Source organism: Denticeps clupeoides, chromosome 16, assembly GCF_900700375.1.
Source record: "Denticeps clupeoides chromosome 16, fDenClu1.1, whole genome shotgun sequence".
NCBI classification, from domain to species: Eukaryota; Metazoa; Chordata; class Actinopteri; order Clupeiformes; family Denticipitidae; genus Denticeps; species Denticeps clupeoides.
In genome coordinates, this window is record NC_041722.1 from 2,299,874 (window position 1) to 2,371,802 (window position 71,929).

General features: G+C 42.4%; 3 protein-coding genes and 3 long non-coding RNA genes across 6 annotated transcripts in view; 1 reads left to right on the forward strand and 5 right to left on the reverse strand.

Annotated features, from left to right (window-relative positions):
• Positions 1–2,044: 2,044 nt before the first annotated feature.
• On the reverse strand, positions 2,045–2,841 carry LOC114765570 (uncharacterized). The gene is made up of 4 exons (XR_003742681.1): positions 2,790–2,841; positions 2,510–2,534; positions 2,280–2,327; positions 2,045–2,162 (listed from the first exon to the last, which is right to left on the reverse strand). It is a non-coding gene; the product is annotated as an uncharacterized LOC114765570 (long non-coding RNA).
• A 15,125-nt stretch (positions 2,842–17,966) lies between these two features.
• On the reverse strand, positions 17,967–25,802 carry LOC114766350 (uncharacterized). Its single transcript, XM_028957085.1, has 10 exons — positions 25,563–25,802; positions 19,867–19,951; positions 19,667–19,696; positions 19,288–19,590; positions 18,810–18,911; positions 18,595–18,619; positions 18,391–18,461; positions 18,282–18,306; positions 18,175–18,215; positions 17,967–18,064 (listed from the first exon to the last, which is right to left on the reverse strand). The coding sequence occupies exons 1-10, from the start codon at positions 25,800–25,802 to the stop codon at positions 17,973–17,975; spliced, it is 1,014 nt and encodes a 337-aa protein (XP_028812918.1). The 3' UTR covers positions 17,967–17,972.
• Positions 25,803–26,910: 1,108 nt separating this feature from the next.
• Positions 26,911–27,426, reverse strand: LOC114765658 (uncharacterized). The gene is made up of 4 exons (XR_003742696.1): positions 27,378–27,426; positions 27,204–27,296; positions 27,007–27,031; positions 26,911–26,937 (listed from the first exon to the last, which is right to left on the reverse strand). It is a non-coding gene; the product is annotated as an uncharacterized LOC114765658 (long non-coding RNA).
• A 1,836-nt stretch (positions 27,427–29,262) lies between these two features.
• On the reverse strand, positions 29,263–39,711 carry chrna3 (cholinergic receptor, nicotinic, alpha 3). The gene is made up of 6 exons (XM_028955926.1): positions 39,551–39,711; positions 38,646–38,785; positions 36,477–36,521; positions 34,923–35,032; positions 31,449–32,625; positions 29,263–30,054 (listed from the first exon to the last, which is right to left on the reverse strand). Exons 1-6 carry the CDS (start codon positions 39,609–39,611, stop codon positions 29,926–29,928), a joined length of 1,662 nt encoding a protein of 553 aa, XP_028811759.1. The 5' UTR covers positions 39,612–39,711; the 3' UTR covers positions 29,263–29,925.
• A 3,778-nt stretch (positions 39,712–43,489) lies between these two features.
• Positions 43,490–52,649, reverse strand: chrnb4 (cholinergic receptor, nicotinic, beta 4 (neuronal)). The gene is made up of 6 exons (XM_028955933.1): positions 52,507–52,649; positions 47,817–47,962; positions 46,916–46,960; positions 46,579–46,688; positions 45,210–46,275; positions 43,490–44,560 (listed from the first exon to the last, which is right to left on the reverse strand). The coding sequence occupies exons 1-6, from the start codon at positions 52,586–52,588 to the stop codon at positions 44,387–44,389; spliced, it is 1,623 nt and encodes a 540-aa protein (XP_028811766.1). The 5' UTR covers positions 52,589–52,649; the 3' UTR covers positions 43,490–44,386.
• An 18,181-nt stretch (positions 52,650–70,830) lies between these two features.
• LOC114766274 (uncharacterized) overlaps positions 70,831–71,929 on the forward strand; it is a 4,485-nt gene continuing 3,386 nt past the window's right edge. Inside the window, exon 1 of the long non-coding RNA XR_003742768.1 lies at positions 70,831–70,947. This is a non-coding gene — a long non-coding RNA (uncharacterized LOC114766274). The remainder of the gene's footprint in view (positions 70,948–71,929) is intronic.

Here is a 71,929-nt window from a genome sequence, read left to right on the forward strand (position 1 = left end):
CCACCACTGGCACACTCCGAGGACCCTACCATCAGGCGACTCATGAGTTCGGCAAAAGCACAAGAGGGCTTCAAAAGGGCTTGAAAAAGAGCAGGGGGCACTGCATCTGCTCTGACTGACCCTTACACACCATCAGTCAACCCAGAACACATAGACGGCTCAACCACACCTCAGAGGGTGAACTATCCAGTCCCCCGGGACTGAAGAAAAGACGAGTTTGAGTGCTGGTGTAGGCTATCAGTACAAGGCATGGGAACGGTCTGCTTTGGGAACGATACCATCAGCAACCACTGGTTGCGGAACCACCGTGGTTTCCGAGAGCGGCACTACATCTCCGCTCTCCAGTTCAGGGCGAACGTGTACCCGACCCGCGAAAGCCTCAATCGAGGTATAAGCGGGGCCTTGCTGCACTGCCGAAAGTGTAGCTATAAATACGAGTCCTGTTCCCATATACTGGGACAATGCCCTGCTGTCCAAGCTGCGAGGATAGCACGTCACAATAAGATCTGTGACATCCTAGTTGACGAGGTGAAAAAGTTGGGCTGGGAGACACACAAAGAACCAAGGCTACACACAACTAAGGGCGAGTTGCGAAAGCCAGACATCATATTTGCGCGTGAGGACGTTGTGATTGTAGTTGATGTCACTGTGCAATTGGAGTTTCATTCCCACTCCCTCGCAAATGTGGCCAGTGAAATGGTAGTTTACTACCAGAACCTAGAACAGCAGGTTCGCGACTACACGAATACCCAAACTGTGCATTTCTTCGGCTTTCCCGTCGGAGCAAGGGGAAAATGGCACAGTCAGAACAACGTGGTGTTGCAACTCCTTGGGGTGACGAAAGGGAGGATGAAGGCCCTTGGAATGTTGGTGGCAAGAAGGGCCCTTCTTTACTCACTTGATATGCTTGGCACTTACTCCGAACAAATGTAACTGGACTCAGACATTTTGCCAAATGGGGACCTCCCAGCTAGTAGGCCCTGGGATACTAGGCCTCCCCGTGTGATTCCATCATGCACGGCTGACTACTTTATCGGCTCGGACACCCTTCGCCCACCCCCTTCCCTTTCCCCCACGGGAATCTCGTTCATTTGTGATGATTATTTCACATGGATGACGGAATAGCTGATGGGCAGCTTATAATAACCCAGAAAGGACGCAACCGACCATTGTCGCGGCATCGAGCAGCATCGAACTAGCCAAATGCCTTGTCATCTGAAACATTGTCATCACATTGTCATTGACATAGAGTTAAGATGACTTCATGATTTATTGTCTTGAAGCTTTTTATTAATAAAGCAGAATTCATTCATGAGTTCTGGTGATGTCTGTGACTTCTCAAGTTAATCTTGATTGTAAATTCAGTAACATACTTACTATGTATGTAGGGAGGTAGATTATTAGTATTAGTACCCAAGTAGACCCAGATTTACAGAACGTAAAAGGCACTGACCAACCTGGACTGAAATTAATTTCATACTTGTCTGCCACATGTAAGTTATAAAGTAAGTTATAAATTGGATGTACTGAATCCTGTCACAGGTTCTCAATAAAAAATGGTTCTGCCACATGTTCTCAATAAAAAAAATCTAGACTAGAATAAATATAATGAGCCACCCATTAGATACTGGCGGACTGTCCATATTGGCTTGTTATTTGGGCAGAGATGGATTCACATATTTCTGTGATTTCTTTACTGAAAAATTAGTTCAGATGCAGGCAGAGATCACACCACAAAGTCAAATAAAGCAGGAGCGCAGTGGGAGCAGTCATGGTTAGTACTGGGGAGTCAGCATCACAATCCAATAAGGTGTTGTCCAGAGAAATGCAGGGTTGAAAGTACAGAGAAAATCATCAGTAGTGCAGAAAAATGATCGTGCAAAGACCTAGTGTCCTTGCTGGGTTTTATAATAACCTTCTTCATGGGTTTCTGCGGTATGAGACTGCTCCTTCCCCTATGCTGGGGAGAAGGTTCGACTGGGACCATGATTATATTTATTACATCATTAATCTGATTTAACTTATTTTATTCAAATGTTTATTTGGCCCATTTTCAGTGGTTCACTGAAATGATTTACAGTCCAATAAATTACTTATCACGTCTTTCTTCAAAGCTCAAGCTTCTCCTCGTCTTCATGCATCTTCATAGATGTCTGTCATTTCTAAAAAAGGTTTCAAAAGAAAGTGTTTTAATCTAAAGAAATCTATCTATATTTTATAATATAATCTATATCTTCTTCTCCTGCATATTGCATATACAAAATATGACAGACACCTACCTTATTCCTGAAGGATATCGTTCAACGTTACTGTAGATTGTCTGGACACTTTTAAAATAAAATAAAAGGTATATAAAAGCACATTAAGGATTAGAGTGCAGTACAGATTTATCCCTTAATCTGAATGTGAATAGATTTATTAAGTCATCACATTCTCTACATTATAGTCTTTCAGAATACCCTATGGCCAACAGACCATAGAGTGATATACGTAGAATGGGGAGTTATACCTTTGTTGTACTTCTCCATATTTCCCTATAAAAAACAACAAAGACACTTATGACTGACATATGCAATACACACTAGTTTAGTGTAGACTAGTAAACCTAGTAGCCTAGCAGCTGGGGTAACACATCTGTCTATAAACCAGACAAAGTAATCCCATTACCACCATTGTGTCCTTTGGTAAAACACTTATCCCTGAGTTGCTCCAGGGGGACAGTCTCTGTAACTACTGATAAATTACTCTGGATTATGCTGAAAATGTAGACCTCAAAACATTTGATGTACCTTTTTTCACCCTTCTGATGATACATGCACCCAAAAGTGCAAGAAATGCCACTGACAGAGTACCCAGTAAAGCTTCATTTAGTTTGGAGAGAGGCATCACCTCATCAACCCCATCCATAGGTCTCATAGGTTCATCTGGATTAAAGATAAAATAACATGATATTTTATTAGTCCCACAATTGGGAAATTTATTTATGAGGAAGAGAGCTATACCATGGCTGAGTGTATTTTATTCTATGATATAGATATATTCTCATAATACATCATTTACACTGATATACTATTTGCTATTGTATCAAGCTTATATTTATTTGGTATTTTTGATATAAGTCAATCTGATTGATATTTTCTGGTTTCATGGTGAACAAGGCACACATTACCCATGACCTGGATGAAGATGGTGTTGTTGGATGTGTCAGTCACATTGCTGGGTGCATGCTTTGTTTTGGAATAAACACAGCTGTAATTGCCGGAGTCTTTGTTTTTGACATTCTCAAGCATAAAAACCCATTCATCTGCATTATTGAGCCTCTTCATCATCACCCCAACTCCATTCTTGCACAGATACATGTGGATCCTGTCCTGTTGTCCGTTCAATATTTTACATTTAAATTCCACATCATCATTCTGGCTTGGATTGGATTTTCTGGTGAAAATCTTGGCTGGGTAGAATACATCATAATCTATAACATGAGAGTTAATAAAAAAAATTATATACATTATTGTACATTAGTGTGCATCACTTAATTTATCATATTTGTCTTTAATTCTGCTATGTGTTAAACAGTGTTTATTTCCTCCAAAGACAATCAGAAAACCTCTTGACTCTCATTACCTATGCAGGTTATAACCAGATGCAGTTCATAAGATTTTTCTTACAACATTTTATTTTGTCCTTGAGGATTTTTACATGTATGGCATTTATAGGATGCCCGTATCCAGAGAGACTTACAATCAGTAGTTACAGGGACAGTTAAGTGTCTCACTCAGGGACAAAATGGAAATAAGTCTGGGTCGTCTGGTTTCTACATTGGGTACTGAAAGTATTCAGACCCCCTTAAAGTTTTCCCCCTTTGTACTATTGCAGCTATTTGCTAAAATCATGAATACTTAGGACCATGTGAAATGTCAACAATTCTGTGTTTTTCAGTCAATATATGGTGTTGTGTGTACATTAATGAGGGGAAAAAGGAACAAAGAGTGAAAATTTTAAGGGGCACTGAATGCTTTCTGTACCAACTGTAGGCAAGTGTGTTACCCACTAGGCTACTACTATGATGTGTTAGAAGCAGAAAGAAACTTTGACAAGCACTAAATTATGATGGATAGACAGCTTGAAGCATAGCTTTAAAACTGCAACCCTTGTGGAGTTTTCAATCTGCTGTGGTCAGGATTTACAAGGAAGGAAAAATGGTGAAGCACCAACAAGGTGGCGTGGCTCATAGAAGGGACCACAGGCTTGCCTTTGTTGTCTAATCCAACAGAAGATCTTCTGTAGCTGAAATTGCTGAGAAATCTCATGCTGTTTCAGAACACACAGTGCTTCATAGTTTATTGTATATGAGGTTGTGTAGCCAAAGATCTGTGGAGGTGTCAACTTGCAAAAGCACCTACAATGGGCACATGAGCATCAGAACTGGTTCATATAGCAATGGAAGAAGTTGTCCTGCTGAGATGAATGTGGATGGCCAGACAAGTGGATTGGCACTAAGGGTAGAAGACAAGCTGGTGGAAGCATTTCTGCTAGGACAACTTGGCTCCACCTACATGGAAATGGTATTCCCTGATGGCATCAGGATAATGCTCCCTGCCATACTACAGACATTCAGGAATGGTTTAAAGTAACAGTGAAGTGAAGTGATTGTCACTTGTGATACACAGTAGCACAGCACACGGTTCACACAGTGAAATTTGTCCTCTGCATTTAACCATCACCCTGAGTGAGCAGTGGGCAGCCATGACAGGAGCCCGGGGAGCAGTGTGTGGGGACGGTGCTTTGCTCATTGGCACCTCAGTGGCACCTTGGCAGATCGGGATTCAAACCGGCAACCTTCTGATTACAGGGCTGCTTCCTTAAGCGCTAGGCCACCACTGCCCCTAATAAGGTTCAGATGCTAATTAGGCCTCACAATTCTCCAGATCTCAATTGATTGAAGCATCTGTGGAATGTGCTGGATTCCACAATTTGGCAGCATCTCACAATTTAAAGAAAATAATGTATTTAGAGTTCTTTTGCAATTACAAGTTTTTGTGGCAAATGGTTGGGTTGCTCTTTGCACAATCCCTCACATGGTCCTTTAAGCACTGAACTTTTCCTGTTTTTTTTTTTTTTTTTTTTTTTTAAAACATTAATGATTAAGTTGCTTTTTCCTTAGCAGTTCTTGTCTAATTATTCATTAAATTAATATTTACATTGACACTGAAAGGCAACCTCTTATTTCCTGGATTCTCAACCTTGCTGCCTCAAAGCTCTTAAACAATGAACAATGCAGTCACTACATGGGCAGCAATAATAAATGCATTTTCTTATGGCAACATAGTATTTTAAAGAACATGCAGTATATGCTGATGAATTGGTAAAATTAATTAATTATAAATCCCGGAAGTGGTGATCTGTTATAGAATCATTTATACCAGAATAAAAATTTTATTTCTACTCCAGACAGTAGATAAACAAGCACAGACAGGCACTTTGAGCATGTCACTGATTAAACTGGATTAGAACTAGATCAGTATAGATAAAACTCACCCATTGTTGAACAGAGCAGGATAGCATACAGCAAAAGTGTGAGAGTGCAGATCACTGTCTCCATTCCCACCATGGTCCTAGAGTCGCTCTCCAGCACTGCAGCCTCTCACCGCATCTCAGTGAAGAAGAGTAGAATCTTCGTCCATACTTTACTCCATCCAGGGTTGATGCAGCAGGGAGTAGGGAAGTGTTTCCAGCCTGTTTCCAAACAAGAAAAAAGTACAGACACATACAGACAGAACAACACATGGCTCCACCTACTGAAAGCCACCAGAGGTAAATACAGACCTGCTTTTGGTATGTGGTCAGTGCAGCTTATCGTTAGATACCTATGTTTTTAACTCATTTAGACAACAGTGCTAATTTCTTTTTGAGTCTGATTAAAAGCAAGACGTGAAAAGAAGAACGGCCCATCACCTCCATTTATGGCCTTCATTTGGAATCAAGTGGAGCTTCATCACTTGGTCTCATGCAGATGAACATGCATAATTTAACCTGACTTTGAAAAAGTAGCCAGTTCTCTCTTTCTGTTTCTGTCAAGTTCCCACTGAGCTGCCCGCACTGAAGAACAGAGCAACTATTGTTTGCAGCTTGAATTGAAGAGACCTCGATCCTACACTAATAAAAAAAGTGATTATTGCAATTTTTGATAATAATTATTGTTGGTGCTCTTGTTGTTGCTGGTGATATCAGCAGGAATCTCATTCCAATTAAAATTTGTGAGCATGTAGTCTTCACAACTCAAGTCTTTTTCATTATTTGACCTGTATTAAGTCGACTACATGCGTCTAACATATAGTCCCTTTGAAAGTGAAAAAGTTTTTTGTCATTATGATACACTGCACAGCACATGGTGCACACATAAAATGTGAGTAGTGGGCAAACACAAAAGGGTGCAAGATTTGAACAATGATTAATTTTTCATGAGTCATTTTATTTCTCTTATATTGTAGTTTTGTACAAATTGTACAAAGTTCTTGGTTGTACTTCCTGTGTCTGTGGGTAGGATAACAATCTATGAGCTCAGCCCACTGTACCAATACTTACTTGTTTGATGCAAGGAGTGAAGCTCAGGTGCTAACTTTAGAGACGTTGAGATGACTGAAGACAAGCTTATCTTAAAGTAACTGGCCAACATTAAATGGAATCTTTTACTATGTGATGAAAATAATTTCACAGGGATACCTTGAATGGTGTTCTTTAATCGCTGTGATATCATCAGTGCTGTGAGAAAAAGCAAAAGTGTAACAGCACACAGAATCAACAGGGTTAATAATAGTTATAGCATTTAAAAAGTTTTCACTCACTCACTATCCATTACCATGGAGCACATCTTGGGACACACGCCACACGGTTCCCACACACCATTCACTCACATACTCTATAAAATATCTACCTAGGTGAGAGGTGAGAGAAAAGGTGAGCTGCCAGAGAAAACACTGAGAAAAAAAGTTCTGGAGGTGACAGCTTCTTCTTAAAAGCTGAAGTTTCTTAGGTATTATTATTATTATTATTATTATTATTAGATGCTTTATAATGTATGTTTCAAGCATAACTGAAGTTTAAAGCTAAAAATCCTACCAAAATAAGATAAACATAACAAACTTCAGTACAGACATTGGCATAGTGGATTCGGCACACATTACCCATGGCCTTGGATGAAGATTGTGTTGTTGGATGTCAGTCACAATGCTGGGTGCCTGCTTGATAAACACAGCTGTCATTGCCATAGTCTTGGAAATGAAAGCCAATAGAAAAATGATACAGGGAGTTGTAAGGTTTTTCCAGTAAAAGGGGAAATTGTTTTTTCAAGCAATGGCGGGCTAACTGTTCATCAAGACAGTAATGGGAAAAAAGTAAACAGCAGGTACAGATTGCCCACCTGACTGCCATGCAGCAGCTGCTGGCCAAACCTCCCGCCGTAGTGGCTCCACCTCCAGCCCCAGGCAACCAGAACATTGCAGGAGGTTGGACCAATTGGCATGGTAATTTACAGATTTCCAAACACTGCGTGATTGCACAAATGACCTCGTGTTTGATGTGCCCTCAATCCCATATATCAAGAAAAGCGCACAGATGCACTACTTTTCCTCATGTATCTAGATACAAACCCCACGCACACACCATTTATTCCTGTCATGTGAATCTATCCATGTGACCAGGAACATCATGGAGATGAGGTAACGTTACTCCTGTAAATTGGCAAGATGGCCACTGCCAGCCGCTCAGTCATTGATTGGCATTCGTCAACTCGACTCGGCTTTTTCTCAACACAAAAGACTCATCCTGTTCATCTCCTCTCCTCTCAAGTCTTCCCTCATCCTGTGCCTTCCCCAATTCAAACTAAAACGGGAACGACAACATCCATGTGATGTTGTGGCTCACGCCAGCTCTCTGTCGTATATAAATCCGGAGGAAACTTACCTGCCTCCGTGCGTCCAATCGCACCAGGGTTTCTTGTTTCGTCCAACACATGCTCACCTTTAGGTCCCGCGCTGGAACCGTGACAATTCCTCACGCATCTACATACAAACCTCATACACTCCATATATTCCTCACGCATACACCTATATATTCCTCACATGTCTACATACAACCTTCACACATACACCATATATTCTTCAAAAATGTCATGTGTGATGTGCATGAAATGTGAATGCGTAGTATGAATGCGAGGAAAAAGTGAGGAATACAGATTTCTTGTCTATAAACCTCGCTGAACGGTATTTAAGGTGGAACATATTCTAATAAGGAGCAAACTTCAGCATGGCCTGCGACAATATCATTATGCTATTAATTAAATTAATGGCTTGACTCAGAGCTTCCTGCCATTTTCCCAGGATCCGCTGTTGCTGTTCTGTCTGAATGTCCAGCGTCCCATGGTCGGGACCAGCTGGACAAGGCTTTTAAATTGGATTCAATGTAACTTTTATTTATGGTAGAAAAAAATATACTGCTGTCATGTAACCAGTTGTAAGTGCAAGATATAAGTCACACCAGCTGATAGATTAAATGATGTTGTTCTATTAGACAATGCATTAATTTGCAATGACTTACTGTATGTTATCACTTCATTAATAGGTATGAATTAAAGTCCGGACATGTGATCTGCTCTAGGATTAGCTTTATTTCATTATTTATTAACTATATGTAGTACAAATATGGAAGTCAGTAAAAGGCACTGAGAAAAGGCATTGAGAATACGACTAACATTAGATATAGCAGACAAAAATGGCAGGTTTTTGTTATGTAAATAATTGAATGTGACCTATTAACCCTATGATGCCCCTTTAATTAGTAATCAGTAAATGTAAAAAACAAGCATCTATATTAGAGAAAAAAAAACACCATTCAGTCTTCTTGGGTTAATACCTGCCACAATTTCAGAGACTGACTAACTGCAAATAAAATTCAAATTTAAACTCTACCAGAAGCAAATGGGAAAATGTGGGAAAATGTTTGAACCTTCTAGCCTAATTTCATCACCAAAATGCATGATACCCATGGTGAACCATTAGACAGAAAAGCCCTGTTTGACACGCGAACCGGGACCAGAATGAGAGAGTCGTGTAGGAGGAGACGAGAGACCTCGGTGCGGCGGGACGCACGGAGGCAGGTAAGCTCCTCCGCGTTACTCTGCGAACGCGGGCGGCGCGAGCCGCAACACATTTACATTTACATTTACATTTACGGCATTTGGCAGACGCCCTTATCCAGAGCGACTTACAACGTGCTTTCAAGTTACCATCGATGAAGAGATCAATTCCGGTTCACTAGGACCCCAACTATGAATACATCTATTTAATTCACTCTGTTGTAGATTCTGTACACAAAGTTTGACAAGAAAATTACAATTTAATCTAAATATTCTTTAAAGAGGAAGGTCTTGAGCTGTCGTTTGAAGGTGCTCAGTGACTGAGCTGTTCTGACCTCGAGGGGAAGTTCATTCCACCACCGAGGGGCCAAGACGGAGAAGAGTCTAGATGAGTGTCTTCCTTTTACCTTCAGAGATGGAGGGACCAGGCGAGCAGTACTGGAGGCTCGGAGTAGACGAGGTGCAGTGCGGGGTGTAATAAGGGCTGTGAGGTAGGATGGTGCTGCTCCATGTTTGGCTTTGTAGGCCAGCATCAGTATTTTGAACCTGATGCGTGCAGCTACTGGGAGCCAGTGAAGGGAACGTAGCAGAGGGGTGGTATGGGAGAATTTGGGAAGGTTGAAGATCAGTCGTGCTGCTGCATTTTGTATGAGTTGTAGAGGTCGGATGGAACACCACGCTGATGTTGTCGTTCGCGTCTGAGGCAAAAAGGACAGGACAGGACAGAACAGGGCGACAGGACGGAGATCAGGTGTCGGGGTTACAGAGAAACTGGAACGGGCTTACTTGGTTCGAGGAGTGTGGAGCCGGGTCTGACGACGGGGCAGGACAGGACAGAACAGGGCGACAGGACGGAGATCAGATGTCGGGGTTACAGGGAAACTGGAACGGGCTTACTTGGTTCGAGGAGTGCGGAGCCGGGTCTGACACGAGTGCCAATCAATGACCGAGCAGCCGGCAGCTGCTCTCTCGTCAATTTATAGGGCACACGTTACCTCGTTTCCGTGTTGCTCCTAGTCACATGATTGAGTCATGTGACAGTACCCCCGCCTCCAGGGCCGACCCCCGATGGCCCCGAAGTGGAGGCGGTACGCTGCCGGTACTCAGTCACCAGAGAGGGGTCCAGGACGAAACGACTAGGGATCCAGGAACGTTCCTCAGGTCCATAGCCGGTCCAATGCACCAGATACTGGACCCCCCGACCCTTGCGCCGAGAGGCAATAATGCGTTCCACAGAATATGCTGGTCCCCCGTCGACGATGCGTGGCGGTGGTGGATCCGGAGCCGGAGGATGAAGGGAGGAACGGACAAAGGGTTTGAGTTTGCTGACATGGAAGACAGGATGGACGCGGATGGCAGGAGGGAGTTGGAGACGGTATGTGAGGGGGTTGATCCGACTGAGGATCCGGAATGGTCCGATGTATCGAGGGGACAGTTTGTGTGACTCAGTCCTGAGACGTAGGTCTTTGGTGGACAGCCACACCCTCTGTCCCACTCGGAAATGCAGTCGACGAGGATGCCGGCGATCGTGCTGGGTGGACATCCTTCGGGAGGCATCCAGGAGGGCAGACCGCGCAGATCTCCAGGCCCTTCGGCAACCCCGAATTAACTGACGGACTGAGGGGACCCCCCCTGTGGGCACCTGGTGAGAGAAGATGGTGGGTTGGTATCCATGACAGATTTCAAAGGGGCTATGACCGGTGGCGGAGGAGACTTGCAGGTTGTTGGCCAGCTCCGCCCAAAGGAGAAAGCCTGGCCAGGTGTGTTGATGTTCCGATGCGAAACACCTCAGGTATCGTCCCAGCTGTTGGTTGGCCCTCTCCACCTGGCCGTTGGTCTGGGGATGGTAGCCAGAGGAGAGGCTGCAGGTTGATCCAATAAGGCGACAGAATGCCTTCCAAACAGCTGAGACGAATTGGGGTCCCAGATCGGAGACGATGTCTTGGGGGAACCCATGAAGGCGGACCACATGTTGGAGCACGAGGTCAGCGGTTGTGGTAGGAGAGTTGGAAATCGAACTGTTCAAAGAATAGTGCCCACCTCGCCTGGCGGGGATTGAGCTGTTTGGTGGTTTTGATGGAGATTAGATTCTGGTGGTCGGTCCAGACCAGAAACGGGGTGTCGCAGCTTTGCAGCCAGTGTCGCCACTCCTCGAGGGCCCACCTGACTGCCAGCAGCTCCCGGTCCCCTACACCGTACCGGCGCTGTGCAGGGGTGAACTTCCGCGAGAAGAAGCAACACTGGCGCAATCTCCTGTCCGGACCGCGTTGAGAGAGGACGGCGCCAGCACCCACCTCTGACGCGTCCACTTCTACCACAAACGGGAGGGCAGGATCCGGGTGTTGAAGAATGGGGGCGGTGGTGAACTGCCGACACAGGGATTTAAATGCTTGAACGGCCTCCGGGGGTAGGTGGAATGGACGTGACGAAGGTTTGGTGAGAGCAGTTAGGGGTGCTGCGACCGTACTGTAGCCACGGATGAAGCGACGATAGAAATTTGCAAACCCAAGAAACCGTTGCAGTTGCTTCAGCGTCGTGGGTAGGGGCCACGACGCCACTGATTCTAGCTTCTTGGGCTCCATGGCCACACCCTGGGACGAGATGGTAAAACCCAGGAACGTGGTGGAGCGCTGGTGGAAGGCGAATTTTTCCAGCTTACAGTACAGTCGGTGGGCGAGCAATCTCTTTAGTACTGCCCTCACGTGTTGAATATGGGATTCTAGAGTGGGTGAGTAGATGAGGACGTCGTCCAGGTAGGCATACACCCACCGTCCCAGCATGTCCTGGAGAGTATCATTTATGAACTGCTGGAAGACGGCGGGTGCGTTGCATAGACCGAAGGGAATTACTAGGGATTCAAAATGACCAGTGGGGGTGATGAAGGCGGTTTTCCACTCGTCGCCCTCCTGGATACGAATCAGGTTGTAGGCAGACCGGAGATCCAGCTTCGTGAAATATTTGGCTCCCGAGAGGGCATCCAGGGCGGTGTTGGTGAGGGGTAACGGTGTTCGATTTTTGATGGTGATTTTATTGAGTCCCCGATAGTCCACGCACGGTCGCAGACCACCATCCTTCTTGGTCACGAAGAAGAACCCTGCCGCGGCCGGGGAGGTCGATGGGCGGATGGTGCCGTTTTGAAGCGCCTCTGCCACAAACCGCTCCATGGCCAATTGCTCTGCCTTTGAGAGGGAGTAGAGATGTCCTTTTGGAGGAGTGGTTCCCGGCAGCAGGTCAATGGCCATGTCGCCTGGTCGATGGGGAGGCAGCTGGGCGGCTTTGGCTGAACTGAAGACGGTGGCTAGGTCATGGTAACAGGAGGGGATGTTGTCTAACACGGGAGGACTCGGTTCTGGGTTCGTGGAGACAGACGAGGAGGGTTGTGGCAGAAGGCAATGGTGATGGCAGTGCGCTCCCCACTCCAACACCATGCCCGACGACCAGGAGAGATGGGGTTCGTGTAGGGACAACCAGGGGAACCCGAGGAGGAGTGGTGAGGTGATAATCTTGGTCACCAGAAATTGGATTTTCTCCACATGGGAGTCCAGCCGGAGTTGTAGAGGAACCGTACGGTGAACGATGGGACCCGAGGAGATCGGATGACCATCCACGGAGGTGATGGTGAGGGGATGGATGAGTGGTTCCAGAGGAATGTGATTGAGTAGGACGAACGAATGGTCTATGAAGTTTCCAGCCGCCCCGGAATCAACAAAGGCGGTGGTGGAAACGGCTCGCTGGTTCCACTTCAGGACGGCTGGAAGAGTGAGGCGGGAAGTCGGCGTCCTTGGCTGTGGATGAATTGACCCAGCCGACCGTGCCGTACCGATCAGCTGGGACTCCCGTTTCCCAGCCGATGAGGGCAGGCCAGGCGGCGGTGTGAAGGGGAAGCGCAGTATGCACACAAACCCTCCCGAAAGCGTCGCTGTTTTTCTTCGGGCGTGAGGGTCGTCCGTCCCAGCTGCATGGGTTCCCCCCTAGGGTCTGGAGGAGTGACGGTGGGCTGAGGTGGTGATAGAGGCGGTCGGGAAATCCGGTGCAAGGTTGGAGTGGGGGCCGCAGTTTTCGGGAGTGCCAGCAGATGGCGATCAATCCTCATTGCGAGTTGAATGAGGGCTTCGTAGGTTGCTGGCATCTCCCGGCTGACCATCTCCCCCCGAATTCGTGGGGCCAGACCTTCGTAGTAAATCATCCGGAGGGCGTGGTCATCCAGCGGAGTCTTTGCAGCCAGGGTCCGGAACCTGGCGGTGAACTGGCTGACCGATGAGGAACCCTGGCGCAGATGATAAAGCTGCGACGCAACGTCTTCCACGCCGTCCGGGTGACAAAAGGTGTTCCTCAATTCCCCCACGAATTCGGAATACGACAGGGATGCAGAACTGGGTGAGTTTATTCGGGCGGCCGCCCACTCCGCGGGCCCAACGAGCAGGGTGAGGAGGAGGGCGATTCGGGAGCTGGGGTAGCGGCTAGGTTGTAGCTCGAAAATTAAGGAGAGTGTGGTGAGAAGCGCCTCGCCGCTCCCCTCGGTTCCGTTCCAGCGCTCTGGGAGCGCCAAACTAGGTTCGGGAGCCGCGGGGGAGCGAGGGCTCTGCTCAGCGTTCGCCGCTTCGTGCTCTCGGTGCGCGACAGTCACTTCATGTAGACGCTGCCGCAGGAAGCGAACCTCCTGCGACAGACATTCGATCATGTTTTCCTGCCGCGCTACTCGATCACACAAAGCAGCGAAATCTGAGGCGTTTACGGGCTCGGTCATTCTGTCACGCGAACCGGGACCAGAATGAGAGAGTCGTGTAGGAGGAGACGAGAGACCTCGGTGCGGCGGGACGCACGGAGGCAGGTAAGCTCCTCCGCGTTACTCTGCGAACGCGGGCGGCGCGAGCCGCAACACCACGCTGATGTTGTCGTTCGCGTCTGAGGCAAAAAGGACAGGACAGGACAGAACAGGGCGACAGGACGGAGATCAGGTGTCGGGGTTACAGAGAAACTGGAACGGGCTTACTTGGTTCGAGGAGTGCGGAGCCGGGTCTGACGACGGGGCAGGACAGGACAGAACAGGGCGACAGGACGGAGATCAGGTGTCGGGGTTACAGGGAAACTGGAACGGGCTTACTTGGTTCAAGGAGTGCGGAGCCGGGTCTGACACGAGTGCCAATCAATGACCGAGCAGCCGGCAGCTGCTCTCTCGTCAATTTATAGGGCACACGTTACCTCGTTTCCGTGTTGCTCCTAGTCACATGATTGAGTCATGTGACACTGTTTGGATATTTGGAATTTTTGGGAATTAGTTACGCCAAGCAACTGTTTGCCATCACAGGCTAAAAGGCACGTTATTAATTTAATACCTCATCACAGCGTTTGAGGTATTTTTTGAGACAGATCACAAGTAATGCTATCAGTAGCACTGCAGCTGCCAGAGACATAATTTCCAAGGATTCAGGTAATGACTGCTCCTCAAAAGCTGATGCTTCTTGAGCTGGACAATTTTCATCACTTGGAGATAGGGAAACATAAGCAATCACTGCAAATGGCTGAATAAAAATGACATATCATGAGAAAAAAATAGCATCAAAACCATGACAAAAATTGCAATAAGTTTAATAGTCACGTTTGGCTGGACATGGCGAGGAGTGAAGACGCATATACACGACAGGGGTTTAATACAGAATACATGCCACAAGGGAACATCAACACGCAGTGACCTGATGGCGAACAGACACGAACAGGATAGCTTTATACAATTATATAAATATACAACAGGTGAACACGATCAGGGAACATTACACAAGACTAGCATGAAACTCCGGTCCGAACTCCAGAGTAACCCCTGTCGGTCCGGATCATGTCAAAGTTAAGCTAGTTAATTTGACCAATAGAAACTCAAAAAGGTATTCACAATTATTAAATCAGATGTGAATACAATTCTAAAATCCTTAAATCAGTTTTACTAACCCAACCCAACTTAATTTATTAAGCACTTAATACTTAATAAAGCAACCTACACAGGACCATGGTGCTGTACAGTGAAAAGAGATAGATAAAGAGCTACATAAAACAAAATACAATACACGATAAATAAGTTAAAACATAAAACATTATCACTAAAGCGACAAAAACAAAAGTCAAAATAATCTACAATCCAAACATCTCGTAAGGTTTCAAAAGCCAGGTTGAGGTGATGGGTTTTCGAATGGGATTTAAAAACTGACAAGGAAAAGGCCTATCTTAAAACACTGAAAAGTGTTTTAAAATGTACATTACCTTTGACCTGAATGAAAATGCTGGTGTTGAATGTGGCATTCACAGAGCCGGGAGCATATTTGTATTTGCCTGAGATTTTGATTTTGACATTTTGAAGGGTAAACATGGCATCATCTTTATTTGAAAATGACACCATGATTATCCCCTGACCATTCTTGCAAAGATACATTTGTAATGAACTCTTTGAAGATTTGATCTCTGGTAAATTATCATTGGTTTTAAGGAAGAGTCGACACTTAAGATGCAGATCGTCTCCTTCAAGTACATCTCTTTTGGCAAAAATCTCTGCTGAATGAAGATCAGTAAAACCTACAACAAACCAGGATGAACATAAGACAGTCAAATTGATTGCATATATAAGGCAAAATAAAAAGATAAAAATAAATTTTAAAAAATTATATACCACCCAGAGGAGAAAAGCCCTGCAGAATAACGAAAAAAAACCAAACATTATATATACATAATTTATGTATATATTAACATTATATATGTTCATATACATATATACATGGATGTAAATGAATAGAGAGTAGAAAATAACAGCAAAAAGAGCAACAACAATTTTAATATTTAAAAAATGAACAAATAGTTTATTTAGAATAAAAACATACTACTGAGTAGTACTTATAAAATAATCCAAGAACTGCAACAGTACATCCAGTGTAAAATCTATCAAAAAGATTTTTGTTTGATTCAGTACACATAGTATAATGAGAATCATCCTTGCTGTCATGTTATAGTAGATGTGACACTCTGTGCTCTAGTGTAGCTCTGGAGATTGGACAAGAGTTTATCAAAGCAATCAGTTTCCGCTGATATATTTAGATTTACCTATACCAAACACTGAAATGCATTTATAATAAAATCACATTGTGGTGAAAGCATTGTTACCGCTTTCTCATTGGTATAATATGTTCTGATTTGCTCTAAGGAACAAATTGTTATTTAGTAGTTATTGAATAAGCACATGTCTTTGGTATTGAATAGATATCTTGTTAGAAAGATTCATGTCAACTGTCTAAAGGGAAAGGTCATCTAAAGTGAGAAGTGAAAATGGGACGTCCAGCACTGACTGGAGTCTAAAATGGAGATTCAAATTTACAGACAGGCAATGGCCATACAGACAATGAAATAGCCATTTCATCAGCAAAATAAATATATTTCAATTTATATTTATATTCACTTTACATATATTTTATAAATTCTCATATTGTTTTTATATTGGCCACTTGATGGAACACTGGCCACAAAAATGTTCATATTGTGGTTCATAGAAACCCCTTACAATCAAGAAACCCCTTACCATCTAGGAGATTAAAAGGTATTCCCAGGATGAGCAGGAGTTCCTTCCTTGCTGTCTCCACCTTGTGGGAAGTGACCAAGACATTTGTAATGCAGCCTTGTGGTCGGTGTTCCTTATTTTCTTCCCGAAGCCCTCAACTGGGTCCTTTAGTTTCATGGGATGTACATGGTCTGCTGAGGTCAGAATCTACAAAAGTTGACCAAGGAAGGTCCAGGGCCTGCAAAGACTCTGATGCAGGTGAGGATTGGAGGCTGGCTTTCGCGATCTAATCCAATTGAATATCTAGAATTGCTGAAATGAGCCCATGCCTTTTTAAACAAAAAGTGTCAAAAAGCACAGTGCATTCCCATGTAGACGTAGTCTACCGATGACCCCATGTTTACCACCATCAAAGCGCGTGGTCAATGAATTGGTGATAAAAAAATAAATAAAAAGATGCCACCAGGATGCATTATGGGAAGAATAGATATTGATGTGTAATTTATGTATATATTAACATTATATATGTTCATATACATATATACATGGATGTAAATGAATAGAGAGTAGAAATAATAAGAGCAACAACAATTATAATATCAAAAAATTAGCTCTCAAACCAATCGAGCATTTGTGGGACATCCATTAAAGCCGCGCCTTGCAGTTTACAGGATTTTTTGGATACTGACTGCTTGATGCCAGATGCAACAGCAGATACCTTTAGAGGTCTAGTGGAGTCCATATCTCGATTGGTCAGGGCTGTTTTTGGTAGATATTGAGTATATATTCTTAATATTCTGGCTGATCGGTGTAAAGTGCACTTTATAGAGAAGAAGAGAGCTTGGAGAGAGAGCTTGTGTCTGTGGCTTTGCATACATGGTGTGAGTTTAAAGTTGTGTTGTGTGTTCCCTGTTTGTGGTTTGCTTGTATCGGTTTTGTTACAGGTTTCCTCTGTTTGGTTGATTTGCTGCATTGTACAGTGCATTACATACAGACAAAAAACGGCATTTCCGTTTTGAAGCATAAGCCATCTTTTGATAACCCTGCATTTATCTTTGTTTGCTATATACAATCAAATACTTACTAGTGCAATCAAAAAAGATACATTTTCCAATTACTGATGATAGTTATTTTGTCCTGTATACATGCACATCTTTGTACGACTTTTACATGACTTGACAAAGTGTATGCTGTGTTCAGACTGAGGCCCTACACATGATTACTTGAAATGGTTTATTCAGCGTCGGTACATTTCTTAGAAGTATTTTTCAACATACACAAGGCATTCCTATTTGTAGACTGTGCTCAAAAAGTGTCTTGTGTGTGATGTCCTCCACATCGTTTTTTTCTAACTTGAGCGTAGACAAAGTTAGACTGAGTTTCAGTCTCTCTTTTTTCTGTTTTAAAGTTCACAAAAAAAAATTTATCAAGGTGGATAGTATCATTTCTCACTTCACATTGTTCTTTTGAACACACCACATGCATGTGGTCAGAAATAGATTCTTACCCCAGGCCTGAACAGTGCTGTACAGCACGCTGTTGTCTATGCTGTCGGAAAAACCAACGTCCATCAATCAGCCAGAATAACATTTTTTTTAACATAATAGTACTCACAAATGGACTTTGGCCTCATGGTTATCTGTTAAAATCAATAATCAATATTGAAAATGAATGAATTTAACAGATATGAAAACATCAAAACTATGTGTACAAATGAACTTACCTGTCATGTTAGTGTGGACGGCCTCTGTTCTCTGACATTCACTGTAGACAGCTTCTCCTGCCTGACTTTGGCTGAGCCCCCCCCCCCCCCCCCCCCCCCCCCCCCCCCACACACACACACAAACACACACACACACACAAGCTGCTTACTCCATGTTTACAGAGGATTTAATGTCAGTGTTTCAGTAGAATTGATGGAACTTACCCATCTTTGTGGCTATGCAACATCCCTGTAAAAAGTGCCGGTAACATATTGGAAAAATTCTCTAACAGGTCACGGTTGCAAATAATTTTATTTCATAAATCAGAAACCATATCCACTGCTGCACTGCAATACTCAAGAGCATTTAAAACTAGTTTGTTCGGGTAAATCTGTGTATTTGTAAGCATGTGAGATGCACAAATATTTATTTTACTTACTTCGTTTAAAAGTCCTGAGGCTAAACACACCCAGCACTAAGAGTATAATAATCCCAGAAGCAATTAATAAAGTCATGGACAGTCCTGACTTCTGGCCCTTATCTGAACAAAACAAACCAAATAATGGTTGCCAAAGTTAAACTGTACAGCTCCAGTTACCAGAACTCACATTCCTGCTTTTTGATATGTTTCATAACCTCTGCTGTCTGTTTGAATAAGTTCATTAAAGAAACCGGTGACATGAGATGTCCTTTTCAATTACACATTCCAAACATCAACACAATAGTGTTAAGGTATAAATAATTACATTACAGATTTTAGCAGAATCTGATTGCATGTGCACAGAATTTTTTGTCTGCCATACATATTAAGGTGCTAGACATGTGTTCTGTTACATTTTTATGATTCTTTCATATTAATATTTCTAATATATCTAATGCAGACATTGATCACAACACTAAAGTTACCAGCAACTTACCAGCAACTGTGATGAAGATGGAGTTCAGTCCGGTTCCTGTCACATTTTTGGCAATGTGTTTGGTTTTTGAGTAGACACATGTGTAATTCCCTGTGTCTCCTATTTTAACATTTTTGATGGGAAATGTGGTATCCATTAAATTTGTCAACATTTCCATTCTTATTCCAAATCCATTTTTGCAAAGGTACATGTGCAATGGCAGCATCTCTGTAACATTTTGTGAACCACTGATTCGACACTTTATTGTAATGTTCTCTCCCTCTCTCTGTGTGGATCGTGCAAAAATTTGCGCTGGGTATAAACCTGTGAAGAAAAAAAAACAGAATCATACAGTGAATTTAAAATCAAAATATACATAATCAAAATTAAAATGTCATACCTTGCTGCAAGGAAATGTTTATACTCACAACTGTAAGAAGAAGAGAAACATTTAAGATGCAAAATAAAATGGCTGTGTTTATTTCTTTATCTTAAAATAATTATTTTACATAATTGTCAGCAAATGCTTACTACAGGTTTACTTTTAAAAGTATTTAATTCAGATATTAATAGTTGTGCAGTTATTTAAGTCATACTTACACAAGATTAAGATAACGATCCCTGAAACTGACATGGTGAAGATGTTGTGTGGCTCAGTCAGGTCCTCATATTCTACAGCATAATGCTGTGGACATTTCCTGCTTTCAGTACCTCAGTGACTATTTCTAGAAATCTGCTGAACGCATGAAGTACATGGTACAACCTTTAAAACACAATTTAACATTCATTATTCCAGTATTTCAGCTCTGTGTCGTCTGTTCTCATTTAAGCCTCACTGAACATGCAGGGTTCTCGAGTGCAACTAATTTGGTTGCTTTATTTCTTCATGTTGCAACCAGCCACTCAGGGCTGGCTGGTGTTTGGAACAACAGGAACAACAGACTTGTTCGTGTGGAGAGCAGGGCTGCAGGATCATGCTACACAAACTGGGAAGGCTGAGATCCCGGGCTGAGTGTAACCAGTCTGCAGCACTGATGTAAGAAGGTGAGTCTCCGGTAATATTAATTAAAGTTATGGGCAAATTGGTGGCGCCCTCTTGTGGTCAGGGATGCTAGGGTGTCACAGAGGCTCTTGTGATTTTTAACCAGCTGTGGTTAGTTTTTTTTTTTTCTTCTTGTCTTATTTCACTTTTTCTTTGGCTGTTAAAATATTTCGAAGTGGAAAAAGAATCATGACCATCTTGATGACCTACAAAACAGAAAGTTGAGATTTGAAATTTTGGGGTTGAACATATTGGAGTTGGTTTTCACATTCTGATAGAAATGTTGTTTTATGTTATTTACCAGGATTATCACATCAGTGCAAATAAGTCACACTCACTACAACAACATGAAGTATGTACAAAAAAACTTAAAAGCCCAGACTGGACTGCACATTTCTCGCACATTGTTGTACACTGCACATCCCAGGTTGGTTCATTGCCAATATAACAATATACACAGGGACATGATCAAGCATACAACATTCAGTGTCAGTAATTTGGGTATGGGGAGTTTGGAAACAGCAAGTTAGAAAAGCAGACACTTGAATCCAGGGTGGTAGTAGCCTAGTGGTTAACACACTTGCCTATGAACCAGAAGACCCAGGTTTAAATCCCACTTACTACCATGATGCCCGCTGCCAACATCTTCTTAATCTTGTTGTCTGCCTAATCTTTCAGTGACAGTGGGAGGCGCCGCGCTCTCTGCCGGATGGGTACAGCATCCCCCGTATTGATCCCATGCCCCGCCAAGCTTGTACAGCTGCAGCCTCTATCGTTCACTGCAAACAGATGACCAAACTCACATACAAGGGCCTTCAATCCAGCCAATTCTTCTGGTTCCAGCCCCTTCGAGCTCCACTCTAACAGCTGGGAGAGGGCCTCTCTGAGCTCCGGCTCTAGGTCACCCCATCCATCCCTATCCATCCATCCCACCCATCCATCCCTGAATGCCTTGGAGGCGGGCAAATGCAAATGAACCCAGCCCTATTGGCTGTCAGCGCTACAGTATTCTGACAGAAATGTAAATGCTGGAATTTGATTCATTTAATTAACCATGTAACTTGGATTGATGCTATGTTGGCATGACCACAGTGCACACATATGATGTTGCTCACAGTGTTCCAAGGAACTGTTCAGGGAGTTTGTGTGTTTGTTCAGAATCATGAAAAAAAAATTTTTTTCACCATTGGGAATTTCAAAAAACATATATTGACTCAGATGTTTAAAACTGATTCATTTGAATACAACTGTTCATATTTGCCAAAACTCATGCCAATGACTGGAACCCATGTCTATACTGTGCAGTTGTATGTCGGCGAGCTGATGAGGGAAGGAAGCGCAGAGGAGGGACATAATGAAAACTAGAATTTATTAAATACAGAAACCAAATTGGCGTGATAGCCGAAAACAAGGGAAATAAAGAGGAACAACAGAAACTAGCCCACAGGCGTGTGGTGATTGCCAGAACTCATAACACTACAGAACAGTTGCAAGGTCCACAAAGAATGTCGCAGCCGCTGATGGGCATGCCGACTTTTCACCGCTGTCTTGATTGGGCACAGGTGATGTCTCCAGCTGCAGCCAAACAGCAGTACAGCGGGCTGTGTTTTGTTTCTGCATGTTATAGCGTCTAGCCAATGTCAGTTTTGTTTTCTGATTGTCCATCCTTTCATTCTGTCCCATTCATGTTCAAAGGTCAAGGTAACTCAGGAATGCCAATTTCCAAAAAAATCTTGTTATAAGGATTCCCTTCAGATGCTCCAAAAGAAAGTGAAGTGATTAGTTGTGACATGTAACACCACAGCACAGCACCCAGTGCACACTCTCTGCATTTATCTCATCCCCTGAGTGAGCAGTGGCCAGCCATGACAGGCACCCGGGGAGCAGTGTGTGAGACGGTACTTTGCTCAGTGGCACATCAGTGGCACCTTGGCGGTTCAGGATTCAAATCGCCAACCTTTTGATTACGGGTCATCTTCCTTACCTGCTAGGCCACCACTGCCCCCCAAAAATCAGGGGGGAGCGAGTCGAGATTCCCACATTTGGTGAATTTGCTGGAGTGCAATGGCTGAGCCTCATCCTGGGTGATGAATATGGAAGTCAGGGTGACATTTTTCAAATGAACACAATATATGAAGGATGCCACAAATAACTCAGTAGTCAACTACAAATCTGAATAAAAATGTATTAAGACTGAAACATACAACCACATAATTATTGTCATAACCTTTAGGCATGACGAGGCAGGTGAACAGAAGAGGTGACGAGAAAGAAGGACGCAATCACACGGCGTCACGATACAGGGGTTTAATGGTGCAGAACAGGACAGGGGAGACATCCAAGACGTTGGTGAACGAACAGGGCAGCTTTATACATTAGACACAGGTGAAAACGATTAGGGAACATTACACATGACTAACGTGAAACTAACTAACAGTAACCCCTTTTGGACCGGATCATGACACTTATAACTGATCATTTTTCTTTACTCAATGTTTCTGAATAACTGAACATTTATATACTGTCCAAATTACATTAATGAAAAGAAGATATATGATACAATACAATACAATACCAGATACAATTATGTGTATATTTAAAATGCAAATAACACTTCACCCAGGAGAAAAGAACAAAAAAAAAACTCTAGTCTGACTCTATGACATTCAGCTGAGTTCAATTGCAGTGTTTAAAATAACTACTCGCTTGTGCCTGCGTATAGCTGTAGACTTAACTACAGGACTGATTTGAGATCTGTATGTGTTCTGCAGAGACGTGCAGAAAGCATGTTCTGTATGAGCAAAAATAGACAGCAGTCTATTAACAAACACTCTCTCACTCATTGCAATTTAAAGACAAAAATGTTGTCTGTATCATTCAGAGCATCAAAGTATCTAGCAAGTTTCCAAACAGTTGCTTACATACTTGATTGAAGTTGTCAGCTGTGACAAAGACTGCTTGTCTGTACCTCAGTGAGTTTTAAAAACTCCCTGAGTAATATAAAAAAAATGAGAGGGGGACGCCATCAAACCTTAAAATAATTTTTTGATCAAAAGGAATGGGACCACTCAGGGTTAAGTCTCTTGCTCAGGGAGACTAGGTAGTAAGTGTGGTATATTTTTGTATCACGTTGTATAATTGCATGCACAGAGCATGACCATCCACCAAGGTTTAGTCTAAACTTTATATGCCCTTGAGATCATGCACGCCTGCAGAAAACTCCCTAGAGGTCGAAGGCAAACCAAGGCTTGGGAGGACTTGAAACAAACTGAGATAAGTCTAGTTAGGGCAAATAAATTATAGGGAGGGTTGGTATGCCCAAAATAAGGGCTGTCACAGCTGCATGTACAATACTTAATTGTAAACAGTTTTTTACTGTTTATCTGTTTCTAACACAAAAGATACTGCCCAGGTCTCAGCAGCCAGGAACTGAATTATGTTGACAGATGTGCGATTACATTCACACCCATCTTCTTCCAATAGTGCTGCATTATTCAGTGAGATTCATCCAGGATATTACGTCATATAGAGATTATGTAGTATTGAGGCAAAATATTAGAGTTCTAGGAGATGACTATCAGATGGAACCACCAGATGACTTGTAAGGGCCAAGCAGTAAGGGCCAGTGATGCCACATTGGGATGCGAAAGGACTAAACATTTCCGGTGGCACTATTTACTGCAGCATTACTAATGGCGAAGGGATGGTTGGTAAATGCTTGACTGTTTAAGTAGATGAATATAACTTGAAAGCACGTTGTAAGTCGCTCTGGATAAGGGCGTCTGCCAAATGCTGTAAATGTAAATGTAAATGTAAATATAATATAATATAAACATAAATTGGGTATGAATTGTATCTGTACAAATGTGAATGCAGTGTAAAGAGAAATATCAGATACACAATAACACAACACTAAAGTTTGACAGCATGCACAATTTTATGACCTAGGCATCATACACATTTATGCAGACACCTCTATTTCTTCCAAAGATCGTTTTGAAGTATCTTATATAGGCAACAACTGCAGTGTACCACATGTAATTGTCACTGTATTTCCTTGTTCTCATCCATCACAGAGATCAGGCAAGAAATAATTTTTTTTCATCATAAAACCATAGTTTTTTTTATATATATTTTCAGAATTTTCATACATTTACATATGTCATTTCAGCAACTCAAAAGATCTAAAGGACACATTAACAAACGCATAACAATTATTAATTTAAATTTACAGCATTTATCAAAAGCTCTTATCCAGAGTGACTAATCCAGATCAGTATCAGGCACAGTCCCCCTGGAGCAACTTGGGGTTATATGTCTTGCTTAGGGCCTCAGTAGTAGGTCTTGATTCATAGGAGAGTGTCTTAACCACTAGGCTACTACCAACCTGTGGTTAATAAAACCCTGATTAATTGGGCTTCTTCAATTTTGTATTTTTTTGGTTCTCTTCATCACAGAGGCATAGACATCAGTTTTCATTGAAGCTCTGTCTATATGTGGGTGAGAAAGAATCAAAGTTAAAATAAAATGGTCTCTTTTCTGCTGTGCATTTGAAGAAATATAAATCTATTAGATAAGATACATCTTTATTGTCATTGTCAGTTCTCAGGAACAATGATATTATGGGTATTGGTTTTATTTGCATGAATGTATCTCTGCTGTGGTGTCATGAACACAGCGTTACTGTGTTCTCTGTCTGTCATGGCTGGATGCTGCTGGTGTCCCAGCCAGTTCCAATCAGCCTGACAACAGGGCTCTAATCATGGACCAGTCCTGCTGATTAGGTGTCCATGATTAGGTCCCTGTTAAAAAGAAACAAGACTGCATCCGACAGACGCTGCTGCATTGTTGTGGTGTTTGTTGCAGCTCTGGTCAACCGACACAATCCTCCGGGTTGTTTTTTGTATCCTTAGTTTTTGCTTTGTCCCTTTTTTACCCCTCATGCCATTTTTGGTTGAGGTAAATAAATAATTTCCCTGACAACATGTCGTTCTTCTGCACCTCCTTTCTCCCACAAACCCGAGACATGATAGAAGCGCAAAAGCCGCAAACAGAAGCAGAGTAGAAGATGGAGTAAGGGAACCCAGGATCATGCTGGAGGGTAGACCCAATGAGAGTGTTGTGCCACGGCGAGGTGAGTGGCTGGAGGGACGAGGCGAAAGAAGACATCAGCAGTGCCCCCTGTTCTCCCTCTTCTAGTCCTTCAGATGGCGGTGTTGCAGCTAAGAAGAGTCCCAGGTTAGAGATCCCTGACCCAAGGATTCCCCTTTGACCAGCCATGACGGGGCACTCCCCTGAAGGCGGGGCTGAGTGCCACAGAGTCCCAAGGGTGGATACCAAGAAGGTCCAGCAGGAAGAGAGCCTGCTCGTCCCCACAGGGATAGACGCGGGACACGTCTGCAGGGACATGCATTGACAGGGGCTGCATGTGTCTGGAAGGTTCGGCCCGGTTTAATTTGTGCAGGTTGACTTCATTGTACAGGAGCTGCGCCATGCTGGCAGACATTAGGAGGCCAACCAGAGGTTTCGGGTCCTCCATAGCCATGGAAGACTAGCAATGCCTGCAGTACTGGAGCCCTGTGGTAGCGCCCCTCGCCCCGCCACCTCCACTATGTTTTTCTCCCTGGGCTCTGTGAAGTCCTTAGAGGGGGAGCTCTGTCACAGCTGGGTGCTGCAGGTCTCCCGGTTAGCTCCAATCAGCCTGACAACAGGGCTCTAATCATGGACTGGTGCTGCTGATTAGTCGTCCATGATTAGGTCCCTGATAAAAGGAACAAGATGGCAGCAGACAGACGCTGTATTGTTGTGGTCTTTACTCACCTTTGTGTTTGTTTTAGCTCCAGTCACCTTTTTTTTTTTATTTGGTTGTGGTATATAAATAATTTCCAATAAACCCGAGATGTGACACTGTAATCAGTTAACAATTCAGATTTTAGTGTGTGCAGTGCAATGCTAAAGAACATTGTCAAAATCTCATATTTGTTAGTAAATTGGAATCAATTATAATAAAAGCTCTCCTCAATTTCCTGGTAAATGATAATGTCTGTAAAGAATGTAAATAACATTTATTTCCTTAATTTTTACCTTGAAAACCATCATGACATATCAGGACTCAAAGTAGACTTTGATGGCTAAAAGAGAATAAAAAAGCAAATATGATCAAAAGACATGATTGTTGTACGTAAACCTTCCCACCTGCTGTTTCTCTGTTGATTTCCTTGAAGACCTCGGAGAACTCATCCCATTCAGCAGTAGTACTAATGCAAACACATTAAACTCATTTGGCATCCAGTTAAAATCCAGAAAATTGCTGATGAATTAACTGAACGTAGATAGCTTACAGATTTTCATCTCTGTCCACATTAGATGTGAAGAGAACTAAAAAAAAAAGAAAATACTTAGATAAGATAAAGGTAAGATAAGATTAATCTATATTTTCATTGTCACTTCTCAAGGAACATTTGAAACTTGGGGTGCAGTCGATTCAGTGCAGTCGACTTAGAGTTAAGACAGGAAATAAATAAATACTTCAACCCTTTTATTGCATTGATTTACAGAGTAATAAGCAGCCTCACTAACCTCTAGTAACCATCTCTGGTTTAGGGGGTTGATTCAATTGATGTGCTGATCTGTAAAGACATGTTTTAATTTGCAGACCAATCTTTTATTCTTTTTAACTCAGAAAAAGTAAAAGGTACCTCTCATATTGCCATTTTTGAGCCCCTAAAGGAGAACATACAAAATACTATGATCTCAACATCCTAGAATTCTCAAATTTACATTTCAGAAATAAAATGTTATTATTACAGTAACTTGATGGAATAAAGTTATGAATAGGTGTATACATGACAGAAGTCATGTCTTTACTTTTATTTTTTTAGAATACAGACCCTACCATATGTTTTTAGCAGGGCTCCCATTCCTAAAAGCAAGAACAGGCAAAGGGCCATGATGACAACGATCCATACCATCTGCAGAAGAGATCCATCTGGATGTGTAGAACAGTCAGCTTTTTATTATGGGAATACTTACAAAATATAAAGAAATGCAGCCTTCCAAAGACTCTCACCATGAACCTGGAGCATCACAGCATTATTAACATGTAGCACGAGTCCGGTCCTGTGAACAGCTTTATCTGAGAGCACACAGCTGTAGCTGCCTGTGTGTTCAATGCTGACACTTGCGATGTAAAAATCGACCTCTTTACTGTGAGGATCCCACATATCCACCTCTACAGCACTCTGGTTCTTGAGAAGGTAGACTAGAAGGTTGTCGTTGATGATGGATTTTGAGGTGGTGCACTTAAATTTCACATCAGATCCCATGCTTACCACAGATTTGGTCACAGTGAGGTCAGCAGGGTAAAAAGTAACTGCATAAACAGCAACAGTAAAACTTATGATCCTATGATCTACACATGATTGCAGTCTTTATGGCGTGTAGTTAAGACAGTATTTGTGTGTAATTAAAAACTAATTTTGTGTCAGTTTATCAACATGATCCTCACCATTCACACTGATGAAGATGTAGTTGTCTCCTCTTCCCCTCACATCACCGGGATTAAATTCTGATGCAGAGAACATACAGCTGTAGTTCCCAGTATTTTCCAGTGTGACACCTTTTATCTGGAAAAAGCTGTCACTCTTGTCACTTTTAATCCGCTGTATGCCGACTTCATCCTTACAGAGGTAAACGTAGACCTCCTTCACGTCTGACTTGACTCCAAATGTGCTGCATGTTACCTCTAAATCTCCTCCAACTTCAACTAATCTGTGACCATAAATCTTAGCTGGTTTTACATCCCCTTCTGATGAGGAACCTGAAGTGTGATTAAATGCATATGTCACATGTACCAACAAACCTCAAATTAAACATACATTTCAAAATACAGTATGATATAATAATGGTGCGCTCATGGTGTGCATTTTGCTCTTTTTCAGTACTGTGAATGTCAACATCAAATAGCAGTTCAGTGAACGGTTCTGCAATATTTTATTCAGTCACATACCTGTAACTTGAATGTTGTATACCATGGTGTCTGCAATGAGGATCCACATTTTTTATTTTAAAAGAAAGTATTAAGTAACTACTGTTTTTGTAACATTTATTATGTACTTACATAATATAAAGATCTCAGACTTCATTGTAGAAAAGTGGTTTAAGAAACATATGAAGTGACCAGGACATGAGAACCTGCGTGAATGCCAGCACAAAACTAGCTTGTTATGGTCCTTATGCACTTCCTGTCTTTGCATGCAAGTAGTGTGCACAATGTGTACTTTATATTTATCCAGTGACAGTAAGCAGACTGTCTTTTCTTGTTCTGTGGTTTAATCAAGATGAAACACAGAGTGTAAGCAAAAATACCAATGGCATGTGTGTGTGTGTGTGTTTGTTTGTGTGTGTGTGTGCGTGTGTATATGCCCTGTTGGTTCCTGTTTGCCATCGGGTCGTTGTTTGGTGATGTTTCCCCTGTTGTGTGCTCTATCTAATAAAGACAGACTGGCTTATAAATATCCGAATAAATGATGTCACTTCAGCCTGACTACAGTCATCCAATAAAGCTCCAAACAGATGACAGGAGACATCATGAAACCATCCTGGCCTCCTGTGCCGTGCCTCTAATCACATCTACATCCTGCTCCTGCTTCAGAATTCAATTTGCTGTGAGAGAAGCATATAGATTTCAATGAGCGCTAATGAGTTTTGCAGTCACAGCCTGTGCTCCATCCACTTTTACGAATAATAAGGGGAGGACACATGTCATGCACTTAGCTCAGTAAATATACAGTGGTCATGTTGTTCATTCCAGCTTTATTCCATGCTCACAAAATTGTCCAGGTGACTGGGAACACACATCTGTTGCCATCTTGTAAGTTAATGTCAGCATGTACAAATGCTCTGCTCATTTCTTTTCTTTTCTTTTGTCTTCCGTGCATTTAAAATGCACTGCCTCCAAATGGCCACATGGTGTCCCTCTTGACAAACACAGCAGAGCAGCGCCACCTATAAGGCACTGCCCAAGACCTTGAGATGATATTGAGCAAGACTTTTATGGCAACATTTTTTTATTAGTCCAATGAAACGTGACATAATTTCTATAGTTATTGTCATAATTATTCAACTAGAGCAGCAGCTCAAATTGTGATATTCACATAACAACACATTACATATAAAGGTACAATACATAAAAGAATTACTGGCTGCTTAAGAAATTTAGGCTGGATATGAAATGTCACTGTATAAAATGTTTCATATGCAAAATGAATGTATTGGGCGAGGGTCTATCCAATTTGTTCATGACACCTAGAAACATGAAAAAATATTTACAAGATTAAAAAAAAACGGTGCAAAAATGTTCAGTTTTTAGTTTCAAGTTCAGCGGTTCAGTTTTAGACAGATGACATATGTTTGTATCATCTATGTTAAATATGAGAAATGTCATCATCAGATGGACGTTTTAATCCTGCTATCATCCTCAGATTAGAGACCCAACGGCTTGTCCAAATAACAAAAATCAGCTCAGAGCGCAGTTCAGCTTGGTGCTGTTGAGTACATAGTGGCCATCTTAGGTGCCCAGCTCCGAACTTCCTTCATGGTAATGTTATCAAAAGTGGTCACATGTCCTCTCCGAGCAGCAGTGGCTGGAGAAAGAGGCCAGCGGTGCCCAAAATGCAGACCAGAACAAAGACCCAAAGGAATATCCTGTCAATAACCATGGCAACGTACTTCCAATCATCCTGGACCTTGAAAATAAGACAGAGAGAGACAGGTTACTGAGGAAGTAAACAAGTTTCACTATAAAAGGTTTCACTATAAAAGGTAAAAAAGTACAGCAGACATATATTCTTTTCTTCTGCCATACTGAAAGGGTAGTGAAAGTTCACAATGCAAAAATCAATCTTTCACAGAATAATTGCATGACTGTAAAAATGGTCTGTTTTATTATGACCCTAAAGAGTTTTGTTGATCTGACTCATGAGTGCATGATAACACTAAAAGCTACCAACCTGGGTGAGATTTCCCAAAGCAATGATTTTATTGTTATGACAGTGAAGAGATTGTCATTATGATACACAGCACACGACGAAATGCCACTGAGGTGCCACTGAGCAAAGCACCGTCCCCACACACTGCTCCCCGGGCACCTGTTATGGCTGCCCATTGATCATCAAGGGTTATGGGTTAAGGCCTCTGCTGGTCCTTTAACCCATAACCCTTGATGATCAATGGGCAGCCATGACAGGTGCCCGGGGAGCAGTGTGTGGGGACGGTGCTTTGCTCAGTGACACCTCAGTGGCATCTTGGCAGTTCAGGCTTCACATTGGCATTCTTCCAATTACGGGTCCACTTCCTTACCCACCAGGCCACCACTGCCTCACCACTGTGTCCTATACATGTTTCACGTACATTTGTAACATTTTTGTGCCCATATCCCACATAGGCATGTCATGTCTGCATAGACTGTACACTTCACCGCCAGCCGTTCATGTAAATTTGTAATCTTGTGTTATTGTGTAAAAACTTTTTTAAAAAGTAAAAACGCACACCTGTTAGTGGTAACCTGGTGGTAACCTGTTAAGCCTTGACCTCTTTGAAATGCATTTTTTTTTTTTTATGTAGCGGAGTTTAAACATCTGACCATTACCTGCCTGAACAGGTTTCTGTCTGCCTATTTACTTGAAGAAATTATGATTTGTATTATTTGTATGATTGTTTGGTTTGTGTTATTTTTGGTTAACAGGCAAGTTATTTTCTAATGCATCGATACGCATAGTGAATACATGTGTTTGTGATGCAATTAAATTTTTTTTTTACAGACTGGTGTTTGTAAGTTATTGATGGTGTCAAGAAATGATCCGTTGGTTATTTTACAAACTAAATATGCTTTTAGGGTTATTGGAAATGTCGCTTTAATTTCTATTGTTGTGCAGCATAACTGCTTTTGCCTGGATTTTATAATTCACAGTTCACTTTCTCAATATTTTGCTGTCCTTGACTTTACATGTCCATGGATATAAGTTCAGCAGCTGCAGAAGCAATTTTTGCCAAGTTTTGCCTTTAAAAGTTCAGCGACTTTCATTCAGTTCCATTCAGATTTGTGCTATTCGAGCTATTTGTTTTGACATCAGTAACTCACCTCTTTAGCCTCATTCTGTAGCCTCATGTTCTCTGCAATGTACTTAACGCTTTCTATTGCCTCTCTGACCTCTGGGGAGAGAGCGGAGAGGGCCAGTAGCCCAGCGTCCAGAGACTCAGAGCTTGAACAGGGACTCCCTCCTACCCCAACTCCTCCACCCACGCCAATCCCACATGCTCCTCCACTGCTCACGGTCCCCAGGCTTCCTCCAGCGTCTGCAGGCAGCTTGGTGTTCCTCTGGCGCCAGCAGCAGTTACAGCGGCCTTCCCGGCACAAGGTGGCCTTGCTGGAGTCCTGGCCACTCAGGCTGTTGAGGTTGGAGAGCTCTGTGCTGAGGAACAGGCGCTGGCGGGGAGGCAGGCTGGCCGGCATGATCTGATGTTTCAGTTGATGATGCTGGGAAGCCGAAGCGTGGATGGTACAAGGACGTGGGGGGAGAACCGGGGTACGGCCACTGACTTTCTCTGGGTCCCGCTCGGGCCGGGTCATGAACATGATCCGTGGCAGAAAGCCCAGGAAGATGCCACGCACCCAGCTTGGCATGGTATGTGTCTTGGGTGTACGATAGTGCACATTGAGCACAAATACTGTGATGACAATTGAGAGCGTGACGAAGATCATGGTGAAGAGCAAGTACTCTCCGATCAGAGGGATGACCAGTGAGGTGGATGGGATGGTCTCTGTGATGACCAGCAAGAACACAGTGAGGGACAGGAGGACAGAGATGCAGAGGGTGACTTTCTCGCCACAGTCTGAAGGCAGATAGAAGACCAGAACCGTGAGGAAGGAGATGAGTAGACAGGGGATGATCATGTTGATGGTGTAGAACAAGGGCAGGCGGCGGATATACAGCGAGTAGGTGATGTCTGTGTAGATCTCCTCACAGCAGTTATATTTGATATCATGCTTGTAGCCTGGAGCATCTATAATCATCCACTCGCCGCTCTCCCAGAAGTCCCTGAGGTTGATGGTGGAGCCAATCAGTACCAAGTCAATCTTGGCCTTGTCATATGTCCAGGAGCCAAACTTCATTGTGCAGTTCTGGTAATCAAAGGGAAAGTATGTGACATCTATCTTGCAGGAGCTCTTGAAGATGGCTGGAGGAATCCAGGTCACATCACCGTTGTAGCGAAGCAAAGCTTTGGTTTTGTCATCAACCTGGAAGTCCCCGACTGCACTGTGGAAGAAATGAAGAAGACCAGACATAAAAATCAACCAGGTCCATGACGTTAAGCCACGGTCACAGAAGAACACTGGCCTGTTTCTGACAGAAATAAGTGATGGTTAGTGATTGTTAGGTGACCTCTCAAACTAACTTCATCTCCTCTTCATGTGTCTTATAGGGTGGTAGTCGCATTGTGGGTGGAAGACTGTCCCTTTAACATACTGATTGTGAGGCACTCTGGATAAGGCCATCTGGAAAATGCCATAAATGTAAATGTGTTACATGGTTCTTGCATATGCTGAAATGGGAGCTAAAATAATTGCATTGGACTGTGGAAACCAGATATTAGCACTGGTTCAAAGAACTTAAACTGGGATGAAATGAAATTTTAGGATATATGTAAACAGTTATATAGTTGTCACGACTACGGACTTACGGGGGAAGGAAGCGCAGAGGTCTGACATGCTGGGAAGGGTTTTTATTTTATAATAAACAATGAACACAAAGAAAGAATGGCGCGGTGGCCAAAAACGGGAAATAAAGGGGAACAACACAAACAAACCCGCAGGCGTGTGGCGATTGCCAAAACTGAAAATACTAACACCTACACGGTTACAATGTCAAGTTCACGAAACTGCCGGAGACCTGGAAGGAGCGGAAACATCCGCTGTCAGGATTGGCCACCGGTGTTGAGCACAGCTGCAGTCAATCCTGACAATAGTTGGATTATAGAAGATGTTGCAAAGAGCGATTTTAATTGCAATCAAATGACACACTTACTACCATTGTGTCCCTGAACAAGACACTTAACCCTAAGTAAGGACTGTCCCTGTCACTACTGAATATCATTGATCTTTTCGATCTAAAAAAAAAAAAGTGAAGTGATTGTCACACGTGATACACAGCAGCACAGCACACAGTGAAATTTGTCCTCTGCATTTAACCCATCACCCTGAGTGAGCAGTGGGCAGCCATGACAGGCGCCCGGGGAGCAGTGTGTGGGGACGGTGCTTTGCTCAGTGGCACCTCAGTGGTACCTTGGCAGATCGGGATTCGAACCAGCAACCTTCTGATTACGGGGCCGCTTCCTTAACCACTAGGCCACCACTGCCCCACCTGCTGATCTGGATATGGGCATCTGATAAATGCTGTAAATGAAAATGTAAATGTAACCCAACAGACGGAAGCGGATTATCAATAAATGTCGCTATTGAATGGCTGGGCTGGTTGGCTGCTGCTACACTATGTTATCTATGCTGCATGGGCCAAGGAGGCATTTACTGAAGAAAATGATAAAGTGTTATATTTTAGTTGTTACTTTGTGTATTTTGGAAGTAATCTTCTCCCTCCCCATTCAATTTCTCCCACCTCTCCTCCACCAGAAGATTTCGTTTCTGAAAAAATAAATTGCCATGGCCATGGTGAGTTTTTTCATTAACTCTCCATCTAGTGTTGATCTAGTGTTTTTTTTATTTTTATCATTGGTCCTACCCTCACCTCTCTTTTGATTCCTTAGTCTATGCTCTTCCTGTCTTTCACCCACAATGACTAGATAGGTATCATTTAAAATGCAGCTATCTCATGTAATTGTAATAATTATCCATCCAGATCCTGTGATCCCTGGTGGGAAATGGCACTGGTTTAGGCCCTGTCCACATGAGAACACAAGAACAAGCACTGTTTTAACCACCCTTCTCCTGTAAGTGGTGCTGTAACTCTCCGCTCTCCTTGTTTGGCATCTAGTTCAACATTAACCATGTTGTTCTCCGGCATTGTCTTTTCATTAGAAATATGTGATGTAGAGAGGACCACAAAAATATTATCCGCCATTGCTGTATGTATGACTTGTTTGGGGTTATAGATCAGGAGGATTGGCTAATAATTCAGCATTTTCACACAAAAAAGCTGCTTTGCTGTCAACACGATAATGCCAAAAAAAGAAATTTGCTCTAGAACCAGGTTTAGAAAATAACTGTTCTGGGTGCCCTGAAACGCTGTGGATGTTACAGTGACAAAAAATCCATACTTGATAAGTGAAACTGAGGCTAAGCCCCATCAGCCAGGTCATCAGCAACAGAGTCTTAATTCTATTTTGCATCCTGTTAGGCTTTTCACAGACCCACATTCAGCACATAAATATTTTATCCTTTCAGCTCAAATAAGGGATCAGCTTGTTAACAATTACAGCACGTACTGCGCCAGCTCTTCACAACACCGTGTTCCCTGAAGGCCGGGACATTATCTTAACAGCGATTGCAGGGATCAATAAGGTTGTCCTAGACTAGGCCCAAAGCATTTAATTGACTTACTTGTTGTACAAGACAATGTCTGGCTTCCAGATCCTGTTGGATGGCACTCGGATGAATTCAACACCTCCAAATTCCTTGGGATCCCACTTCAGTTTGTAGTCATTCCAGATCTGTGGTGGGTCAAGGGGCCAGAAAATTCATCTTAGTAGCTAAGTAAGAGTTACAGAGATGCACAACATTATACTTTCTTTCTTTCTTTTTCACCTTAACACACGTACACACAGCACAATAAAAGACCACTGCTGACATTCCTGGTTGAGGAGTCAACACTTTTTCCTCTTCTAATCTAAATTACAGCACCTCCTATATGTTCACTGGTCCAAGTTTTTTCTTAAGATTCAATTGATCCCAATGCAGTGCTATTACATTGAGGAACTACTTCATACATTAATGAGTCCCCTTTCTTCCTTTGCCAATCACATTTTTATTCTGCAGCCTAACGTTTTATGAGTGCATATACTCAAAATATCAAATTCATGTCATTTATCACTTAAAGGCAAATATTTGACTGTCATTGTTAAAATGCATATGCAGAGGTTCTTACTATTTAATCTGAAGATGGGTCATGTGAAAAGGGTTTTAAAGCTGATTTTATGCAGGGTCAGGCTTTTATCCTGAACCTCCATCTGGGCAACCCTGAACTCCCCAGGCAGCTATAAAAAAGACCAGCAACCTCCTGAGATTAAGATCGTTCCTAATGGAGCCAGCAAGGATCTGCTGATGGTATCAGATGTACGAAATGATATCTGCAGCTTTAATGCAACAATGGCAACAGAAGAGAAGACTGAAAGAAGGGCTTCAATGCAGTTGTTCTTAAATATTTGTGTAAATCACTCTTCAGAATGTCAACAATGTTGTTCCGATGTCGTTTCTGTATGGCTGAGATGGATTCCACAACTGTGGTTCTATCAAAACCACTTTAGCTAATTACAAGTTACGCAAATTAAAAATGGAATTTGAAGTAATTGTTGATGTAATCCAGCTCAGCCTGATTATTCAGTTGTGAGGGGAATTATACAGTAACTGTGTGTGTGCATGTGTATGTGCATCTGTGTGCATAAATTTAGTTTAGGGTAACCGAATCACTGCACAGCTCTTATTTTCTTTTCATGACAACCATTCCAAAGCTCTTCTTCAGCAGAACTCATCCAGGGTGTTTCTGTATCTGTTAATGACTAATGTGTGGCTTGTTCACTTTTATTTACTGCTATAATTTTGCATGTCACAGGATAATTCACACTCCCTGCCCTTCTGAATATATGATTTTGAGGGAAACGAGAGATGCTTTGCTAAACTCATGCCTAAATATGTCTAAACATCCCATAATGAAAACAGCGTAGCCTGTGAGATGTGAGTGGAGGAAGAGATCAATTTATCTAAAAGCTTTTCCTTATGAATTATTTACCACATAAGTGTTGTCTTTAAGAATCACCTTTGACAGGTAATCTTGTGAACGTAAAAGTGAAGTGCTTGTCTTTGTGAAATGTTCTGCATATGAAAGAGAAGGTAGCTGTGACCTTGTAAGGCAAGGCGTTAAGTGCATAGTGTACATACATGTCTCAGCCATAGGTTGGTCTCCATGATCTGGTTAACTTCATCCTGTAGTGAATGAGAGAGTGAGAAACTATTCACAGTGAAGCGGACAGCAGGAGAACACAGCACGTTGTGAATCAGCTGGACACTTTGAAGCATGGGGTGAGGGCTGCTCTGTCAGAAGTAATTACTGCTCAGATATAAGCACACAGTGGCACCTGAGTCCTGCAGCCCAGAGGGCCAAGGGACAGGAGGATGGGAGGAGTCACTCTCTCTATATCAGAGTTAAAAATTACAGGGGAGATGGAGCTTGACTCCCCTGAAAATGGCTTTAACTCCTAGAAAAGTCTCCACTGAGAATTTTAGGGGGATCTCAGAAATAATATCCACTTTCAGGATCGACAGTACCCTGCTCAGTTGCACCCCAGTGGCACCTTGGCACTTCGAGATTTGAACCTGCAACCCTTTGGGTACAAGTTTGCCTTGGTCACCACTGCACAACTTATAACAACATAAATGAAAGAATCCCAGCTTGGATTGAGTTTTCCATGCTCTCCTTAAGTTCGTGCCAGTTTCCCAAAGGATTTCCTGCTGCCATGCTAGTTGAACTGATGGTTTTCAATTGTCCATAAATGTGAGATGTAAATGATGGTGTGTGCACCATGATGAGCTCTGGCAACCGATTAAGCGGGTATGGGGAATGAGTGAGTACAGTATTAGGTGGTAGTGAAATTAATTAAAGATTTTTCATCTTCCCATCAGTAACTCTGAAACTGTTCTGGAAGGGAATATATGAAAGTGTAAAACACAAAAAAAAATAATTATTGAAAGTGAAAGTGTTGGTCTCTCCCAACTCTGTAAAATAATGAATCATTGTCTACAGATGGAGAATATGATAACAGAGTATCTTTCTCTATGCATATCATGTCACTGGTTTGTATTGGAGCCTAAAGCTTGCTCAGTTGTATATATATTTGCTGCCCTGTTTCTCATCCTGTAGGATGCTCTGTGTCTGGAATCCCCTGGACCGAGACTGAGGCAGTTCCCTGACCTGACTTTCAATATTCATTGAGACTGAGGCGGTCTCTCCTGGCCAGACAGGGACAGGGCTGCTGGTCAGCGCAGGTGGTTTGCTGGGGGTCATGAACACAGACATGCAGACTGTCTGTGGCCCGAGGCAGAGGCTGCCACGTCTGGCCATGCAAGTTCTCTCTGGGGATAGAATTGACCCTGGTGCACTGGAGGAGATGGGCTATCAATGTCTGAGATGTGCTCCTTATTGCTCATTGGTGCAAGGTGGCCCAGTTGAAGGGGAAGCTGGTTATATGCAGGTATGCTGGGATGAAGGTAAGAGTCATCCATCACAGAAGAACATGGCTAGCGGCTGGATCAGCTGAGGTCGTATGATCTTTGCAGGTATTTTCCCTTCCCCACAGTCCCCATAGCCGCTGTATAGAAAACAACATTTCTTCCCAAGTAATTTGCTGGAAGCACAGTGCAGAGAATGCATTGTTTTATTTCCTTTTAAATTTCCTGTTTGCTCAGTTGTAATCCCTGATTTGCTCCCGATGGTCATTATGCATTTTTACTCTTGCGGAAGAATGAGACCATAATAAAATGCAAGAGCAGTGCAGAATGCCATGAAGAACCTCTCCATCTCTGAGAGTTCGGTTATTTAATTGGACGCCAGCCGACGCTTTGCTCATGTAAAAGCTCCAGGCCACTCTGGCACAGTAAATCTGTTCATTTGTGAACGAGCCCCGCCTCGGTTGGTTTAGATGAAGCGCGGCACTCAGGGGCAGCCCGAGTCGGACCACGTCAGATCATGGGCACCGGACGGGAGGTGGCAGTGACTGAGCGGAAGGGGGTGGGGAGGTCACGGGAGAGAGAGTGATGAACTCAGAGCTGACATTTCCCATCTACTCTCAGCCAATCACACGCCCACAGAGCCATGCACAGCAACAGGGTCGGGGTGAGTGAGCGCACTGGCTGTTCTCAAGCATTCAGGCTAATTTGCGTTGGACAGAGCTGCTGACACCAAGTGACAGTTTGATACGAGAAATACAAGCCTGTTACGTAAGAACCAGGACACACACACAGAACTCTGATCAAATCAATTCACATTTAAGAACCTCACTAAAACAAGTCTGCAGCTTCTCAGCGAATCAGGATCAGACAAAACAGACGCACCACTTTGACCAGCTGGGACATGGACACCTCAAACTGCACGATGACTGGATCGGACACGTTCTCCACAGGTCGGATGTACTGGTTGTAGTTGGAGAAGATCACCGAGAAAAGTTGGTGTTCCGCTTCTGAGCAGGAGCCACCTGGGCGGGCGAGGAAAGGGTGAGGATTAATATTTCTTGGAGGAAGTTAATTATTTTACCAAAAACAGCTACATCATCAGGTCTGTCGCCATCACCAGTGTTGAACATCACTTCCAGTGGATGGAAATGGATGCTATATTTAACTAGATTTTAGACTTTACTTAATTGCTTATTTTTGCTAATTTACTTAATGCATTTGCTAAATGGCCTGTTCATTTATTTATTCTGGGGGGTGGGTTGGATTATTGGGGGTGTTCTGGCCTGGCTTTCTGATTGATTTACACCTTCAGCAGCAGGGAGAGGACAAAATGCCATCAGTGAAAGAAAATTGAATGCTTTCAGCATCAAATGTCAGGGACGTGCAGCAATTATTAAAGCCACTCAGATGTGTGGCATTAGTGAAATGTTCCTCTGTAAAGAAACTGGCTCTGATTTTTTAAAATAAGTTTGCAAGACTAACATATAATGCAAGCACAAATAAAATATAAAATTTTTTCAGATTGTTCGGTGTGTACATCAACACGCTCAGAAATTAAAGCCATGATCCTGAAATAAGAAACTGTTCATATCTTCACCTTTGCATGATCATGGATTTAATTAATGAACGTGCTGATTTAGACACAATGTTCACCAAAATGTATTTATTTTATTTATAAAAAAAATTATAAATGCAGATATATATATATGTTGCAGAAAACTGAGGTCCTCAGCAGCAACAAGTACCGGAGTGCAGAGCAGCTCTGCAGAAGGTCACGTTCTACTCACCAGACAGAAGGAAGAAGAGGAAACCGCATCCCAAAAATATCACCACAAGTCCGGCGTTCATCGTGGTCCCGACGCGGTCCGGCCGACGCGATCCGGCCGGAGGAAGGATGGAGAGAAGAGGAGAGAGCGGCGGATAACGGGAACGTGCGCGCGCGCGCGCTCCCACGCCAGCATTCCGCGGGGAGAGAGAGAGAGAGAGAGAGAGAGAGAGAGAGAGAGAGCAGGGGAGGAGGGAGCCTGGGGCAGACCCGACCAACCTCCGGGGATACGTGAAGCTTTGTTCTCATCCTTGAATAGTTTAGGCCAGTGGTGGCATAGCGGGTTACCCGTAATCAGGAGGTTGCCGGTTTGAATCCCGAACCTCGCAGGTGCCACTGAGCAAAGCGCAGTCCCCACACACTGCTCCCCGGGCACCTGTCATGGCTGCCCGCGGCTCACCAAGAGTGATGGGTTAAAAGCAGAGGACACATTTCGTTGTGTGCACCGTGTGCTGTGTTACAGTGCATCATAATGACAGTCACTTTCACTTTCCACATGAGAGAAAAATTACAAGTCAGTCATTTCTACAGTCTTACACCAGAAAATGGCAAAAATTTCACCTGCACACCCCAAACATTCCATTCAGGAAGTTGGAGTGCCTTCAGCACCACAGATAGCGGCATCTTGCAGCAGCTTTCAGGATTTTCTCATTTTGAGTGTGTCGTTTTCTCTTTTTGTGGATCACTGGCCCTGCGTATAGCACGTCATTCCCTATAGGTGCGTCCAGACTGATGTGAGTCCTGAGGTTCTGTGGGATCGTTCATTTCCTATACAATTAACCAATGAGCCCATTTAAAACATGCCAATCATCCATAACATTATGACCAGTGACAGTTTCAGTGAGCATCAGGGCCTTTTTCATATCAATGGCCCCTGGAGGTAGGTGGATATACCAGGCAGCAAGTAAACAAAGCTGATGTGTTGGAATCAGAATTAATGGACTTCAACTGACGTGAAAGTGAAGTAATTATCATTGTGATACACTGCAGCATAGCACACAGTGACATGTGTCCTCTGTATTTAACCATCACCCTGAGTGAGCAGTGGGCAGCCACGACAGGTGCCCGGGGAGCAGTGTGTGGGGACGGTGCTTTGCTCAGTGGCGTCTCAGTGGAACCTTGGCAATTCAGAATTCAAATCAGCAACCTTCTGATTACGGGTCCTGAATTCATTGTTGCTGGCCACTTACACAAAAAAAATCATATTTCAGCTAAAAGAATATTGCTCAAGATTAATTTAAGAAACACGGTCTAGCTGGGTGGCTGTTGGAAAAAATACAACCTCAAAACTTGCAGGACTTGCCAGATACCACAGCATACATACCTAGACTATACTGCTGGGTACTGGGACTCCCTCACCTCCTTTATCCAGAGTGACTTACAATCAGTAGTTACAGGGTCAATCCCCCTCGAGCAACTTAAGAGTTAAGTGTCTTGCTCAGGTACACAAAGGTAGGACTTGAACCTGATAAAGTGAAGTGATTGTCACTTGTGATACACAGCAGCTCAGCACATGGTGCACACAGTGAAATTTGTCCTCTGCATTTAACCCATCACCCTGAGTGAGCAGTGGGCAGCCATGACAGGTGCCCGGGGAGAAGTGTGTGGGGACGGTGCTTTGCTCAGTGGCACCTTCTGATTACGGGGCCACTTCCTTAACTGCTAGGCCACCACTGCCCCCTAAAGACGAACTGTGTGTTACCCACTAGGCTACTACCACCCCTACATCATAACCATTTGCATGTGCTTCTGGGAGATGAAAACATCAGTCAATAAGCATTTATTCAAATCTTTCCACAAGGCTTTGTGTCAAATTCCATTTGAAAAAAAGCAATACAGAGATGGAAAATAATAGGATTGCTAGTTGTAACATGCATAAAAGTGTGTTAGCACTGTGGGAATAAAAAGCTGGTTTTGGAAAGATACATTATTTTACAGTTGCTTGTGAACTTGGTGTGACAGCTCAAAGTGTCATCAGCAGACTTGCATCAAGACACAGAACTACTGGCAGGGTTCATTACAGACCCAGCAGTGGAGCCCCATGAGTGACAGACTGCAATGCTGACCTGTAGCTAAGGACCTATGGACTCAGACATTGTTATGCAACTGCCACACAGCTGCAGGCCCCTTTTACGAGATGCGAGGGGTACTAGGGTTTCCAGACAAACCATTCGCAACCGACTCCGACTCTTGAATGCCAGACGACCATTGCAGGTGACTCCACTGACACCAAGACACCTCCATGAACAGTGGGCACAAGACCATGTCACCTGGACAATACAGCAGAAGGTGAGGTGAGCAATATGCTGAGGTCAACATGGTCCCCATGGTCTGCTTTGGTAGAGGAGGTGCAACGGTGGGCAGGCATAACAAGTCAGCACAAAACAGATTCGGTTCTTGTACATGGCTGAGTCACTGCATGTTCTTACCTCAGAGACATCTTAGAACCCCCCAATTTCGCCTGCACACCCCCAACATTCCATTCAGGAAGTTGGAGTGCCTCATATGGTATGGCCATCAATATCCTCTGACCTGAACCCCATAGAGCACGTCTGGGACCAGTTGAAGCAGAGACTGAATGATCATACCCCACCCCCACATGACCTGGCAGAACTCCGTGAAGTGAAACGCATTGCCTCAGAATAACATCATGAAGCTAGTGAGGAACCTGAGATGTTGCTGTCAAGCTGTCATTGCGGTAAATGGTAGAAACATCCACTTTTGACATTATCAAATATCCCTGTTAGTTTTGTTTTTTGGGTAATAAACATTTACATTATTAGTAACATCAAAGGAAACTTTTACTTATTTTATTAAAATTCAGCGCAAATAGGAAAAGCACCCATGTAAATAACAATATCCCTAACTTATTCTGAGTAGTGTATATATAATTAGAAGAATTAAAATAGAATTAGAATGTCCTTTACCTGCTCTGGGCCAACTAGAGCTGATTTATAAGCCGTGTTTGTTGAAATTGTGTTCAATGCCAAATTCCATAGAGACAATATAATAAGGTTTGTACTCTATCTATGTTCAAAATCCCATCCATACCTCATTGTCACTGTCTATGTGTGTGTGTTAGTGTGTGTGTCTGCGTGCAACCAACAGAACTCTAAATTCAGTCATGTAGTCTGTTGCCACTATTCACAAAAAAGCAAACCATTGACATTTACATTTACAACATTTATCAGACGCCCTTATCCAGAGCGATTTACAATCAGTAGTTACAGGGACAGTCCCCCTGGAGCAATTTAGGGTTAAGTGTCTTTCTCAGGGACACAATGGTAGCAAGTGGGATTTGAACCTGGGTCTTCTGGTTCATAGGCGAGTGTGTTACCCACTAGGCTAATACCACCACTTCTTTCAACTGCATTGACCATTAAATTAAGTTCTCTAGTCTGTTACTGCTTTGCAAAAATAAGCAAGATGTTGATGAGCTAAAAAGTGAGACTTCCTGCTCAGTTGCAGAGGGATATATTGAAAACTCATCAAATGTTGATGACTTAAAGTTTAATGCAATGCTAGAAAAATGTCATGTTGAAAGTCCTATGGAAGCTTCGTGTATGCAGTTGAAAGACAATCATTTTAGCACAACACTGAAACAGACATGTTTCTATTAGCCTCAAATTGCACAAAATAAAACAGCAAATAGAAAATTTGCTGAGGTGGTATTCCAAGCAATAAAAAAAAAATCTCTAAACTGCAATGAAAACACTAACATCAGTAAATTTTGCCAAATGTGTTTATCATCATGTACAAAATTTCACTTAGTTTTGAGAAACTTTGACATCTTATGTGACATCTTATTGTCACATGTTGATTCATGATGCCAAATAACAAATTAGCATTTTTCTCATATACTCCACAGTTTAGAACTATATCTTTTAACCCCACCATAACTAAACATAACTGTAATTAGGCAGCACTACATCTAGTTTCTGACAATAATGGACATGTAATTGGCAATGCATTGTGGGTAGCTCCATTTGAAATAATCCGCGCTAAAAAATCCTGTTAAATTTACAGTATCTTACTGTAAAATGACAAGAACTGACTGAACAATTCTGATATATTTATGGTGGCATCCCATCAGTTACATTTTGTATAAAAAGGTTCTGATCTTCATACAGTGCAATGCTCATGTTAGAAAAGTCAGTATTCAAACACAACAGCTGCCATAATGCTATCCGTCTGTTTACAGCAAAATTTCTGTAGTATGCTATGTTAAATGTTAAAACAAATATAATGTATTACATGTTTACAGTAATTTTCACAGTTTGAACACGGTAAAATTACAATATAATGCTGGCATCTGTGCTGCCAGCCTTGACATACACTGATCAGTCCCTTACCGTTATCTTCTAAATGCCATATTAAGCATTCTTATTCTGTGTGGACAGTAATGTGTCACATTGAAAACCCCGAAGATATGAGTGATGAAACCCACTTTAATGTTATGATAAAATATATCTGAGTGCCATTTTCCATGATGCCAATGATCCCATCCACTGAATGGATAATTTTATGTCAGCAGATCTCGAGCCAACTCAGCACCTACTCCATATCAGCAAATGAGCAATGTTTTGGGAATAATATTGTCCATCCCTAGTATAGAAAAAGAAACTGGCCTACATATGTTCTGGCAACCAGGTGATAATGCCTTTATTGAGACAGTTCATATTTGCTGTTTCTATTAATTTCATTTCAACCATTAATGCAATCTGAACTTGAAATATAGGGTGAGATGTTTGTCTGTTTCATGTAAGCTCTGTCTGATGTCTGTTTCATGTAAGCTCTCTCACATTCCATCCCGTCGAGGGGGGTCTGTGTGTGAGTTCTGCAAAGGAACAACATTTTTCTGGAAGAGAGGCTGGAGGAAAAGTCCCAGGGTGCCCACCACACAAACAATCACAAAGATCCAGAGAAACATGCGGTCCACCACCATAGCCACATACTTCCAGTCCTCAATCACCTGAAAAATAAAAAGAACAGTCGGGTCAGCCATTAAATCCTAAATCTTATGGTAAATTGACAACTATTCTGCTTTAAAAAAAAAGTATAAAAGAAGTGGATGTTAAATGATTGGTCGAAGTTACAAAAAAAAAAGCACATTTGTCACATTAGCAACTGCTGAGCTGTAAATTGTAAACTATTGACCCTGTAACTCCTCTCCTCCCTGCTAACCTCTGCAGATTTTCAAAGCACCATTAGTCAAATGTTGCCTCCATTGATTTATTTAAGCAAGCAATCAATTGGACAGTGGGTTTGGCTTCAGTTTAGAGGGTTCCAGCCTCTTTTTGCTCTCATCTCCAGTACTGAAGCCACTTTTAAGAAAGAAATAGTTGCATGGTAGCTAGATACACTACAGTTTTCAAAAATTAAAGGCACATTTAGCACCCTTAAAGAGTTCAGTACACTCTCAAAAACACATTGAGCAAAATAGTCTGAAGGGTACGAAATATTATTAGTCTTTTGACTAATTTATTTTATGCAAGGAATGAAAAAATGAAATTTTGTATCATTTTTTATCATTATTTTGATCATGATTTTTCAATACCATTTTATAAATATGGTCTGTTAAAAATGTTGAGAAACACAATGTTTTTGTGATATTGACTTACACTCTGGTCGTCATCATCACCCATCATGTGATCAGCAACGTAGCGGACCCCATCTACTGCCTCCTGGACGCTACAGTTCCATTCAGACCCTCCTCTTTGCCTCAGGTCCTGTGTGGAAGTGAAGCCATTGGGCAGGAACTCAGATGTCCGCTGGTCCCCTTTCCTGGAGGTCTGGTTGAAGGTGAAAGGTGCAGCTGTGTTTTTGTTGTAAACGTGTCTCGGGGAGGAGAAGGCCGATGTGGATGTGAGTAGTGCGGCGGAAGAAGAAGAGAAGGTGCCTGATTTCTGAGGCACTGAGTAGCCCATCCCCAAGATCCCATGTTGGCCAGTGTGTTTGCGCTGCTGTCGCAGTCGTTGACGCGCTGAGCTGTTCTGGGGGCGCTGCATGAACAGAAGAGCTGGCAGCTTGATCAGGAACACAAACTTGACCCATTCAGGCATGCTGTGTGTACTGGGGGAGCGGTGGTGGACATTCAGCACACACACACTGGTGATGATGGAGAAGGTCACCAACACCATTGTGAACATTAGGTACTTGCCAATCAATGGCACATCTAATGAGGTCGGTGGGACAATTTTAGAGATCAGGAGAAGAAACACAGTGAGGGCGAGGAGAACAGAAATGCAGAGGGTCATTTTCTCACCACAGTCTGATGGCAGGTAGAAGACCAAGATGGCTAAAGAAGTAATAAGGACACAAGGGATGATGAGGTTGATAGTGTAAAATAGAGGCTTTCTCTTGATGATGAAGTCATAAGTGAGATCCACGTAAGTTGGGTCCTGGGGATTGACTGTACGCCTCCCAGGCAGGGCCAAGATGTCCCACTCACCACTGGGGGTAAAGTCATCCATGCTGGCCACCTCAGACTTCAGGACCAGGTCAATCTCTGTGTGGTCGTACGTCCATGAACGGAATTTGAGCGTGCAGTTCTGTTGGTCGAAAGGAAAGTGTTTCACCTCTATTTTACAGGCACTCTTGTAGATGGCTGGTGGTAGCCAAGCAATGCTGCCATTGAACAGCACTATGGCATTGGTAAAAACTGTGACCTCATATGTCCCATCAGCACTAGGATAAGAACAAACAGGACATAAAAATTAAAAAAAGGTCAACAATATTTAGCTCAGAGACACCCTAGACATTTACATGAAGCCTTGGTGGAACCCAAATGTTCGTTCTCTACCTTGTGTTCAATTAGTTAAAGTATTAATTTACTTTTAATCACTTGGAATAGCAAGTTCAGCATGAGTGCACTTTGTTAGGTAAAAAGAAGAAGCTAAAGGTAAAAGCTTATTTACTGAAAATATCATTCCCAATTCCAAGCACTTTCAGCTATGGAAAATTGTCCAAAAATGAAAGAAAATTACTTACTTATTGTACAGCACGATATCAGGTAGCCAGATGTGTCGAGAGGGAATGCGGAGCTTATCAATTCCTTCATATTCTGAGGGGTCCCATGACAGCCTGTAATCGTTCCAGTTCTGAAAAGAGAAATGCACTCCATAATCGCCTGTACATCTTGCACCAAGACCTCTCAGCATCACATTATCATCAATTACACAGTAAATTATTATTCAAATGCGACTGCTGATGGAACCCAAGTTAACAGTTTGGTACCCTTCTGATTTCATTCAAGTTTGTCTTGGGGAATAATAAATTGGCTCATCAGTACAGCTTAATCTGTTATAGATATGATCTTCACGCTTACCTGTGTCAACCAGACATTAGTGGTCATGATTTGTTCCCTCTCATTCTGGGAAAAAAATAGGCAGACAAAGCGGCATTTCACATTATGTATTGAAATTATTTCAGGTTACTGAAAGACTTCATTGCTAATTGAAGACATTTTGGACACCTTAAACAGACCCACCCCACTGTATCACAATAAATATACCAAGGCTTTACATCGCATCACACTTTAAGTGACATGACAAATTCAATTACCATGGCCTCTGAGGACAATCAGAGGCCATAAAAACAGAATCTATACCCAGAGTACCCTGTTTTCCCGGTGACTGGGACAACCTTGTAAATCAGCATCTGTGCCTGCAACCACTGCGGCAGCTTTATGATTCCTTTTAACAGGAAGTGAAGAGGTTTCAGTCGGGGGTGTGACATAGAGGCCATATAACAGCCTATGCTGACAGAACCCTGATGAATCTCAAGGAGAGATTAACACAGGTCCTGTTGATCCAACTGTATGTCTTCTCTACACTCTCCTGTCACATCCTGCCAGATGATGTGTAATGGAAGGGACAGCAGGACCGGTTTATTGCAGGCAGCTAAAAAGATGATCAAGAATATTTGGGGTATATAAAAAGAGTACACTCACCTAAAAAAAAGTTTTCAGGGAATGTGTGAAGTGCTTTGGATGTCAATTTTAAGGTAATAAAGACTCATCTATGGTACATCTTAATTGTACACATACATACATATACACGGTACTAACTTGTCAAGGAAGCCCTCCTGATAAAAAAATTGACTCTTTGGTTAATTAACTATCATGTAAAAGACACATAAGAATCAGTTAATTATTATTAGCTTCTCTGGAATAGATAGATAGATAGACAGACAGAAAGACAGATTTTCCTTCATATTGTCTGTCTCACCACGCTGATGAGCTGGGCAAGGGACACTTGCAGCACCACAGTCACTCGCTCTGTGCGGTTCATGGCTGGTCGGATAAGCTTGTTGTAGCGGCTCTTACCCAACAGCCAATTCATCAGCCGCTCCTCTGAGTCTGCACATCTGCCACCTGCACAGGAAATGTGTACAAAAAATGTCAAATCAAATTGCTTGTCCCTAATACACAAACTGAAAAAAATAACCATTTACATTTATCAGTTTCAGATCAATACTAGCACAATAAGATTGATATTTTTGCTCTTCAACTTTCAGTCCCTTGCACAAATGAAAGTGCTGGTAAAAAAACTGCTCCTCACACATCCAGTGGCGCTGGGTGAGCACACACATGCTATTTGGTCTCAGTCTTGTCTTGTCTCAGACATTTCAGTCTCGATGGGATGACAAAAAACAGTGCATCCTCACAGAATAGTATCATTAAAGTGCCTCAATTCAGATGCAACCTAACAAATGTGACTATTTTAAAAACTTTATATTGCATACATTTTCTCAACGAATACTGCCAGCATGTTCAAGTCCACCACACATCATACACATCTGACATGATGGCTGGAAATGGCGAGGAAGGTGGACAGTCACGAGACAGTAGATTTATTACAATAAAACACACAACATGGGAAAACATCACAGACAACGACCCGACAGAGAACAGACACGAATAGGGCAACTTTATACAGGCAGACACAGGTGAAAACAATCAGGACAAACAATAAACTCCAATCCGAATCCTGGATCCGGAGTAGCCCCTTCTGGACCAGACCCTGACAACATCACAACATAGCGAAGTCAGCAAAGACTTTGGCCCATGGTGGCATCATGGGCATTTATTTTTTGCTGATGCCTATATATATAGGCGCAAATTTTGTTGAACCACCTTGACAGAGACAGCAGGGACACTGTCTGCCTTCACCAGCCATCTGGAGAGAAAGCACCATGAAAAGTAACATAACTAATTATGAGATTGTTGACAAGATCTGCATTTCTTGTTGTCAAACTATGAGGAAAACCTCCTAAATCTGACAAAGAATATCATGTATGCACGCATAGTACAGTCATTTGTTCAGGGGGAGATATTTAATTTTTTTGCAAGCAGCTACAGAGCCCCTTAAGTACCATGAAATGGTTCTGTTCACACAAGTTAGTGAAAGTGAAGTAATTGTCATTGTGAAAAACTGCAGCACAGGAAACTGTGACACAATCAAATGTGTCCTCTGCTTTTAACCCATCACCCTTAATAAACAGTGGGCAGCCATGAAAGGGGACTGGGGAGCCATTTTATCCGCATTTATGAACACACATCTATAAGTATGCATTTCCCCGGACCTCGAAATTGTTCCTGGATGAAGTTAATAACACGACCGACGTCTGTGTAGTCGTTAGTATGCGCAGAAAATGAGAAAATCTTGTCTATGTACAAGATTATCAATATTTTATTGTATGGCATTCCAAAATTAAAAGAAAACTTGATTTGCTGAGTACTCTCCACCATGAGGTGTGCATAGTTTTTAGAGATAGAGTAAATTATTTTAAATAACTTGTGCACAGTTCATGGTACTTAAGGGAACTATGTACATTACCCTTTGTCACTAACTGTAAATCAGTGAACCAGCACTGTCTTACTAATGTTAATTTGGCAAATTCACTATAAGAAAATGTATTTAAGAGTGAACGATTGAGAGCCAAATGTCCATTGTGTTCAATTCAAAGCAAGAGATTATTAAATAGCCATATTCATAGTTTACAGGAGGCCTCTGTGCCTGGTATAAGAGACTTGATATGAACATCTTTCTGATACATCCCATCACTTTCCCTTGATGAGATCTGATAAAATGGATTGTTTAGAATATTTTCCATCAGGCCTTGTAACTATAAGAAATCTGGGAGATTTTAAATGAAAGACATGCACAATATAATTGAAAAGATAACATTAATTTGATTCAACTAGTTTGAAATGCTCCACTGAACGCAACAGAAATTCCTTTCTTCCCACAGTTATCAGACTTTTTAACTCACACCTCTGCCACTCACTCACACAATAAGTAGCCCTCTCTTGCTATCTTATAATCACTATCTGTCCATGTTCCCCCTGGCGATTCCGGAGGCGGGGAGTACCGACGAAGCGGTGCGACCAGACCTCGATGGCCTACGAAAGCTACCGTGGGGTCGAGGAGACTGGTTCGGGTACTCCCGGCGTTAACTGAGACAAGGGAGGCCGGAGACTGAGGGAGTGACGGGTGCCAGCGGTCCGTGGACAGGATGCCGGTCCCCCACGGACGAGCCGTGCTTTGGCCCGGGCCTGACGCTGCCGGTGCAGGACAGCCGCCACTCTTCCTTATTGACTTCCTCCCCCCTTTCATGGACCGTTTTGTGGTCGCCATGTCCAGCCCACCCATGACAAATGAGTATACCAAACCATAGCATGAAATTACCAGAACAGTCTTTGTGTCCCCTAATGCAGGACATACCTCAGAACATAAATATAAAAATGGCTGACCAAGCTGCATGCTGAGGTTTAATCTGAGTAGCTCTGTAATTATCACCCTGAAAGCTGCATTCTAACAACAGGAAGCGTAATACAGTTTAACTTCACTGAATTTAAACTGAAGATCCACTTGGACCTGGTTCCTGGCACTAAACCATTTCTGGATATTTACTGTGCCCGTCACCCTGCCGCCTCAACCCTGACTCTGTTTCATGGACCATGCTTTACTGCCCGGCTCTGAGGCTGGGAGCTGACTCTGCACGCCAGCCTCGAACAGCAAACAGCCCTCGGCCTCTGAGCACCAGAAGAAGAACGGCAGCGCATCCTTTCCAACACGCCCGAGGATAACCGAACAAACGCTCAACAAACCGTATGCTTAACTGCGTTCTGCTGCCACCAGAGAATCCTTTTCAGACTGAAACATGGCCTTTATTATCAGCTGGTAATGAGCCCTGGGGGGATGTTTTTTAAAAAGGCTTCTTCTGCTCTTTTACGGAGAGCGTGAACAACAGTCCAGCGTCGCAGAGCCAGTGATGAACGGCAGATGTGGGAGCAGGCGAGAAATCTATCTATTGGACGCGTGATGTAGACCCTGGCCTGTGTAGCAGCACCTCTTCAGGTGACTGATGACCTTCTGTAACAAGGATTATCTGTGGAAATCATTCAGTCCACACTAATGAGGTGAGACCCAAACTAATGGCCACATCAGCCTCCCTCATCATCCACAGGGGAACACCCATCACAGTAAGCGAGAGCTAAGCACTCTGCTCACAGTGTGGAAAATGTACAGAAAGCAAAGGTTTTTCCCTGCTAGATGTAGCTGCATGATATAATGCCAGTTGCCAAGTTTAAATCAGGCAGTTGCAGGTAACAAAAAAGGAACTCAGGAGACATGCACACAAAAAAAATGCAAGAGAACAGAGCTGGCGGGACCATGCGCTGGCCATGTGATGTAGGTGGAGGCTTAAATTATCCAGAACAAGGAAGTAGGGTGTGTAGAGCTGTCAATTTAGACCTCCCATTTAGACTTAAAAAAAAAAGCATTGTTAACGTTTGTCTTCTTGGTGTCAGAAATAATTATGCACCAACAAGATACAGGTAACTGTCAAGCACTCCCTTAATGTTCCGTCTTTTTACTTTAAATCCTGAAGACAAACGCTCCACACTTACGTCTATTGTAGCACCCAGCATCACTGAAAGACAATCAGAATGAAGAGACTGTGGTATAATGTTTTAGTTTAGCGCTGGGAAGTGGGTACTTGTAACTCTCTGTAAAATCCCTCTCTGTCTGCTCAGGCCTGCATCCTGTGATGCTCTGGGCCCTGCTCCGCTCCTGTTTGCCCGTGTCCGAGCTCTGGGAGACAGCTGTCCCACATCGCACCCTGAGCCAGTGATTCTCTACAGGAAGTGACTGCGCAAGTACAGGTGTCCATTTCCTTCACCCAAGGTACATTTGCATGAACGTTTCCAATTATGGGTATTTATTTGGCTAAAAAGTTCACATTAAATTATATAAACATTCCCAGGAAATATACATTTCTGCTCAAAACAAAACACAGAAACAATCTGTTATGCACGGGTACAATTTCGTTCCTGGCCCCTGTGACAATCTAATTCATGCAATGTGTGTATTTCAAAGCGCAGGAAGGCAAGACGAGCAAAATATCCCATGAAAGCTGAAAACTAATATTGATTTACCCTGCTAAGCCAGGTCATGTGACAGTTCCATGAAAAGCGGCGCAAGACGCCATGCGATTATCTATCAGCTTCACTTGGGGACAGTTTCAGGAAACACGTTCCTTATTGTTTTTTTCTGTAAATGGATTAAGAGTGGCTCCCATTGTGGACATTGATGCCAAGCCTATCCCAAGCTGCTGAATTATATTGTCCTGCTGGTGGCTGCGCTCACATAAAGAAGGGGCCATAAATGGCTGGAGTGAACCAGACAGTGTGATACATGCACCCAGATTCCTTTATGTCGCCCCAGTTCCTCCTCTTTTTACCTCAAGTTCAGGTTTAAAGAGTTGTGTCAAATGATATTGTCATTGATCACGCATGGTCCCTGCAGTGCACCGATCATAGATAAATAAAAAATTAGAAATATAAGAATGAATGCGAATTAACGGAATCCATTAAATGCGTAAAACGTGCATGGTGAGCGGCACCGTACTTACTCTGAATGAAAGTAAAGAGGAAAAGGAGAGCCGGGGTTATCGCTGCCATTGTCGGTGCCTGGCGCTCTGCTGGCGGTCCCATCACGTTCTTCTGGGCATCTCCAACTCCACGACGTTTTTTTACGCACAAGGTACGAGTTGCCCTTTTTTTTTTAATTGTTATCTAGCGTAAAGATCCGCTGCAGGTCTCAGATCAGCGAGATTTCTCCGCTGGGACGTTCAGTTGCGGGTCCGGGGCTGCACTGACACCAGTCCTCCAACACACACACACACACACACACACACACACACACACACACACACACACAGAGCATGAAAGCGCACGCTCTCCTCTGTGCATGCTTTACACACAAGCACTTCCTTTCTTCCTTCCGTTTCATTTTTATTCATTCCATTTCCTATACGCATATTCAGATAGTCTGGTGTAAAATTAAATCAGATGTGCTGACATTAGATACCCCATAAAGTAAAATCAGGTGTTTCGGTGAATTTTCTTTTTTTTTCCCGTTATGAATATGCTTACATGTAATCATTGTTATCCTGGATACACATGCAAGAATCCCAGAGGTGCGCTTTCTGAAAAGAATTATGGTGAGAAATAGGATCTAAGCTCATCTGGTTCCTGATACTACTTATCTTGTTATAATAAAATTAAACTCATCATGGGTTGATTTGTGCATCAGCATTGTGGTAATTGTAATTATGTTTGTGTGCATTTTGTTTTGTAAAATGTGGAAAAATCATAATAAAAATCACAATGATAATAATAATAAGGTGAACATGTATTCAGTATATGGTAGGAGGTGCACACATCTGATGTGAAGAGGTAAAAAAAGAGGAGAACAGAAAGAATGAAACACTGATTTAGACGTAGACGTTAACCTTTATGAAAGAATGTCAAATGTTGATCGCTGAAGGTCAGCCGTGTTAAAAGTGAGGCATCTTCTTTAATAAGGGTAGGTTCAATCGAGCTTCTGCTAATGGACTGGGACTGGGTGGAAGATGAATTTCTGGCAGACAGCTGGGTGTTGTGGGCTGCGTTGCAGCCCCGATATTGGCGACTGGGAGTAATGAGCACGGCCAGTGATGTGACTCGTGGTGCACGTGTGAGGTCACTGCACTTGACATGACCTCTGTCTATTAAACTCTCAACCATTTCTACAGCTCTCTGTCTCCCTCCCCCTCGAGAGTGTCAGCCTGTCTCCCTCTCATCTCTGGCTCTGGCTCAGGTTGACTCCATCTCTTTGTCACTTGTTGTCACTTTGCAGGATGGAGTCATTTCATCTCCCCATCATCGTGAGCATGATTATTCACCCATCCTGGGTTTTGGTGAAGATGCTCTCCCAAGGTTCACACAGCGTTATAAATAATCTTCTCGACAAGGCATGATGGGATATACTGGTCTGAGGTCCCATCTGCCCAGGGACAGTGCAATAACAGGTTGGACAGATTTAGTATGTAAAACTGTGGAGAATAGTACAAACACTCTCTCTACACACAAAAGCACTGTATTCAACCACTTCAACTTGATGTTACCTGGCAGAAAGAGGCAGAATAGAGGTTAAAAGGATGAACAGTTTCTAATTTATTAACACCAGTAGATAATTATTGCAGTTACATGTAAATATTATATGTAAAAAGGTACCAATGTTACAGAGAAAACCAAAATTAAGAGAAAAAAGATAAGAGAGAGAAAGACAGAGGAAAAAGCTATGAGAAACAGAGAAAGAAGGAAAAGACTCAGGGACTGATGGAAAGATTCCCTTCATCTCCTGATGGAAAAGGAAATGGAAGCCCCCAGACCACAAGTGAACATTCCTTTGTACATTTGACCCACAGGAAGTTGTACAGACCAATCAGAAGTTGTTGATTTTGTCTTGTCATGCCCCCGGTGTCTTCCGTCTGTCAGGATTGATGGCACCTGGACTCATCACCTGTGCCCAATCCGGACAGCACTTAAAAGCCTGGAATTTCCGCCCCTACGGGAGCGCCGACATTTTAGTGAACTTTTGTGAATGTGTGTGTTTTGAGTTCTGGCAATCGCCTCACGCCTGCGGGTTTGTTTATGTTGATCCCCTTTATTTCCCTTTTTGGCCACCGTGCTGGTGTTTATTTGTGTTAATTTATTATTTGTAATAAAATCCCTTTCCCGAATGTCCCGCCTCTGCGCTTCCCTCCCCCCTCAGCTCGTAGTCGTGATACCGTCTATGGCAGACAAAGGCAGAGTGGGGGATCTCAAGGCATTTCACACCTCTTACTCAGGGAAGGCCATTTGACAAAGGTATGGAAAACAGAGGTGATGAACTTCCACGCAAAACAAAGGTGCAGAAATGTCATGACCCTGCAACGTCCCATCTTACAAGTGCAACAACACACAGATTGTATGCAACATGCTCACTAAGCACAATATTTGCTCACAAGAGATCTTAGCAATGTGAAAGTATACCATTTTTAAATCTATAAATTGTTCAAATCTTGTAATTGTGTTGTATTAATACTCATTACATTAAGTACACTTTTATGACACTTTCTCTAACAGCCATGATCGAAATTGAAAGGGAAGGTGCACAAAGTCCCAGCCTTCCATTTCTGATCTGCTCTTAAAGTGTAAACAGCGTCTATAACGCAATTTACAGTGACAGGTGATGGAGGAAGACCGTCTCTCAGCGATATTTTAACTGGTCTGGGAATGCAGCCATGGGGCCAATCGGCCGATTGGTAATCAGAACCTCCGCTCAGATCCTCCACCTTGCCACAACTTTTTTTGCCTACCTCTGAATGAACATCACCTCTTTCATTTCTTTCAGTTTTGTTGACTAGTGACCAAGGAGGAAATTTTGGGTCTAACATTGGAAAACGGCAATTCAACGGATCAATTCCCAGCCAATGCAGCCTAACAGTTTTGGGGCAGTGGTGGCCTAGCAGTTCTTCTGCTAGCAGCTGCCCCATAATCAGAAGGTTGCTGGTTCGAATCCCGGTTCCAACCAGCCCCACCCCCCACCCCCAATGCCCCCACAAGTTAGGCCTGTGCTAGCAACTAACCTTACTGATTACCTATCAGAAATGTGTGCCCAGATAAAATGTCAGATCAAAATATGAGATATATCTAAATATCAGGAAGCAGGTCCTGGGATGTAGTTGCATTGGCTGAAGTGTCTGGTGTGAGCCCATGGTTCGTCACACTGCTTGGGACATGTGTCACTCATTGCTTGGGACCCAGGTCACATGTTGCTGTGGAGGGATTGTGTGACTGTTTGTATGCTGTATGCTGTTTGTATCATCTGGGCGTTGTCTCTACAGCAGGAGCAAAGGAGTGGGACAGTGGAAAAGGAGTCAGACGGAAACGGTCGGTGCCAGGATGACTTGGAGCATCAGAGACATCATGAGGGGAGCGAGGGTCATAGGTCATTGGTGGCAAACAAGAGCAGGTAAGGATCATCCAGGAATGCTGGGTTCGATCTCCTTCCGGGTTGGCGAGTGTGGTTTGGGATAAATATATCTAAAAGATTGAAGAATTGTTTATTCTCTGTCACAATTGGGAACATATGCATTTAAAAATGACCTTTGGAACTGAACCGTCAAAGTTGGGAGCATATCCTCCCACCAAAAGCTCAATCACCTCAACTTTGAGAACTACTGCACTATTTAATGCAGTAACCTTGTTTGATATTATAATATCCAAGTCAAAGAGACATAATGTGATTAGGTTGCTTTGGAATGATATTAGTCTTAATTTGATTTGGTGATTCGACTCCCTTCTGCCTTTCATCTCACATACCCGCCAAAACTGTACTCGTCCGAAGCCAGACATGTGTCCTCCCTGTGCTGCCTGGGTCAACTGAATTATCTTTTCATTTTGCAGTTGGTAGTAAAAGCAGTAGGGTTAAACAGACTGAGCGGCTGCTACATCTAACTGAGCTGTCTTCAGCTATAAAGGCAATGCTCACAACCAAAATTGTTTTGTGGAGGTTGGGATGTTGTTTTGGAGAAACTGGAGTCCAGGCTCAGGCTCACTTCCACAGTGCAGAGACATGCAGGTTTGATGCTACAACTGGGGGTTATAGCTAGGTGTTTTTACATGCATAAATTAAAATGTGTGCTGATGGGGAGATTGGGAGAGGCTTTTCAGCGATATGCTTATTTTTTGCATCTGTGTAACTTTTTTTGAAGGTCTACATCTCCAGTATCTCAGAGTCTACTTTCCTTATTGCTGGGCTACACCTGCCCCTGGGCCAAGATGTACCAACAGAAAGGCCTGATGACATTTCATTCTAATACACAGCTTCATTTTGTAGTCTTGATATGAACACTATATCAGCTACATCTCTCTGTAAATTGTTGTCAAGAAGCAAATTCGGTGACTTGCAGACATGCTTTGAGTGAGGGGACAAGCCGTCGTACAGGGAGAGGACACTGGACGAGCTGGGGAGGAGGACCGGAGACGTTTGGTCTGTGAGGGGGAGACTGGCGGTGAGTGAGGACGGGAAGGAAGTAGTGGACGTGCTGCAGTGCGCCGGGGAGGGAGTTCTGGATGCGTGGGAAGCACCGGGGCAGAGGAGAACAGGAAGACGGCAGATTTAAGGACGGTTCAGGAGCATGGACTGGACAGGAGGACGTCTTGGATGGCAGGAAGGTAGGGGAGCATGAATCCACGTTTTAACACCAGGGGCAGGCAGGCTCAAGGTCAGGGACAGGCAAAAGTCATGGCCAGGAATTTCAATCCGGAATTCAGTCGTCGTCTCAAGAGGGGCAGACAAATCTCGAAGTCTGGGGCAGGCGAAGGCCGTGGTCAATAAGTCGAGTTACTTGGGCATGGGAAATTAGGCTGGCATCTCCAGGGAAGATTTTCACACAAAGAGCGGGCAGCATCTCCCTGGCTGATCTGGTGCTCTCTGGTGGGCTGGAGGAGTATTGGCCGTGACAATTGTATATTTTACTTATGCTTTACAATAAAGTAAACTGATAAACCTTTTAATAGAATTAAATTAAATAGTACTGTCAGGGATCAGTGCAGGGCAGAAAGAAAAGGATGCAAACACATGACCCAACAATCAAGGGATTTACTAAATGCAAATACACAAAATACACAGAAACAGTGAGACAGGGACAGTGCAGTGCTAAAACTTCAATGACGGACATGAACATAAGTCAGAAGGATACATTTATATACACAAACATATGCAGGAAATTAGGGCTATGCTGGACAAGCAAAAAAGTTGGTCCAGAAGACAGACCCGGAGCACGCCACAAAGCCAGGTTTGTGACATATTTTCTACCTTTAGTTTTCAAGGCTTTACACAATGCAGAAGCACGCCATTTATCAGGATTAGTGTTTTAACACAATTTAAAAGGCTGGAAATGGGCTGAAATTGGACACGGAAGTTTTCTATCAGACTACTTTTATTAAATCAGAGTACAAGCCGACGAAGTCCAGAAAGCAGCTGAAGGGAGATGCAGCCCTTTTCTGCATCACTCAGGCAGGAGATGCATGCTCATCACAGATGCATTAGTAAATAACCTTTCACCACCACGCCCCTCATTATTCTGAGCCGATGCATGCCAGACCTGGAATTAACAACAAGGCATTTTTCTAAACACTCTTTTAAAGCCACATTAGAAATCAGTCAGCTCAGCCTCTGAGTAATTTCAGTTAGTTTCACATTTTGGGATTTGCTTTTGAAAAGTTTTGTGTTGAATATGAGCAGAAAAAGATATATTATATTGGGTTATTGATATATTTTATTTATAGCAAAAGCTTCAGCTGTCCAATAATACCCAACAATATGTCAAAGGTGTCTTCTTATTTAGGATGTCTACTAATCTTGTATTGCTGAATTTGTGTTGCAGGTACCTTGCAGAGTACTAACGAGTACCAAAAAAGAAAAATGGCTTTCTTCCTGTTATCATGCCCCTCTAGTTCTGCAGTGGGACCCCAACCTCCTGACTTAAATTATGGATGTTTTATAAATGCATGCATTCATTTGTTTCATAAATTTTATGTATATGTTTAAGTTTCAATTCTCCTGCCTACTGGAAATGAGCATTTTACTCAGAGAATAGACATTGTCCAGAAATTAAAGACGAATGCCTTGAGCACGCTTCATTTGAATTTCCACCCCACCTTTGCAAGCCCATTTGCACCAACCTCCCTCCCACATTTGCTCAGTTCACACCACTGTGCCACCTTCAAATTAGGGCCCTGTGTGGGATGTGGGAGGAAAGAGAGATGTCTGATCAAAGAACTGCTGCTGTAGCATTACTGTGTTGGGCAGTTGTTCAGCCTGGACCCACTAAAGGACATATTTCAAGCCGGCATTTCATTACCTGAAGTGCTTGGCTTCTACAGGCCTATGCAAGGCTATCGATTTCGGTCCGCCACTCCGGGCTTCGTGCAGAAGCTTCAGTAGTTGTTTCATTCTCAAGTCACTGGCAGGTGTCAGACAGCTGGGGACTGGGACTGGCGCGCTCGGTGTCATTTCAGGCAACTGAAGAAAATAAAAGAAATGAGCAATGGAAGACGATAAATCCTGTCAACATCATCTTCATCTATCAGAAGACTAATGTACCAACACAACCAATTAATATTAATGAATTCATAATTTCCTATAATAAAAGATCCTGACTGTGAAAGAGTGTGACTGTGTAAAGGATGTATGGCAGATGGAATGTCCTTAAATGGGATGTGTCCCATCCCTGTTCTTTACAGTCTCACCCCTGATATAAAGCCAAGTTCGGTCTAGTCCGTAAATTCACAGGGTTGGATCTGAGCCCCCCTAATAACCACTAACAGCCCCACCGGCACCTTCAGTCTGGGGTTAATGTGATTTAGGGCCGGCCTACCAGTGGGGAAACTCTTTTGCAGGCTCTTTGCCTGAGTGCACACCTTCATCAGCAGGAGCACCTCCACATTGATGGTCTATACTGCTGAATTTAAAGCCACAAACACAGATGGGGTTCTAGACGTTGATGCAAGAGCATGTAACTTGGACAGAACCTGGCTTAAAGGCTCAAGTCATTGAGAACAGAATGGATGTGGGTGAATGGAAGACTTTCTCAACTCTGGTTTGTTTTGTGTGAACTACTCCAATAGTAATCTGTGTGTGAGAAAATCAAAATAGCATATGAATGAAAAAGATACAAAAATGAACATTTACTAAATTTACTAAAAAGTAACGAAAGAAACTGATTGTTAAATATGTAAATACATTGGCTTGAACTTAGGAATGTCAAAAATATTGAAATAATTAATCAGAAAATCATTTTATCTACAATTCATATATATATATATACAATTCATTCAGGTGGACTTTGATTCAGTGTAAGCAGTAACAGTTTTCAGAGCTTTTGCAGTAACCCACTGTGTTTCCTTTTAGAAATTAAGGAGTTGTCTAATTATTTCTGTCTATTCATTAATTGCCAGTGGTTGGCCTAGCAGGCAAGGACTCGTAATGGGTAGGTTTCCAGATCAAATCCCAAACCGCCAAGGTACCTCTGAGATGCCACTGGGCAGAGTAACGTCCCCACATACTGCTCCCCAGGCACCTTTCAAGACTGCCCTCTGCTCACTAAAGGAGATGGTTAAATGCAGAGGACGCGTCTTCCATTACAAATATCAATGATATTTTTTAGGATAATCTATGTGTAAAAAATGCTTAAATTCCTGGCCTACAGACCTTGGGGTTCGTAAGAAAAGATGTAAAGAAGTGAAGCATGAAATATAAAAAGATCCTTTTCTGCACAAATGCTAAACCAAAGCCTTTATGAGGAGATGGAGCAAAAGAGCGCTCCATTGCATAATTGTAGCAGCCTGAGGACCACCACGGGTTTTGATTTAAAACCAGAATGACAGGGCCACTCATGAACCCAGATGCTTTATAATTCTTCACCCCAATTGATCTGGACAGTCTGTGAAAAGGGAAGAAAAGAGAGAAGAGGCACAGAATGAGAATGGCTTACGGATGTGACTGCCATCGTGCATTCCCTCTCATTGTGCCTTGTGTTGAGTGTGAATTTGAGAGTTTCAATAACTCTTTTGCCTGGCAGCTAAGCTGGGCAGGGATAACTGGAAAGCATACAGCTGTCAAAAAATCTGCACTCAACCTCCATATCTACAGATGTTTTTTCTTTGTTTGTTTGTCTAAAATCATATTGTTTTTGACTGAAATAAATAGTACTGGAGTTGATTAAATTATTTTGGTATCACTGATAGTAATGCTGCTCTGCCTTAATTTTCATCTAATTAAAACAGAGAAATTGCAGTGTGCAATGGTTTACGTTTAAAGACTTTATTGGCATTGCACAATCATACTTGGCACAACAGTACAACAAAACTGTGGTCCTGCCCACCACCCAACAAAATGCCATGAAAGAAAGTAAAAGCAAGTAAGATCAAAGAAGATACTCGCACACACAAATAAATGGTTGTAGTATAAGCACATAATCATTCATCCAGCCCCTGCATGCATGGCACACTTGGTGTCTGTAGGAGGCTGTCAAGTTACAGGAACAAATTAAAACAATTGAGTGAGTGAGACAATTACACAATCAGGTCTACAGCTTTTTAAATTAGCACCATGTCATCATTCATTTTTATGTTTGAGAGTGACATCATCTCTTCATGCTGCCTGACTGCATTTTTAGATGATGATTTGTACCATGTATCCAGGCACTAGGATTTGCTGATGCCTTTGGCAATTTTCAACTTCCTGTCATGCTGTTTGTCTGGAGGTGAATCTGCTTTCTTTGCAAAGCTGAAAAGCATCCAAATGTCATTTCATTTTTACAAGGAAGGTGATAATGCTCCTCTTTCAAATGTTACATGTTTCCTCAACACATCCTCAACAGCCGACGTGACCTTTACAGCTGTATATTTGATGAACCACAAGGACACTTTCAGTGTCACACCAAGTATCCAGAGGTTTTTTTCAGTGTCCAGATGTTTTTCATTTTCTATGTGATCCAGTGTCTCTTGGTGTCATCAGTGGTGCACCCATTGGCCATTGTTGGTATTAGAATGGTCATTGTAGTCCATATATTCTGACCTATATAGCTAGGCTTCAATCAACAACTGCTGACCAACAGAGATTATCACACAAGCTCCATAACGTCACAAGACCTATTAAAGTGCAAACATTTCAAAACCAAAGTACTCTCATGTGAATAAACATTAGTAAACATTAGTCTAGTAGATTCTCCTTGAAGAGGTGCATTTTTATTCATCGTTTAAAGATGGGAAGGGGCTATTTTTAATGTAGCTACACTGCCGTGAAAAATTCAGTATGGCTCCACTGGAAATTGACTCCACTTCTGAAACTGTCCAGGAAATACCCTCAGCATTTCTTGAGTAAATGTAGCACTAGCATAATTTTAGAGTCAGGTTAATACCAGTTTTTACTCCAACATTGGAATATACTATTTGGTTTAAATCCATTTTAAAGAATTTTGAACCACCTTAAAGACCATAAAACCACAAGAGGTCCAAAGGCCTGACTAAAGAGTCATCACTGGCAGTTCTGTCTGCATAGTGCATGGTCTGTTGCATAGAGATTTGGAGTCCCTGAGAGATCCACAGGTAGACGTAAATTGGATGTGTCACAGAAATTCAGCTGCAGATGGTGGCCTGTTGCCCCGGCACCCCCTGGGAAAGGCCTGCCCTTCTCCACTGTGACCTGAATTATAGCTGGAAAATTTTATCTGCCACACTGTGCTTCCAAGCAAAGCCACCATATGTTCCCACTCACACTCATTACCAGACCACTCCTTGCTTTTCCTGGGACATCTCTGTTTTCTCAAGTTTAGGTCATTGTGGCAGGTAGTATCACCTGAACCATGTTTTTGTACCAAAGAGTACAGATTAACTTCAATACAATGAATAGTACCACTGTCATTATCAACCCCTTGTATATTTTAACATCTAAAATTGCCTTAAGGATCAGATGAAAGTCTCTCAGCTATTCAATTGGATGCATTAAAAGAGTCGTGTTTGTGCCCCCAGTCCTGAGAAAGGGAGATATTTTCTCTTCCTTCAAAGCTGCAGAAGCTAATATGCAATGAGTTTATTGCCTCTTGTTGCATCAACCTCAGCTGATGGCAGTTATGTCTCAACTTCTTAACAGTTTTGAAAACTTGCAGAAGAATAGGGTTTTCATTAGGTCAACATATCATTATTTTTAACCTATGAATACACTAGCTTTACTTTGTCTTTCATGTTTTTAACTCCCTGCAGCAACACACCAGGACTTGGCAATTTAAATGTACTTGAAAGTTTTGACCAAATCTATAAGATGAAGTTTGCATTAATGATATATGATTTGTCGTTATTATATGAATCATACCTTTATATAAAATATATTGAAATGTATGTATTATTTTTTCAAAATCCAATATGATCAATATTTCTACTTTGCAATTGGAACATTTCAATTTCTTAAAAAAGTCAATACCTAAATCAGTGCTCTCAAGTTTTGAAGACAGGTAAGAGTGACATTCCATTGCTTGTGTCAAACACACAGTTGTGAATTTGTTGTAATATTATTTTGTGAATTTGTTGTAATGTTAAAACAGAAGATGACTTGATGTGATACTGAAGAGGAGCTCCTATGAATGGGGTGAAATGGCAGCAGAATAACATGAAGAATTCCAGGATGCCTTTTCTTGTTGCATTTTACCCAGATACAATCAATGTTTCCTCCATTTTTCATGTATCTGAGCAAACACACAAACTGAGGTCCCTTGGATCACTGTGAGCAACATCACATGTGTTTACTGTCAAAGTTGTATAGTTTTTCTATACAATTTTGTATAACATTTTCCTGTGTATTATGTTAATGCTGTTGAAAGTATAAATATTTAATTTTAACTATGGCAAAAACCATGCCAACTATAAACTATTTTTATAATAAAGCTCTGACTTCCAGTGTGTGATGCTCCTGCTGGTCACTGGGTGAGAGGGTCCTACTGTTGTCTAGGAGAGAGTCATGTAACACTTCGTCTGCAAAATACAGTATGTACACACGATTATTTGCATTTCTACTAGATGAGCACATATCTGATTGACGACTTACATTTCACCTTAATTTTCCCATCTGTCCATCTCACGTCTCCAATGGTTGTACAGGTTGTCCAGGTTGATGGCCTCATCTGCTTGCATCATTGGGGCAGTGGTGGCCTGGGGCAGTGGTGGCCTAGCGGTTAAAGAAGCGGCCCCGTAATCAGAAGGTTGCCGGTTCGAATCCCGAGCCGCCAAGGTGCCACTGAGGTGCCACTGAGCAAAGCACCGTCCCCACACACTGCTCCCCGGGCGCCTGTCATGGCTGCCCACTGCTCACTCAGGGTGATGGGTTAAATGCAGAGGACAAATTTCACTGTGTGCACCGTGTGCTGTGCTGCTGTGTATCACATGTGACAATCACTTCACTTTATTGACTTTATGCGCATTAGTTGGTCAAAATGGTCCACTTCAAGATGATTTTTGAATGATGTTCTGGCACAATTCATCAAACTAAAGCCTCACAATCTGCACTGGATGCTTGAAACGTAGCCCTAATATCCACAATATGTGAGATGTGAGAGGTTTTTGCCTCATTAGGTACTTAAATTCAGCATTTTCATGTTAATGACCTTTACAGAATGTGGGCCTTGATGAATGACCTCATACTTCTTTGCCAGTGTGGCAATGTTTGTTGCTCTGAACACAATACCTCAATGTGAAATGCATCTTCTGAAAAACAAGCATTCAAGTGAGCACAGATCTTGTGAATATATTGAGTAATCTCACCAGAATTTTTGCTATCATCTGATGAGGCCCTGATTGCCTTTTTGACACAGTCACTTAATTTCCCTCTATCCCAACCTTCCTCCTCCCATCCTCACATTATTCTAGCGGGAGGACCATTGAGAGTGTTCTCTGCTGCTATATCACTGTCTGGTATGGGAACTGCACTGTTGCTGAGCAGAAGGCCCAGCAGAAGATAGTGAAGACAGCAGAGTGCATCATCGGGGTTCAACGTCCACCCATCTCCCAGCTCTACAAGAAACACCTCATCCGTTGAGCTCAGAACATAATGAAGGACTCTCACCACCCCTCACATGCCCTGTTCTCCCTCCTACCGTCTGGCAGACAGTTCTGCAGCATCAGAACTGTAACTGCCAGACACTGCAAGAGCTTCTTCCCTTTAGTCTTAGTTAAAAAAAGTTTAGTTTAGTGTATATATACATACATATTTTTCTTTTATGAAACATTGTGTGAAACATTATTTCAATACACGGTATACTGTGTATACCGTTGTACTGACAATTAACCAATCTTGAATCTTTGCTCTTGCAAAGCAGTGCCCTTCCGAGACAGTCAGCAGTCAGCTTTTTGTAACAGGATCTGGCCACTGGATTCTCTCTTACAGTATTCTTCCAGCACAGTGTAGTTCCTCAGAAAAGAATCGCACAACAGACTTTTGTGACACTTGGGGTAGTCCAGCTTCCACACTTTTTTCTCCAGAAACTTGCTATTTTGCAATGTTTTGCAGAGCAGACCTTTCTCGCTTGAAAAAGAAAAAAAAAAACAGTTTTACTGTACTGCACAACCATTCCACCTTAAAGGAATCACATTTATTTTCCCTTTTCACTTAGTTTTGACATTATTATAAAGGGTCAACAGGACTTACCATCGTGCACACCAGTTTGCCAATTAAAACACCGGACGCTGTCATAGCCTGTCAACGTTGTGTAAATGCATATGTGATTCATAATACGTAGCTGTGCAAACACCTGAATCGCGTCATTACCTGGAGCAGCCTGTCACCGGTCACTCACTGACTCACGTTGCAAAATAACACAGAAAGAATTGTTACGTGTTTATTTTATTTTCAATTTAGATTGGATTTTGTGCCCAGTTGGATTTTAATGTCAGCAGTGAGTAATTGCACTCGTATCTTAGAGGGAATACTGGACACAATACTGCTATTTTATGATTGGCTATTATGTAGGCCCTACACTTTCATTGGCTGATAAGTGACAGGCTCTCGGACCCCCAGTGGAAATGTGCTTGTGGCACTACTGTGCTCCAGTCTGAGAAATTTTGGGCACCGTGGCATATTAGCCTACAAATAAGTTTTTCCATGTGCCAAACACAATGTTTAGTGCCTGACTGTCATGTGTGACAATTGAGATCCCTGCCTAAATTTTATTTCATCCAACCAATGGAGCCAATGGACGACTCTCATGGGCAATCTGTCAGAAAGCAGCATGAAAGGTGTTAATAATTGACAGTGGGAAAGGTTAACGTGGAGTTTGATCCGCGACTTTTTGTGCTCATGCCACCCTGTTCCTGTCAGTCTGCCAAATATTTGGCAGCGTGTTTATCTGACAGCACACTACCTCATAACTCACTGGCCACTGGCCACCCATTGTCTCATGCAGCCATGGCCTGCAGTGAGTTGACCGTGATTTACAGTAAATTTGTCCTCTCATATAATTGACTTAAGATAGGCCTACTTCCCCCATTGTCAGACCGTCAGGCCCCTTTTTTAGCATCGTAAACTGCATTAACCAATAGATTAACAATACTGCTCTCCTCTGTGAGCTGTTCGGCGCATACAGTCACAGCACTTCCCCAAACTTTCCCCATGCGCTTGCACCATAGCCAGGGCTCTGAAACAGGAGGATAAATGGACCATGGCAGGAATCTGATTAGTCTGCAGTTTACTGAGTTAGACCTGAATGTGGAGAGGCAGTGCAGTGCACCCACAGAGATTCTGATCTATAGATAACCATTACCCAATTAGGTGCTGTGTGGGGAGGTGCATTATTCCATTACGCCTGCAGGATTCATGAAAAAGACATGACACAGACACAAATTGTGGTGCAGTGAAGTACTACTCAAGTCTAAATAAGTATAATGGTAAGTGCAAAGTACATATTTAAACATTAAATATTTAAATGATTGCAATACGAGCAAGCAAATCTTTGAAGACATTTAGTTATCTGCCCCACTGCATTTGCCATGTAGATGGTCAGGACAGTAGAAATACTGGACACAGTGTTTTCAGACACAGACACAAAGAACAAACCGTAAAAAGGTGAAAAATAATTTTTAAATAACCTCATTGTTACCTTGCAATAAAAACCTAAGTTATGTACTGTTCTAGGTTCTCATTATTATTTTTTTTATTATTAAGCGTTAAACATAAAAGTCATTTCCTTACAGGATTCTTTATTCTGACTTCTAGCATTCTACAAAACCAAACCACTTTTCCCTCTTTTTTAGCTGAACCACTGCAATCAAGGACCTGTTCCAATCAATTGTGAGCAATATCAAGTCTCTTTTACATCATGCAAAAATGTAATTCCTTTAAACTTTTGAGCTGATAAAAATGTAAAACTAAGAAACCTTCAGCAAGTTGTTGACTTAGTGGGGAAATACATGACGATCTGTCACGATGGCAGGACATGCGAGGAAAGAGGATGCACATGCACGACGTCACGAGACAGGGGTTTAATACATAGTACACAGGTCAGGGGAACATCACCAGACAATGACCCGACGGGGAACAGACACAACAGGGCAGTTTTATGCACTCATATAATTATACAACAGGTGAAAAAATCAGGGAACATTACACAAGACTAACATGAAACTCTGGTCCGCAGTAACCCCTGCCAGACCAGATCATGACATGATCATATATTCAGTTGTGTCTACAGATGCAATATAGTAAAGGAATTCTCATATCTGAGTGTTCTCAAATCCTGTTTTTATTAGTTTTTTTTCTGTCTGTCTCAGTCCTTATGTCTATAATTTAATGGTCTTTATGAAATCTTTTTTGTGCTAAGAGTGGTATGAGAGTCTAAGGTCCTGTCCACATGAGAATGCTTTTGTTTTAACCCCCTCCACGCCTGTAAGTGGTGCTATAACTCCTCAGACTCACCCACAGTGCTCTCCTTGGTGCGTAGTTCTCCTCCATAGGAAATTAAACAGAGCGTTGTTGTCCATCTTTGTGTTTTCAATAGATATGTTCACTGTAGATACTTTATGAGGTTCTGCAGTTGCTGCAGCACAACCAAAAACGTGTTTTACGCCATTGTTGTATGTATGACGTGTTTGGGGTTATAGGTCAGGTTTGAAGTTGGGCTAATACATCAGCGTTTTCACACAAAAAAAGCTGTTTTGATGTCCACACAGATACATAGAAAAGGGAAATTAACCCTGGAACTTGTTTTAGAAACTAACCATTCTGGGTCCCCTGAAATGGCATCTACAGAAAAACATAATTTTTTGGTCGGTGTCATGATCCGGCCCGGAAGGCAAGTTAGTCATGTGTAATGTTTCCTAATCGTTTTCACCTGGGTCTAATGTATAAAGCTGCCCTTTATTCACCGTCTGTTCACCGTCGGGTCTTTGTAAGTCACATGTTCACCATGTTACCAGATGTCTCCCCTGTCCTGTTCTTCAGATTAAACCCCGGTTTCATGACGTTATGCGAATGCGTCCTACGTCTAATCATCTCTGTTCACCTGCCTCACCATGCCAAATGGCCGTGACAGACGGGGCCATAAATAAATGAAATACTTTTTTAACAAAATTGCATTAAATAGATTGTTGTACATTTATTTTGATACTTAAGCATATGTACTTTTTAGTCAAGTAGAACTTTAAGGGGAGGATAATTTGGTTCAATGTATTAGTCAAAAAGCACTGCTGTGGAATTTGATTTAACAAACCTGAACTAAAACAGTTCGCAGTTGGTGGAAAAAAGTTCTTCAGCCAGTTTCCGTTTATTAAAGCTAAATTGGCCCTCGTCTAGCATTTTGTAAATTTTATTGAGAGTATAAATGATCTACTCATGATCCAATTTTTGTCATTAAATTACATTACACTGTTACTATTTCCTTACTAACACCATTACTAACTCCAACACTGCTGATGTGGCTCATTCCTGTGCATGAATTAAAAACCCTTTGTTTAATTCACCAGGACTCAGGGAATTTAAATAAAAAATTTCCATCACAAATATATGATTTACCCAGGCAACACTTTGATTAGTCTGTCTATCTATCCAGTAAAATTCTGCTGTTACAAAAATTGCATGCATAAGATATAAACAAACAGGAACACAGTATATAATATTTTATTTGTGTATTTTCTGAGGACATCTTTGACCTTGCACTAGCAAACAAATACTTGAACTGATTACTTCCCTGATGGTAACCTGAAAGCAAGCACGCTGTGAAAAGGGCATCTGCCCAATGCTGTAAGCGTAAATGTTGTTACGTAGTGTTGTGTTGTTTGGTAGGTTTATTTGTGTGCTTTCCCTTTTAGGCTGTTGGAGGGGAGGTGTTTCCTGATTGATGACTCCGCCCACTAATCAGCACACCAGCCAGAGGCATTTAAGGACTCCTCCATCCACCGAACAAGGACTATGGGAACACACTATATTTTCACTTTGGTTTGTAGTGTGAATCCCTAAATCACTTATCCCTCTCCTCGTTATCCATGGTTCCCAGCCTCTAGATGGGAACATGGAAATAAGCAATGCAACACTACATTATACAACAGAAGTGTATGAATCTGGGCTACTGAAACAGATTTCATGTCTGCTTAAAACTGTTCACTTTTAGAGTGTTTGAGAGGTTAAAGAACATGCATCCATTTTTGCAACATCTGTTCTCAAAATCTCTGTGTCCAGCAGAATTAATTTACCCCTCCACTCAACCACTCCGTTAAACTCTACACCTGACCATACATGTAGATGTAGATGCACTGCCTTCTCACTTTCAATCTTTCTGTAGATTGATTTACGTCTGCATGAAAAAACACCCAAATTAAACCCACCAGACTCCCTGCCTCTCCGCCCTGAGAATTCCCATGAGGTCGAGACAAGGATGTATGAGTGGGGTTATGTGTCATGGGATCTGGTCATTGGAAATGAAGACCAAGCCACCCTGCTCCCAATTCAATCCTGAAATGGTTTCTCATATTTATAATTCCATCATAAAACAGAGGATACTCTGCAAATTTCATTTGGGAATTTCATTGAATCAGAAAGTACTCTATAGAAGCAGGGTCAAATGGTACAATGACCAATCTGTCTACTGCTTTGTCCAGCAACAGCCCAAAGCTTGAGCTTTTATGCACATGAGTTTTGTAGAACATTGTTGGATCCCACAAATCTCTAAGAAGGAAACAAATTAAATTAATGACACATTAATCTTTTACTTCAAGGATGTGACTTAAATGGGCTTTGGGTAAATGAGCTGCCATATCTATCATTGATGCATGCATGCAGTATTACAGTATAGTACACACACACACAGTAACCATGTGGGTCATTCTAACAAGCACGTTGCACTCCATCTTCTCGAGGAAGACGGATTTCTGCACTTCACCAAAAGAAAATTGGATATTGCTCCTCCTTGTTGTCGGGAATGGTGCTGTCTTATAAGACAAACTGCAGCTGAATATGGCATGAGTCAGCAGCCCGGCCTCGAGAATTAAGAGTGAGAGTTGAGGGATAGTTGAAAGCAAAATGCTGAATTCCCCCTGTGACATTGCCAACTAGGTCTGGGACATACATCTGTATACAGATTCCATTGTTTCCACAAACGACACTGGAAGTCATTGATTGAAGATTAGATGGCTATAGTTTTTGATTGCTTTACTTTTTAGAATTGCAAACTTCTTGCCATGAGTACCATGCCGCTATGAGTAACATCTGATGCACTTTGACAAGTTTCAATCCATTAAAAAATGTTAATGGAGTTGTTTGTGAATCACATTTAGGACAGATGAATCGAATGTGAAAAAGTATGAGCCCTGATACTGATCACAAAGTCTGACTTTCCCATAAAACAATATTATTTTAATAAAAAACAATAAATGTGCTGTATGACCATGGCTTAATTAATTGCTCCCGCTTTGCAGAGAGAACACTGTGCTCAAGTATAAATTATGAGACCATCCCAGTGCTTTATTGTTGTGCACATGCCAAACCAGCTGACAAACTGCATGTCATGTCCATAAAAGAGCTCCATTGAAATTCATTTTGTTGGAGGTTGACATCTTCAACCCACCGCAGCTAAATTGACAGCTGCTCTTCTTCAAAATGCATATTTCTGCAATCAACATCAGAACAGCATTAATTGGACAAATATGTCAGGATTTGGTTCCATTTGCTGGTGTCTCTCAAGCAACAGTGAGCAATACAATACAACATACAGCAGACAATATATACATGTATAAACTTGTACAATACACAATAAACTTGTTGTTTCAGTCACAAAGTCACACAAAGGCTCTTTGTGCACGTGCTGCTTCGGTGATTCAATGTTTCACATCCAGACGGACAGCAACCAGAGCTACAGCCGCTGTAAAGCCTGTCGTTATGTGGACAAGGATATTTTCTAGGCTACTACAAACATTGAGAGGACACGCCAAAGGCAACATCAGAGGTGAAAAAAGCTGGTGGTGGCTGTTAAATTATAAATAATTGCTATGCTCTGGATTTTAATTACATTTCGGTCATAAAAGCGTAGGGAGACTGCTCTGTGACGCACGGTGTGCTGTAATTGATTGGAGACTGATTGTAAAGGGGGAGGGGGTTGACTTAACCCAGCGGTGTAAGAGTCGACAGGGATGATGAGGATTATAGGCTAACAGGTCTGCACCAGAGTCTCTTCCCATCCGAAAGTTCATGCGGTCACCCGGTTTGAATAGACCTTTTTTTTTTCAAAGTACTCCCATGGAAAGCAACATGTAAATACAGAGAATCATAGCCAGATAAATAGAGTGCCGCATAACATAATACGTGTCTCACCAGAAAGAAAGGGTCATGGTTTATTGCAGACATTGTGGAACTGAAAAAGCAATTTATTTTACGTCCATTTCAGTTGTGCGTGTAGCATAACCTTTGAGTCCTTCATACACAATGCAGCATGGGCTTCTAGTATTTCAATTATACCAAAATGGAATTTACATCATATGGCAAGAGCGATGTTGAGTTCATTATGCTGTTGTTTAGCTTGTGGAATGAAAGGTCAGCAGAATGGGCTTTGTCCCGCAACCATCTGCATGGTTTACGTTTGCACTTTCAGGGCAAAACGTTTCACTTTTTTAATGTAATTGTGTAAATTGGGGTTATTAAATTAATTATATGATTTAAATTAATGTTAAAAGTACATTATCTTCTTAATCTTATAACCTTCATCCTGATCTTAATGGAAACATGTAATTATTGTGTACTCCCAAGCAGAAGAACCCTCAGGTTTTGAAGAAGCCCAAGATGACTTTGTCCTTTAGGCCACCCTAACTCTACAATTGACAGTTTTTATTAGGCCTGCATTATGTTCTATTTTGCAACATTGTCATGATGTAATTGTGACAAGAATGCATGTGGACAAATAATTTAGCTTTTAAACACATTCTGTCTCATTT

Coding starts and splice junctions, on each gene's coding strand:
- chrna3 (XM_028955926.1), bottom strand. CDS start 39,611: ATGAACGCCGGACTTGTGGTGATATTTTTGGGATGCGGTTTCCTCTTC. Junction 32,626..34,922: donor GACATTGTCTTGTACAACAA/GTAAGTCAATTA, acceptor TTTCTTCCACAG/TGCAGTCGGGGACTTCCAGG. Junction 30,055..31,448: donor TACAGAATGAGGCTAAAGAG/GTGAGTTACTGA, acceptor CTTATTTTCAAG/GTCCAGGATGATTGGAAGTA.
- LOC114766350 (XM_028957085.1), bottom strand. CDS start 25,802: ATGGCGCAGCTCCTGTACAATGAAGTCAACCTGCACAAATTAAACCGG. Junction 19,591..19,666: donor AAACATTTCCTTGCAGCAAG/GTATGACATTTT, acceptor TTTTCTTCACAG/GTTTATACCCAGCGCAAATT. Junction 18,620..18,809: donor CCTCAGGACTTTTAAACGAA/GTAAGTAAAATA, acceptor CACTTTTTACAG/GGATGTTGCATAGCCACAAA.
- chrnb4 (XM_028955933.1), bottom strand. CDS start 52,588: ATGGGACCGCCAGCAGAGCGCCAGGCACCGACAATGGCAGCGATAACC. Junction 47,963..52,506: donor CCTCTTTACTTTCATTCAGA/GTAAGTACGGTG, acceptor TTTCCTGTGCAG/GTGGCAGATGTGCAGACTCA. Junction 44,561..45,209: donor GTGATGATGACGACCAGAGT/GTAAGTCAATAT, acceptor TTTATTTTTCAG/GTGATTGAGGACTGGAAGTA.